This window comes from Denticeps clupeoides, chromosome 2 (assembly GCF_900700375.1).
Source record: "Denticeps clupeoides chromosome 2, fDenClu1.1, whole genome shotgun sequence".
NCBI lineage: Eukaryota > Metazoa > Chordata > Actinopteri > Clupeiformes > Denticipitidae > Denticeps > Denticeps clupeoides.
The window spans coordinates 22,340,823-22,396,496 of NC_041708.1; the positions used below are offsets into that span (position 1 = coordinate 22,340,823).

A 55,674-nucleotide genomic window follows, 5' to 3' on the forward strand; every position below is an offset into this window, starting at 1 on the left:
TCCTGACCATGCCGAGAGCGCTCTCAGAGCACCGTGACTGCCTCACATCTCTGTCTGAATGTGGCCGTGGTGGCGTGATGTAGCTCAGCATGGCCACCATTTTTACATTTATATTTACATTTACAGCATTTATCAGACGCCCTTGTCCAGAGCGACTTACAATCAGTAGTTACAGGGACAGTCCCCCTCTGGAGCAACTCAGGGTTAAGTGTCTTGCTCAGGGACACAATGGTAGTAAGTGGGATTTGAACCTGGGTCTTCTGGTTCATAGGCGAGTGTGTTAACCACTATGCTACCACCACATAATAGTATGGTGTTATGTACACAGTCACATAAAGGTCATAGGTGTTACTATTATTGAACTAATGGGAGAACGGTATATGTACCATATTTTTATTCGAGCTGTCAACCTTCACTAGTCTCAAGGCTGGAGTTGATTACAATTGTCAATGCACCGAGTATCAATTCATCACAATTGAAATCACAGTTTTTCTACAATCAAATTCTCAAATACATCAATGAGATGAAAGTTAAGGCTTTGTTCACATGGACGTCTCAACCAGGCGTTAAACAGTGACGAATGAACACCAGTGAAACACGGCTACAAAGCGCAGCAAAAACGGATGTCCGTGTGGACGAGGCCGAACTCCTACCCGGAGCGGCGCTGTACTCTGGTCAGGCAGTCACTACCTGCACTTCTCTGTAACCAGAATTGTTATACCGCAACGCCCTGCGATGCCCTGATTTTGAGAATGATTTCAACATCCCTAGTATACATACTTCTGGATTCATGTCATTGAATACTTGCCAGCAGTATTTCATTCAGGACCAGTTCCAGAGTGCAAACAGTAAGACACGCAACACAAACACTGGAAATACTGGAAATCAGTCAGTTGCCATGGCGATGCCTGGCAGCGTTGAACCCGGCACAGCGTATGTGCATCAAATAAGCACATTGTGAGCGTAAGCAGCCATGACATGACACCCGCGTGGTGTAAACAGCGCCGATTTTTTTCCCCACAACTTCCCATTCCAGAAGACAGCAGGCGAGGAAGAGGAATTTCATTCTGTGGGTGTCCGCTGAGCTTCAGCTCAGTGCGGCAGGAACGTTGCATCCGGCCACAAGGAGAAAAGTTTGCACCTCTTAAACAGTGCATGTGTCCTCAGGAAGCAGGACAATTCGAGCAGGACAATTCAACACACAGTGGAGCTCTTCACATGCAGCTGTCCCGTCCACACCCCAAAACCCGTGGCATGCAAAATGTCTCTTACTGGTGAATACTGGATTGAATGCAGGATTTACGTGGTAGTAGTGGGTAACCCACTCGCCTATGAACCAGAAGACCCGGGTTCGAATCCCACTTACTACCATTGTGTCCCTGAGCAAGACACTTAACCCTAAGTTGCTCCAGGGGGGGACTGTCCCAGTAACTACTGATTGTAAGTCGCTCTGGATAAGGGCATCTGATAAATGCTGTAAATGTAAATGCATTGTGTTCCTGTACATTCACAATAACAAACATTTCCCACAAGGGCACCTTGCTGTAATGCACATTTTGTTTCTAATAATTAGAATTTTTTTTTCTTTTATGGGTTTCTTTTATGGGTTTTTTATGTCCAGTCGCGCTGTATTAAACAACTGAAGCGCGCCACCTAAACCATCATCCTGGAAGTGCGTTTCACTGCAGCTTGTCCTGAAATGTACCTGACCAGGACGTTTATTATGGCATCCTTTTAAAAAACACATCATCATGAAAAATTTCGTATATCACACAGCCTCACACTAACTACACTTGCAGTGCAATGCATAATATGTGAAGTTATGGGCAGTGTACCTTTACAGAGAGATGCAGTGATGGAGACCCGGTCTGGTTGCCTGATAAAAGGGACCAGCAAGAACGTCCAGTGCATCAGGGACACAGTTGCAGCAAGAGGGCTGAAAACAGGCATGCTTCCACAGACCACAGGGGCATGTGCCTAAGCGTCACAACATCACAACACCATCACCCTTTTAACCATCACCCTTGGTGAGCAGTGGGCAGCCATGACAGGCGCCCGGGGAGCAGTGCGTGGGGACGGTGCTTTGCTCAGTGGCACCTTGGCGGTTCAAGATTCGAACTGGCAACCTTCTGATTATGGGGACACAATTAACCGCTAGGCCCCTCATGCACAGGGGACATCAGTGGACATCAGTGGACGTGACCACACCCACTTTCATTCCAACGTCCTGATGAACTTACGACCTGTAACCCTGATGTCAGCCGTGCAAAGTGAAGTTCTCCCCTGGCTGGACACACGTTAACAAATGAAATCATCACTGTTAAAGTGTCTGACAGATAATGATGGATGGAGGACCGGCGTCCGTACAGGACGGAACGAATCGCGCTTTCTCCGGAGATTTCGCTGTGCTTTTGTCCTGCTGAGCCGCATCGATTGTTTTTCTGCACATAGTAACTGCCCATCATACCAAAAGCCTTCATAAATCTTTTATCATCTTGTTTTTTAAAATTGTTGTTTCTCAGTATGTAGCTGTAGTCCTCCGTGGGGAATTCGGGTGTTTGCCGAAATATTGCCTCTCTGATGCTCTAACACCAGTCTGATATAAAAAACTAATGAAGGGGGTTTCGGAGTCTTATTTCACACTCGCTCCCTGGAGGAAAGACAGGCATTTTTTGTTTTTTTTCCCGGCTTGATCTCCGTCTTGCTGTGGTGTTTAAAGCGGGATTAAGGAGCAGCTACGGCTGTGCTGAGGCCAATGGGGACGAAAACAAAACCTCCCTGACCCGAGTACTACCGCTGCTTATATCAGGAGTCGACATCACATCCTGTGTCCTTTCCTTGACCTTGATATTATTGCTTTTGACCTTTATTGAACCAGGAATATATGAAGTAAAGGCAGGAGTAAAGGCAGGGTATGTGTCCTGCCCAAAGTGCGCACACGTCTTATTTAATTATTATTAAAAAAATTGTTATTTCTACATCGTATTTCATGCTGCAAAAGCTGTGACGGACACTTCCAGTGTTGGACAGAGAAACTGTAGATAAACTCACCAATGGCAGCAGAAAAGCCATAGCTGCAGTGATTTTTATAGGATGGTCTTCTGGCTGCTGTGTGTGGACCAGCGATGAACTCTCCCCCCCCCCCCCCCCCCCACACACACACACACACACACACACACACACACACACACACACACACACAGAAGTAGAGAACGTCCAGAGTGACTTTTGTGCCATCTGCAGACGTCAAAGTCTGGCGGTGAGGTGATAAATGCTCCTTCATCTACTGCTGGCTACAAGCATTCATCTGCAGAAGTATGTGTACAAACACACACACACAAACACACACACAGAGTGGGAAAATAACCTGGATGGATTTTGTGTTGGGTTGTAGAAGCTGATGCACACTCCTGTCCTCAGGTTTACGTTGTTGTGTATGTTGTGAAGTCACCCAGCTTTTTTTTAAGTACAGATAGCTTGAATAATGTACAATAATTATTATTTATTACAACTATCCCTAATCTGAGAAAATACATTTCCATTTACAAATCAGTTGTTGCTAAGCAACATCAGTCAGGTAAGTATAGCAGATGCCTGTCACTTTACATTATGAGCAATTAAAGGAGGTAATTAAGGGGAAGAGGTTTGGAAATGACTGAGCAACAATAATGTTTATATTCATTTCTGACAAGGCCATTTCACATTCTGATCAGCCTCAGAAAAAAAACGACTTCGAGTCGGGGCGGCTTGTTTATTCAGACTTCACACAGACTTACGTTTGCGCAGGAGTGCTGATCTGCAAAAGCCAGAGCGTCCCAAACAAAGAAAAAGCCCTGTCTCCGGAGGAAATGGCTTGTACTCAGATATGAGATAGCCCAGATTATAAATGAGGGCATAGGACAGAAGTGACAGCGGGAATTTAGAATAAAGCAACATTTCCTGTCTGGCCGGCGAGCGGCACTGCATTCTACTTTTTATTTAATTTTTTATTATTATTATTTCTATTATCGCCATTTCACTTTTAAGTTCTCTAGTGATCGCTGGGAATGGTCAGATTCGTGCGGTGACCCTTCAACTGTGAAAGTCGAAATAAACCCGAAAAGCCTGCCTTCTCATCTGAGACTAAACCCCTCTAAAAGGGAACGTATTATCATGATCGGCCTGTTCTAAGCTGTTCCACCACAAACGTGCGCTGAGGCATCAACAGCATGCATGTGCCCCCAAGCAGAAAGCTGTACAGAGGTACCCTGTAAACGCCCCGTTCACTTCTCAGGGCGCAGACATGGTTCATCCTCGCAGGGTCTTGTTCCGTGCACGCCGCTAGAACCTCCGTCCCAGAATTGTGGCTGGTGCTCATGATCTCGCTTACATTCATCCTGTGCCTTGGGCACGTTTAGGTTGTTTGGCTGCATATTCAGGGACCCGCTTGTGTGTTGTGCTGCTGTTTTGAGCTTTTTACCCGCTGCCAAGGCGCTGTGTCTGCAGTCAGTAGCTGGAAAACGTCCCATGATCCTCTCTGACTCACCGTTTCCCCGCACATGTCTGAAAAAGACTCCTTTCAAGCCCCCATAAAAAAAGCCCGGAAGGCCTGAAATTCTAGGCTGTTTTAAAACCAGGTAGAAATAATTTTTTTAAATGCCAAATTCATTGGCAATCTCTGGGTTTAATCCCAGGCCAATGAATGGCCGTCTTCATCTGTCTTTTTTAATAAGAACCCCTCGTGTTAAAATGGCAGGTTATTGTAATGTAAATTAAAAAAACACTATTTTTTTTTTTTGATCAACTATTATAACACAGGCCTTGGCAGTGGCCCCGGCAAACTCGTGTGGCTCCGGCCAGATCATTTTCTGCTCCCAACTCGGTCTGTGTAGTGTTGAGTTGTGTGACTGGTGTGACGCCCGGCTCATGACGATCTGCTCGGCGAAGAGCTCCGCCGTCTCTCGCGTAGCTGATAATTTGATCCTCCGCGGAGCGACTACGGCGCCACTGATTAATCTTTCCTAAAGACTCCCAGCCAAACAGGCGCATGCTTCGCTAGGCCATTAATCAATTAATTACAATCAGAGGATTCCTCGCTTGCTTTGTTTAATGGGTGCTCTGCTGAGGGCTGGGAAAACTTAGGGGAATCGCTTTGCATAATTAGCATAATCTGCATGGCGTATCAAAGCTGCGGCCCGCCATTCAGCACCGGGCCCTCGCCGCGTCGGCGTTCTGCCGAGGAGCCTCGTTGGCATGCGGATGCGCCACAGTCTGCTGTTCTGCGAGCGTCTCTTTTTCTGCGCCCTGATCACCGTTTCTATCATAACGCCATTAAATAAAAGATTGGGATCCCAGGCTCTGGCTGCCTGCGAACCATGAATTATTAAAACGTTGTGTAAAGGTTGTGTAAACTGCATGACAAATGCATTGTGCCGCTTGTGCCCTGGAAGAATAATTGCCGAACGTGTAAGTTCTGCCGCTGTAAAGCAACTCATTAGGAGTTGGCTGTGCGGTTAAGAGTGCTGGTCTTCAACCCTCCGCTTTCTGGCAGGGCCTGTAATGAACGCATGAAGGGCGCAGGGTCCGCGTGGAATTATGAACAGGACTCCACTGCCTGATGACAGCGAGAAATATTCTAATGAGTGCGAAGTAGGCTGCTTTCCACATGACATTTAGCTGAGAGCTTTACAGATGATTAAGTGCCTGCTTACAGGAATCGATTGGAAGTGCTGGGTAAACTGGGCAATTGCCCAAGGCTCCAGACCACCAGGGGGTGGTGTTCCCTAAAAATGTATGCATTCATATACGTGGAATATGCACATGATGTGATATTTTGTAATTGAAATGAGTAACTATAGTCAGAAAGAATGTGCCCAAATGGATACTAAAGCTCCCTGTTCTCTTTTATATGTTTGATGCAGGTTTATTATTGGGATTTAGTAGAGCATGATTAAATGATCAAATATAATGATGCAGTACTGTATTAATAAATTCCACTTGTTTTGTGTTAAATACAGTCAATTTGTGATAAATTGGCTTTAAATAAACTTGCAAAATCCTGGATTGTCTGCCTCCAGCTAAAGGCTGGATTTAAATTGATGACTTGATCCTTTGAATTCGTTAGTTTTGCATTTATTAAAACCCAAATACATCACATAAAGCATTTTTGCATTCTGAATGCACATTGAATGTAACCGAAGATAAGGAATATCGGGATCTTTCAGAACTGCAGCCACTGGAATCATTGTGCAATAGGCCGATTTCACATATCTGGGTTCCAGACAACACCGACCCGTGTTGAATTTCGGCCTGCTGTCGTCTCTGTTCTCCCATTCCACTTTTCTGTTTCATCCATCCATCTATCGTTTGAACACTTCCTTCTCTCAACATTTCTTAATTTGATTCGGTGCATTCACTTGCTACTCATTTGCAGTGTACCCCACTTCGCTGAACGAACCTACGCCCTCTAAAGACTGTGGAAAGGAACACTGCAAAAGGAATGAAAGGAGGAGGAAAATGGGATTTTAAATTAATTCATCTGCCAAAAAAGGCCCGAGTCACATCTTAAAAGTTCAAAGAGACATGCTACAGAAACTATCAATATGTAAATCGTGGTGAAACGGTCCGATAAAAGCTGAAGAGGACAGATGGACCTGTCTACTGCCTCTCCGTCGGTGTTCTAAGCCCCCGCGAGTGTCCAAACAACACCAACTACTTTATGAGGCTTTTCGACAAACTTCCGGGGCCCTCAAGTGGTTCTGAAGGTGCTCTGATATTAATTCGCTATAGACCGTGTTCCTCTGTGAGGAAGCGGCATCTCCGCGGCGCTGCCTGCATGTTAATACTTACAGACAACCCCCAACACCACGACGGTGTTCTGGAGCTCTAGACCTCTAAAGCTCCATGGGACACTTTAATTAAAATGTGAAGGTGTCCCACTTACACTTTATCAAGTGCCACCCACTTTATCACATCTCTAATCACATTTATCACATCCCACCCACTTCCTCCAATCAGGGTGCATAGACATACTAGCAAAGCACTGGCAAGAAAAATTCAAAGTGTCAAAATTAACACATTTGTCACTTAGATTCATTAAAAATATTAATCTCATTAAAATAAACAAACAGCATTAAACTACATTTTGTTAACTGTACAGGAAGCAAAATGTGTGATAAATGGATTTGATTGACAGCCATAATTGTTATCCACTACATCTCTACTTTAGAGGGCCAGATTTCACAAATTCTTTAAATAAATTTAGGGAACAACTCGTAAATTGTATTCTTTTGCATGCACTCCAAGGGTGTGGCTTCAAATCCAAGCCAGGATCCACGTTAACATGGTTGTCCTCAGGGTTCTCCGGTGCTCACAAGGTAGACTGGCGACACTATGTAGGATGGTGGCACCTTGGAGTGACACTGTGACATGGCGGTGACCCCACGGAGCAGGAGTTAATAATAAGGTGAAGTGAATGTGGTCTTGGTAGGCTTGGGAAGGATTCATCTGTGAGCTCTCCGCAGGGTGGCGGCTGCAGATGGTAAATCCTGTCTGGTGAAATGTCGCCGTGGGACTCAGATGCATCAGATGGCGCTGGTGAGGCTCCTCTTTGCACTTAAACACGTCCAATTCCAGCCCGCAGCGGCTGTCATCTCATTTATATTGGAACACGTGTAGCGCCGCTCCAGAATCAGAAATGGCAATCAGAGGATGAGTGACCCTGCAGAAAGAATAGCATTACAGGCGCCTGATCGATGCCTCGGGATGCTCGCGCAGCACAAAATTGCACTCTTTGATTCAGACCCCGTGTCGGACCAAACAAACCCCCCCATTTTATGCTCCGAAGCAAACCTCACAAGTGAAAAAATGCATTCGGCCCACTCTAATCCCAGCGCCTGGAACTGACACCTGATTGAACATTTCAAAGCTGAGCACGGATTTTAAGTGGCGCTATTGTAGAGTGCTAACGGCCTTCCTCTGTAACACTTAAAACCTTTTTTTTTTTTTATTATTAACCAACGGCAAACGTTAAGCAAAATACTACACATTGCCATTGCTTTTTTATGCACTGATGTAATGTACATGCATTCAGCAGGGTTCCATGCAGTGAATTATGGATCAACGATGCATTTGAAGGAGTTTCATTCTTATATTGGGATGCAAGCAGTCTTCATATTCATCCGCTGAACAAATTGGTCGCTGAATTAACCTGATCAGCACTTGGCCCCTTTTTTGAATGGACATACCCAAAATGAAACGGAATATCTCCACATAAGTTAAATTTTTTTTTATTCTAAATCATAACGCTCTAGAAATTAGTGTAGGAACCAGCACATAGGTCAACTGGGTGAGAGAAAATCAAGATGGAACACTGATTTAGTACTAAATCCCAATAATAAACCTGCATCAAACATGTTGCTATAAAAGAGAACAGGGAGCTTTAGTAAAGACATTTCCCACCTATCCATTTGGGCACGTTTTTTCTGACTATAGTTATTCATTTCAACTAATTACAAAATATCACATCATGTCAAAGTCAAAGTCAGTTTTATTGTCAATTCTGCCACATGTACAGGACATACAGAGAATTGAAATTGCGTTACTCTCAGACCCATGGTGCATACAAGTAACATTAAATACAAACAGTAACATTAAATAAAAATAGGCATAATATATAAAAACACAATATACAAATAAGGGCACATGGTGGAGAGTGCAAACCACGTAAACAGTGTGAACAATGTAGTGCAACAGAGCTTGTAAAGTGTAAAAAGTGTCAGAGCAGTCTTGAAACTGACTGAGTAGTGTGAGGTAGAAAAGTTTGTGGGTCAGAAGAGGGGAGTGGGGGCAGAGCCGGGAGAGAGTTAAGCTTCCTGACAGCCTGATGGGTGAAGCTGTCCATCAGTCTGCTGGTCCTGGCCTGGAGACTCCGCAGTCTCCTCCCTGATGGCAGCAGGCTGAAGAAGGTTTGCATTGGGTGGGTGGGATCGGCTGCTATGCAGAGGGCTTTTTTGGTGAGGCATGTGCTGTAGATGTCTTGGAGGGAGGGGAGAGGGACACCGATGATTCTGACTATGCGTTGGAGAGTTTTATGGCAGGACGCATTGCAGGCTCCAAACCACACAGTGATGCAGCTAGACAGGATGCTCTCGATGGTTCCTCGGTAGAATGTGTACATGATGGGGGTAGGTGCTCTTGTTCTTCTAAGTTTGCGGAGGAAGTAAAGACGCTGCTGTGCTTTCTTGGCCAGTGCAGTGGTGTTATTTGTCCAGGAGAGATCCTCAGTGATGTGCACACCCAGGAACTTGGTGCTGCTCACTCTCTCCACAGATGCACCGTTGATGGTCAGAGGAGCATGCTGAGTATTTCGTCTCCTGAAGTCAACAACAATCTCTTTCGTCTTCTCTACATTCAGAGAGAGATTGTTGTCTCCGCACCACGTGGCCAGGCGGCTCACCTCGCTTCTGTAGTTGGACTCATCCCTGTTATTAATGAGTCCCACCACAGTCGTGTCATCCGCAAACTTCATGAAGAGGTTGGTGCAGTGTGACGGAGTGCAGTCGTGGGTCAGCAAAGTGAAGAGAAGGGGGCTCAGCACACACCCCTGAGGAGCCCCCATGTTTAGAATGATGGTGCTGGATGTGTCACTGCCAACCCGTACTCCTGTGAGGAAGTCCAACAGCCAGTTACAGTGAGGTGTTGAGCCCCAGCTGGATCAGTTTTTGTGTGAGCTGTTGTGGGATTATAGTGTTAAATGCTGAACTGAAGTCTATGAACAGCATTCGGACATATGAGTCTTTTTTGTCCAGATGTGTGAGTGCTGAGTGGAGTGCAGTGGAGATGTGCATATTCCACGTATATTTATAATAAATATTTTATAAGAATGATTGATTATAAATGAGAAAAATAATAACAATAATACTAAAAGTAGTATGAAATTAAACTATTCCAGTAATTAATGAAGTATATCTACATTATTGTGTGTCATGCCATCATGCCACTTTCTGCAGTGTCCGGGTGTGCTTGACAGAGAGGTGGGGGAAGGAAATACATTGAGTAAAATGTATTAATTCAGTAGCAATTTCGATTTGGTTACTAGTTTGAAGTAAACAATACTGTATACTGTACTCAGGAATTCCACATAGAACAGAAAGACACATTTACTGGGTTTGTAAACTCGCTTTTTGCCACACGATCAAAGTTCAGCGATGTTCTGTCTTACTTACGTAATTCTGCACAACACGAGTGGGAATATCTCTCGATGGCATTCATCGATTTGAATGGTTCACGCCTCGTTTGAATTGGCTGGGCCTGTAAAATCGCATAACATCTGACCACAACGTGCGAAATGGCATATGTAGGTACATGAAGGCTTTCGCTCTTTTTGGGTGGCTCTTGGCGACTGGCAGGGGTCTGGTTTGTAGACTTTGTATCGGGCTGCTGGATCATTTTTTATTTAGTCACTGTCGGACAGTTCCTAAATTATAATGACCATATTGCTCAGGATGTGTTATTAAAAGTATATATACATCATTGAAATATCTTGTTTTTATGTTACCATTGACCTTGCAGCCGTGTGGCCCGAATTGCTTTAGATATATTTGCTCTATTCAATCATTGTATGACAGGAATAAGCAAATGAAGGCTGTTCTTCTTATCTGTGTTGCTTCTACACGTGACACACGTGCTTTGCGCTGCCCTTCCGCAGTAAACCTCTGCATTCGTCCGGCAGGCGACCTCCGCCCTGGCAGGCCTGTCAGGCTTCATGTGGAGGAAGGGGAACGCCGGGCCCTTTACGCTCGCATGGCTTCTCTATATTCATTACGACGGCGCTGCTAATTTTCTCTGATTGTTCAAATGCCTGCAGTTAATCTTTCTATTATTCCCCTCACTGGATGTTTGAACTGCAGTTATCAAAGAGCGCACCTCCACAATTCACACTCGGCCTCTAAATGACAATTAACCTTTTCACGATAACGTGTGCAAGCGACACGGCATTAGTCTGCTCGTCCAGGGCAGATGGACATCTGCTCCCACAACCTGCAAATGGCCACATAATGAATGAGGTTATGGTGTGTCCAAAATGCACCGACCAAACACGAGTACTATACATTTCCGATGAGGCGTCTGCCAGGCGTGATGCCCTCGTCCTGGAGCGGCCATTTAAAGCTGAGGTCTGCTGGCGCCACCTAGTGGCCGCGACCTGCATCCACGTAATATTTTCACTCATTTGTTAGGCCAATAAAGAGGTGAGCGTGAACAAAAGTAACAGCTATACATTAAAGGCGTTTGCAAACGTGTACCAAATGTAATCTGCACTAATAGGTGACAGAATTAATTTGCTTGAAAATAAAGGTATGGCCATATCTGAAGAAAAATAAAAAATGTCACGTTTCCGGAATGTTCACTAACAAGGCGTTTGTTTCTATCCGGGCATTATTTGTGAAACTCATTTTACCGGCTTTTAAACCGTTTTACATGCTCGTGTGTGATTTCTTTACAGGGTGATAATTAGTTAGTTCGCGACGTTAATTAGTTACACTTGGGTTCGTGTAAACGTCGCAACCACGAAGGTTTAAGGTCATTTCAGGTGGTGCCGCTTTTTAAAGCGTCCCCCCCGCACCTGCGTACTAAAAAGATCCGTTCCGCCTTGTGGATCCTGGGCAGTCCTTCGACGCTGCTGTACTTGAAGTCAGACTACTCCCCCCTCCCTCAGTCGACGACCGCTGTCATCCATGGCGGGCACGGCTCTACTGCGAGCCTTTAACCGGACCCTGGCACCGCTCGGTCGACCCGTCCGGTCCACGGGGCTACGCCGCTGCTCCAGTTCCCACGCAAGGACGCCTGCTGTAAGTGAGGAACCGTGACGTGGTCCCCAAAGCGCAAATATTCATCGGTATTGTGTTTAAAGCGCCTTATCTTGCGTATGTGTGCGAATTTATTGCCCCGTATATACAGCCCCTGTATGTGCTGTTGTGGCCGAAAGGTCCCATTTTGGAGAATTGTGCAATCTGCTCTTCATCCTGAGACGCCGAGCTGCTCAGAAATCCGCTTGGATATGTCCCTTCTAATTATTCCACTGCTGCTTTTGCCGGGTGGATTCCAATAGTCACCTAAAATATTTTACCAACTGATTCAAAGCAACTTTTTATGGCTTATTTTCACACCTTATTAACTTTTTGCAGTGTAAAATTTCCACAACATTTCTAGCATTTGGCAGACGCCGTTATCCAGAGAGACGTACACCAATGCTTTAAAATATCCCTCACTTACATATATAAAGAGAGTTTACGTAAGAACTTTTTTTTTTTTTTTTTTTAAGTCCAAATCTGATCTGAACAGGAATGTTTTTATGCTGCGGTGTTCTGTATGTGTCCTGTCCTGGTTTTGTTGGGGTGTTCGGGACGTGTGGGGAATCCGGGATCCCTGCCCGGAAGCTCCTTTGGCTCGGCCCCATGATTTCGAGTTGCCTCTGACTGTCGGGGTCACTGTCGGTTAGGAGGACAGCGCTGGCAGAGACCCTTATTTTTTATTTATTCCGACCAACAGGGATAAGATAGTGTTCCTCCCGGACCAGTGGTGGAATAGAAAACAGTCGAGACTAAAGAGCGATACGAATTCGAGTTGGTTGAGCATTAACAGCAAAGCAGTACGGACAGTACAGATCCACAGCTTGGGCAACCGGATAGTCATGGTGTTCCATAAAACCTGAGAGGGACACGTTTGTAAGGGAAATGAGACACGTTGTCCCATAACTGCATTTAATCATCTCAGAATGTGTGTGTGTTGTTAGTTTTTTTTTCTTCAGGTTCACCGAGGCGCAGTACTGTTTACTGTTCCCACCCTGACGTATGTGGGTTATCAAGTTTACCGCAGTGCGAGCATGGTCCACGCACTGGACAAAGGTAAAACGCGCTAAAATAGTCCCAATGAGGACCGGAGTGGAGTTTTGAGCATGAATGCATGAAGTGATCTGAGCCCCTGTGTTCTAGCGGAGGAGGTTCTAGAGCAGGCCGACTACCTGTACGGCAGCGGGGAGACGGAGAGGCTTTACCAGCTACTGCTGCAGCACAGAAACAGGTACGGTTTAACCTGGAGTGTAGGAATGGACAGAGCACTCTTACACAGGCAAATATATGCACTCAACGTCATATGTACGTGCAGGAATGTGTAAGGTCCACATAATGCATAAAATAATGCTCATGATAATATTCTGCTATACATTTTCATATTAGTAGTTAATTATTAGTAACGAGGTCAATTTCTCTGTCATGACCCTTTTTAGAGTAAACTGTTGGGGACGTGTGTGTCTGTGTGAAGTGTGCAGGGGGGTCACGGGCACATCGTTTTTTTTTTTTTTTTTTTTTTGTTTTTTTATGACTTTTTTTTCATATTGTTTACATCATGCAATTTGTGTAATGCCACTTTATATAAATAATCATATTTTTGTCCTCTCATAAATGTTTTTATTTCAAGATAGTTTGCGCATAAGACTCCTAAGGCTGTCCAATGATATCACAGCAGTATAACGCTGCTACTTTCAGAGTTTTGGTCGTTAAGTTAATTGTTTTTGGATTTATAGCTTTGAAATGATTGACAGTTTGTCTTCATTGGACATTTGACCGAAATTGACACTTTGGTTCTAACCACTCTGGGTCTGTGTGAATGCCGTAAATGTAAATGTAAATGTGTGTGCTTGAATGGTTGAGTTTGTTATTGCTGAGAGGAATTAAAAAGCCCCCATTCATTCTCCCCAATGTCGATCAAGTGTATCACCATGGCGACGGGTGCATCTCGTCTGGGAAGAGGTCTCCACATTCAGCTGCCCAAAAGTCCAGGACGCTCAGTAGAGCCCAAAATAATTAGCTCAGGGGCTACTGCCTTTCAGTCATTCACAAACACACACACATTCAATCTCTGTTTCTGCCAACTTCAGTGAAGACGCAGAGTTTCTCTGGAGGTTGGCACGAGCGTCACGGGACCTGGCACTCCTGGAGAACATCAGCGCCCAGCAGAAGAAGAGCCTGACCTACGAGGCGCTGGAGTTTGCGAAGCGGGCGCTGGAGAAGAACGAGGCCTGCTTCGCCGCCCACAAAGTATCACACAAGCTCACACACTGCTGACATGTGCTTCCATTATGTCTGATGATCAAAAACAATAAAACGTCCCTTAGAATAATTGAACACCAGGATCATGTACTTTGCTGGGGACTCCCAGAAATATGAAAAGGGTAAATTTGAACAAAAAAAAAAAAACTATATCCCATATTCATTAAACCTACAATGAAGTATTTTGTTTGTTATTGGTGATGGCTCATGAAAATGAGAAATTCGACATCTCTTAGCTAAAAATCCAGTGGTTTTGAGACTATTTTGGTGAGTGAGTGAATAATAAATCAAAGGTGGACAACACTAATGTATTTACTTAATAATCAATTAAAATGTCTTTTGTTTTTGTATGCTTTCTTTAAGTAGCTCTAATTTGATGATTATTTGTTGTCTGCTGCAGTGGTACGCCGTGTGTCTGAGCGATGTCGGGGAATACGAAGGAACCAAAGTGAAAATCGGGAATTCTTACATCATCAGGCAGCATCTGGAGGTAAGACCAGCCATTCCAGAGGCCACATAAGGTTCAAGAACCTGACGCTTGCTCTCTGTCACTCTCTCTCTCTGTCACCTTCAGAGGGCAGTTGAGCTCAACCCCAAAGATGCAACATCCATCCACATCCTGGGCTACTGGTGAGATCTCACACACATGTACAAACACGCAGCTCACATGGCCATTCTGTAAGGAACACTGTAATCAGGTACAGTATCTGATCACAATGTTCCTCACAGGACGTCCGTGTGAGGGCTGATAGCATTCAGGCGCCACGCTGCCACCGATGTGGCTAGGAAGAAAGTAAATAGATGATAATCAGATTCGCCCACCGATCTGACTAGATCTGAGAGGCATAGATTTTGCTGTCAACCAGCCCCAGAAGCAAATGAGCCAATCAGAAACAGAGGGCGGGCCTTTGGTCTTGGCCAAACAGATTGACACAGATCCAGCACTCGCTTCACGTCCAAATATGTTTTGTGTTTCCCATACTGGCAACGCAAACCGTAAGTCATGGACTGCACATTTATGAAGCCAGGGGAGGAAACAAAGTTGTCGATAAAGGCTGGCGTCAAAACCTCCGGCATCCAGGGGTGTGCTTCTGTGCACAAGGAGGCTGCTATATGAAACTAGCCGAAAAAAGGTTGTTGTATAATAAAAAGGTTGTCACGACACGAATTAGACCATTGTCAGCAGTCCAAGACACTAGTGTTGTTTTAGTCAACAAGGTTTATGACTAAAAAGCCTGCTAAAAAAATAAAGGGAACACAAAAATAAGACATCCTAGATATGAATGAATTAAAAATTCTTATTAAATACTTAATGTAGTTACATAGTTGAATGTGCTGACAACAAGATTTATTGATGAAAATCAAATTTATCAATGTTGAATCACAGTCTAACTTAAAGTGGAAAAACACACTACAGGCTGAGCCAACTTTGGTGTAATGTCCTTAAAACAAGTCAAAATGAGGCTCAGTAGTGTGTGTGGCCTCCACGTGCCTGTATGACCTCCCTGCAATGCTTGGCCATGCTCATGATGAGGTGGTGGATGGTCTCCTGAGAGATCTCCTCCCGGAGACTAAAGCAGACGTGATGTCCCAGATGTGCTCAGATTTATTCAGGTCTGGGGAACAAGCGGGCCAGTCCATAGCATCCATGCCTTCATCTTGCAGGAACTGCTGACACTCCGGCCACACAAGCTCAGTAGTTACAGGGATGGTCCCCCCTGGAGACACTCAGGGCTAAGTGTCTTGCTCAGGGACACAGTGGTAGTAAGTGGGATTTGAACCTGGGTCTTCTGGTTCATAGGCGAGTGTGTTACCCACTAGGCTACTACCACCATTTTGTGGTGGTTTCCTAATGTCTTGCATTAGGAGGAAGCAGGGCCAACTGCACCAGCATCTCACAAAGGGTCTGAAGATCTCATCTCAGTACCTAATGGCAGTCAGGCTACCCCCCACCATGCCGTTCCAATCCATTACTGTTGCAGGCAGCAGAACGTTCTCCACGGCATCTCTAGACTCTGTCATGTCTGTCACATGTGCACAGTGTGAACCTGCTTTCATCTGTCAAAAGCAAAGGGCGCCAGTGGCAAATTTGACAATCTTTGTGTTCTCTGTCAAACGGCAAACGTGCTGCATGCTGTAAACACAACCCCCACCTATGGACGTTGGGCTCTCATACCACCCTCATGGAGTCTGTTTCTAACTGAGCAGACACATGCACATTTGTGGCCTGCTGGAGGTTGTATTGCAGGGCTCTGGCAGTGCTCCTCCTGTTCCTCCTTGCACAAAGGCAGAGGTCCTTCTGCTGGGTTGTTGCCCTCCTACGGCCTCCTCCACGTCTCCTGATGCACTGGCCTGTCTCCTGGTAGCGACTCCATGCTCTGGACACTATGCTGACACACAGCAAACCTTTTTGCTTGCATTGATGTGCCATCTTGGATGAGCTGCACTACCTGAGCCACTTGTCTGGATTGTAGACTTCGTCTCATGCTACAACTAGATTGAAAGCAGCGGCAGCATTCAAAAGTGACTCAAACATCAGTCAGAAAGCATAGGAACAGAGAAGTGGTCTGTGGTCAGTTTAATTTCACAGACGTGTAATTGACAATCAGATTGACAAAGTTCTGTGGATGCAGAATGAAACATCTCTACATTTAAAGAAAGAAAGTCCAGTTGCCATGACTCAACTTTCAGACAAATTCACCTGGATGACTGAGACTCTTCACAGATATAACAAAATATGTCATATAAGATTGTTGAGGAAAAATGAGACCAAATGTGGTTTACAAAATAAAAACTATGATAAAATGTCTCTTTAGTATCATTCATTGACTCAACGATTTTTCCTTTCATTTAATTGCGTTATGCAGGATTTCTGTTTCCTGTATCTCCATTCCGGTCGCACAGATGACTTCTTCAATATGCGTTTGTGGCTTTAATTACATTTCATGTTTTAATTATGAAGAAAACATTGTTTTTGTCTGTACTAGGTACTTGTACTATATTGACTTGGTTAAATAAATTGCATTACTAAAACTAGACTAAAATACAATTTTCATTGACTAAAATAGTCATGATAATTCTGACTAGTCGACTAAAACTTGACTAGACTGAAATGAGTCTGGATGTGACTAAGACTAATAAAAACTTTGTGACACAAATACTGGACTAAAATTAAGGCAAAAACAACTACACAAGCAATGCAACACACCTCACAGCAGAGATTCCACCCTAAATGACCAATCACGTCCCCCTCAGTGACTCGCACACATCTGTCCTTCTTGAGGCAGCATGCCAGCTATCTTGCCACAATTTAAAAAAACATCTAAAGAAAAGTTTGTTTAGCTTCTTAAAGAATGTCGTGTTGTCACTTCTTATTGATGACACAGACAAAAGTATGAATCAAATTTAAACAAAAATTTTGTTTTGATTTTTACTATCAGCCCCAATTATACAGGTAGATCATGCTCATTATGGTAATGTAATGGTTCCTGGGTTCTGTTCCTTTCAGGTGTTTTGCATTCGCAGAGTTGCCGTGGTACCAGCACAAGGTCGCAGCCATGATCTTTGCCTCTCCGCCCACAGCCACCTACGAGGAGGTGAGTTCTGTAATGTTTAGGATTTATATCATCTGGACCCATAACTCAACCTTCATGACCAGGCTAATTGTTATTGCTGTAGATTAAACCAGGACCCTGTTCCACTTGGTGGGCAGATTCATAAAATCAACAACAAAAAACAACAAAATGGGTTAAAATATTTATCTGGAAGGAAACAGTAGATGATAAATCATTAAGAAAACCATCAACAAAACAATGAATCAGCTGTCAATCCAAAAGTCTCAAACATGGACATCAGCGGTACTCTGGTGAGCACATTTTGGGAAACCTTGTAATTGTAGTCAAAAGTACAAATACAACACACATTAAATATTTGGGGGGGGACATCTAGTTTTGTCTTTTTTTTTAATCTTATTAGAAAATTAAATGCTTTTTTACATTTGGCGATGAGTGGAGGTGATCTTTAAAATGAACTCCCATGATGCCTGAAGGCAGCTATGAATTGATTCATGATGAAATTTTCCTACTGGAGAAGAGTTTGAGACTCCAGCCAGCAGATGCTGCATGAATGCATATTTGATTGCAGTGGGACGTTCTTAAGACTGATGTTGAGCTCCTGGGGCAGGACTGGAGGCTGCTTTCCACTCATTTCAGGAAGAAATTTTAAAATGTGTGTAAATGTTTCTCCTCAGGCCCTGGCATTTTTCCTGCAGGCAGAGCATGGTAAGGTACACGCCCACAATTTAGTCCATGCTCTGTCCACTATTTGCTCCTCTCACCCCATCCTCATTCATTTTGAACACAGTGGACCCCAACTTCTACAGTAAGAACCTGCTGATGCTGGGGAAGACCTACCTGATGCTGAAGGATCATGGGAATGCAGCAACATGGCTCTGCAAAGCACGAGATTACCCCGCCCATAATGCAGAAGACAAACAAGTACAGTTCTGACTCATATTTTTCAAATAAGTTCTAAAATCTACCTGGTTGGACCTCGTTTTAATTCTCCTAAGTGCCAGGAGGTTCTTCTGGAAAAAGTGATTGTCACAGCGAAATGTGTCCTCTGCTTTTGACCATCCTTGGTGAGCAGTGGGCAGCCATGACAGGCGCCCAGGGAGCAGTGTGTGGGGACGGTGCTTTGCTCAGTGGCATCTCAGTAGTTTGGGATTCGAACCTGCAACCTTCTGATTACGGGGCCGCTTCCTTACCTTCTAGGCCACCACTGCCCCTATGATTATTTAACTAATAAATTGGCGCTAGTTCCCCTTATTTATCATTAATAAAACACACATGATGGTGTGTCTCCCACAGGTGCATGAGGAGGCGGTGGCTCTGCTGAAGAAACTCAAAGTATGATTGGAGGATCTCAGATGGATTCGTCTTTCTTCGACTGCTCCTGTCTGACTTGAACGCACAATTGACCAGGCAAAACTCAGATGGGCACCAAGAAGCACCGTTACCTTCACCCCCGGTGTGTGGGTTATATCATCTTTTTAACATTCATTTATATATCCATCATTCATTTTTAACGACTACTGATTGTTTTACAGCTCTTGTGCATTTACTTGTTATTTTAACATGAATAAAGTTGTAATTTAAGTATGTGAATTATAATAATGTTGTCCGGTTCCAGTTCCATATCACTGATGTGTCCTCTGCTTCCTTTTCTAATCCCAGAGGTGGGGAGGATGAACTAATAAAAATGTATATCAACATTTATTAAGCACCAGACCAAATGCGTTTAAATATAACTTTGCTTGATTATATTCTGTATTCATCAGCAAGGTACAGGGCTGTTTCTCACAAAGTGATCAGCACATCATCAGATTTTTGCAAATTTTTTTGCAAGATTTATCCAAATAGATAGATTTAATTCTTTGGAACTCACACCTATGGACAAGTCAGTGTGCAATCACCCTAGTGTAAATGCCTGTAGATCAGCAATTCTCACTCTTCCACTTTTGACTGTATGCGATGCTTCAAAATAAAAGTTCCAAATGGAAAGACAGAATGATTTGTGCACTACTCACAAAAAGTTAGGGGTATTTTGAGAGAATGTCATATACAGTTTCACTTCAGACATTTTTGGGATAGGGAGGCAATTGTATTGGGGTGATAGACACCCATGTAATGGTCTCATTGTGTACAGGTGTGCCTATGAGGGCCAATACCAAGAGACAACCTTTCTCAATATAGCATCAATTTCAACATTCTATGGGTATAAAAAGGTGGTATTGTCTGTAAGTCATTCCACTTTCAAACAGCCATGAACACACAACATCACTTAACAGATGAGCAGCATCACCTGGACATGGTGCTCCTTTGGGTTGGTGGCAGGCAGTCAGATGTTGCTTGTGAACTTGGTGTGTCTCAAACTGTCATCAGTAGACTTGCATCAAGACACAGAACTACTGGCAGAGTTCATGACAGACCCAGGAGCACCACAAGTGACAGTCCACAATGATGACCAGGACCTGCACTCAGATATTGTTATTCAACTGCCACACAGGTACAGGCCCATTTACAAGATGCAAGGGTTTCCAGACAAACCATTCACAACCGACTCCACCACTTTGGCTTGAATGCCAGACAGGTGACTCCACTGATACCAAGACACCGCCGTGAATGTTTGCAGTGATCATGTGACCTGGACAATGTGGCAGTGGTCTACCGTCCTGCTCACTGATGAGTGTCATGTCACCGTTGCTGAAGAAGGTGAGGTGAATGATACGCTGAGGTCAACATGGTCCCCAGGGTTTGCTTTGGTAGAGGAGGTGCAACAGTCTGGGCAGGAATCACCAGTCAGCGCAAAACAGATTTGGTTATTGTACATGACTCAGTCACTGCATGTTCTTACCTCAGAGACGTCATAGAACCCATCATCACCCCCCAATTCCACCAGCACACCCCCAACTTTGTTCATGGATGTGTCAATTACATGGGATTGTAGTACTGTGTTGTTGGCTGTTGATGTGTTTTGGTTTTACTGACTGGTGCTCATTAATTGTTCCGGGATTAATTGAACCCGAATAATTACTGGCTATGTTCCTACTAGGGACTGACTTTCAATTACTCTGATGGACTGATTGATGAAGACTGGGTACTGGTTGTGGGTAGGTCTGTAGCTCTTATAAATATGACCTTAAGTCATAGGGGTGTTCGAGGAGAGCGGTGACGAGGACCGGGACCCGGATCTTTTTCTTATTAAATAGGTATTTTTATATAGGTATGTGTTTATTGACTGTTCAGGATTGTTGTGTGTATGGGGGTTAAAATAACCAGCCTGGTTCATTTAATATACTGATCTTATTACCCACCCAACCAATAGAGTGAATTTGGGGGTGCTTTTACTTCCGGTTTGTAACGCGTGTTTGGTGTGATTTTCCTATTTTGACATGGGTTTGTACATGTGCTCTGAACTGTACATGTGCTTTGAACATGTGCTCACTATTCGCTGTGTGTGTATCAGGGAGGGTGGCTTCAAATCGGCAGTATTGGTGATGTGTAACAGCTCCGGGCAGTGTTTTATTCTGATACGCCCCCAACATGTTTTATCTGGTTGACCTAAATAACAAATAAAAGTGTTACTCTTTTAAATTGTACTTTGCGTGTTGCCTGTGTCTGAGGTGGACAAAGTTGGAGCATAAAGCAACCTCACGGTCACGACAGATGCTCCACCACATCGTGGCTGAATTGTCACAGCCATCAATGTCCCCTGACATGAACCCCATAGAGCACATAGGACCAGTTGAAGCAGAGACTGAATGATCGTACCCCACCCCCACGTGACCTGGCAGAACCGCGTGTAGCACTTGTGGAAGAGTGGAGCGCATTGCCTCAGAACATCAGGCTAGTGAGGAGCATGAGACATGCTGTCAAGCGGTCATTGCGGCAAAAGGTGGAAACACCCGCTACTGACATTGTCAATTTTTGTTATATGGGGATATCCCTGTTATTGTCAAATTTTGGGGTAATAAATATTAAACTAATGAAAATTGTTTTTTTGTTTTTTTCATACATTGTTAGTAATATGAAAGGAAATTCAGATCAAATAGGAAAAGCACTCATGTAAATAACAATATCCTTAACGTATTGGGAACAGTGTACATTAATATAGTGCCTTTCAGCTTGGGGTTCAACTACATGTGAAACTCCACCATGCACACACACTTTTCACACTTGTGAACGCTGCAGATAATAGGGTTACGGCTTTATTTTGAAACGTTGCACACCATCAAAAGCACAGTGAGTGGAAGAGCGGCTTTATTACTCTTTATTACTCTGCTTCAAACTCTGCCCCCACCACGTTCAAAGCAGGATTCCAACTCACCAACTTGGAGGTGTGAGGCAACGTCCCTAACCACCTATTGGATGACCTATTGACTCTAGGTCAAGGTCAAAAATAGTATAATAAAGCCAAAATCACCTCACTAAACTGAATCTGAGAAAAATTTCACACAATATTTAGCTTATTAATCTAAATGTATGACCAAATTGTTGTTTATGTTTAACACACATAAAAAGGAAAAAGGCCAGGCAGGGTGTAAAGGTGGTCAGATACATTTATTAAATACATTTCCTCCACAGGTGGAAACCCAGTAACAGTAAAATGGCCATCGGGGGTCCGGTGAGTCCTGAGCAGGGGGGCCGACTCACACCTCCGATCAGTCAGTCTATTAAAACAGGCAAAGCTGATTAAAAATGAGCATTTTACACTCCGCCAGTGCAGTCTGTACAGGGCCTATCTACAGCTGATATGTTATTTTCACGTAATCTCTGATATGGAAGCCCAAGTCGTCCGTCTGCTGTTATTTACAGATGATTCAGTCTCCGGTCGCCTCCCACAATGCACCAGGCCATGCACAGAAGGTGATGGGGTCTGGTGGGCGCCAGAGGTAGTGTGTGGTAGAAATTCACATTTCCGAAAGGAAACCAGGTTACAGAATCTAAAGGGGAAAAAAAACACAAGAAAAAAAAACAAAAAACAGGCGGAGCATCGCATCGCAGGCACAACACTGATTTAGAATAGTGTTATAGTGCCTCACTGAGGATGTAGCCTGAAGTCCCTCACCTTTTTGGCAAACCTTTTGCAGTCAGGGACCCCAAAGAAAAGTAGAAAAAGAAATTTCAGATGACCACCTTATGTTTAAATATGCATCTGGGGGTTCCTAAGAAGATGACATTCTTCAAGTCACGGCCCTTGATGTTCAAGCTCAGCCTCCCATTATCCATAATTCAGGTGTGAAGCCTCTGCGGCCAATCAGAATCAACGATGAATGAGTCACCTGGGAGGAAGGGGAGGGTCCAGAAGAACTGTGCTGCTGGGTGTGTTTCCACTCCAGTATAGACCACCAAGTCACCTGCACTACACACCTCTGTGCTGAGATGAGATGTTTGGTTGAGAATCACCCACACAACAAGTATTAATATCAAGCCCTGTAAGGCCACAGCTGAGCTACCCTGCTGCGCCAGTCCGTTCATCCTTCAGTCTCCATTCGGCCCCCTCTACCCACCATCTCTCTCCCAGCTGGTCACATCAGGACAGGTGACGCGTCCTGAGCCACGGGGGTCCTGCCCAAGTTGTGGGTTGGGGTCTGTTCGCATGGCAGAGTTCAAACTCCAAACGCACAAAAGCTCTATAAAACTAGAGCCAAGCGCTAGGCACACACACACATTCATTCCTTCATTCAGGCTTTTTTCTGAAGCGGCTCAGGAGGAAGAGTCTGCGGCGGGCCGGCGGGACCGCTGGCCGAGGCTGCGAGTTAAGATTTGGTTTTAAATGACAGAATAGCTTATGTACAGTCGGGGCGAGGGAGTCTGTGCATTGTTCCTTTGGGTTCGTTTGGCTGGGCGGCAGCGAGCAGGTGGGGTCACTCCTGGCCGAAGCCCTCAGTCTCCTCGATGGCGAACAGCAGCTTCTCCTTCAGCTGCTCGTAGCTCTTGTATGGTGGCAGGTCCAGCCGGTTGAAGCTGCATAAACACACAGACAAGCATGCTCATGCGACAGCTCTATGACAAGCAACAAAAGTAGGGTTGTCATGAAAAACGGAACACTGACCACGTGTGACTGCGGGGCAACCAGGTGTCCTTCCCCACCTTCTCAATACAGAACTTCTGTGGGCCGTTACTGCCTGCAGATAGACACTACTTTGTGTTATGGAACTCTTTTTCTCAACAAGGAAAGGTTTGAGAACCAATTGTGTAGACTTAACCCTCCTATTTCATCGTGCATTATTCTAATTATTATAATTACATTATTATTCAGAGGCTGATTTGTAAGTTGCTTAGCATTAATCTAACATTACTCTAATGAAAAAAAAAAAAAATTTAATATGATCATTAATTTACACAGAATGTGTTGCATTTCACAAGTTCATTGAGAAATGGTTGAAAAAAAGTATTGCTGATTTTCACTTGAAAAATATGGTTAGCCAAAAGAAATGTGTAGTTTCGTATCAGAATAACTGTACGGAATATTGATTCATTAAAAATTAGGCTTTTGCCAAACAGATGTCACAATATCTTACCCATGAGCTCAGAGAAGCCTCCTAGTGGCAACCTGCAGGTCCCAGTCACAAACTGCAGCAGTCGTAGCCTCACCTCATTATCCACTTCCCTCACAAACTGTCCAGACAGACAGACACACACACACACACACAAATACATTGCACACTCTTATACATTAATACATGACCACTAAATTCACATTGATCCACATCCTAATATTTCCCTATTTGGTATAATGAGGTATTGCTGAAGCTTTAGACGCATATAAATAAGCCACTGGATTTCTAATTTATACATACATCTGAAAGCATGCAATACTTTCCATGACCTCAAGATGGGGACATAAATGGTTGAAGAAAAAAATTCTATAATATTTGCACTTCTACTTATCTTAATATTTAATATCTGTCATTATGAATAAAAAAAATGATGGCTTTGCAGACATTTGAAACAGTTACCTCTCCCAAATTCTCACTAATTTCAATGAATTCAAAGCAATTTATTATCATAACCCAGACATTCAAAACTCAGCTTATATATGTTATAATCAGGCTCAATTAAAATTTTCATACAATGCAGCACAGTTTAACATTTAGTACTGGCTATCGTATGTTAAACTTAACAGCACTCGTGTAGCTTTTAGACGAGTGACGTTGTCCCGTGCATCTCACCCTCTTGGTAATTTTAGATGCATAGTTTAATATTGCATAGACATTATTTTATTGAATTGTGGCACAGTTTTGACACCCATTATACATTGAAATATTTGGTGTAATAGTTTTTATAGAGTCTTAACAGAAGTTTTAACAAGTGAGACTAGATTTCTGTGTCCTGTGCATCGCATGGCAAGTTTTCAAACTGTTTGTATGGCTTTTGTCGTCACTTTTGTCACCCTTGTTCATAGTTCTGACACTAGGTATGGGGATAAAGTAACTTTTCAAAATGTCCCGTGTATCACATAGAGAATCATCCAAATACACTTACCAGCACGAACTCACTAAGGCCTAGACCACATGAGTTTCTAAAAACGGAGCCACAGAGAGAGTCCCAAACACTGTTTTAACCCCTCTCCAAACATGTAGATGCTACAACTCTCTGCTCTAGTCCACTCTCCATGTCTAGTTCTCCTCTGTAGTGAGTAAAACATGTTGATTTTCCAGCCTTGTCTTTTCATTAGAAATGTGCACCATAGAGAGGATTTCTTGCAGCTGCTGCAGCACAATCAGGAACGTGTTATCTGACAGAGTTATAGGTCAGGCTGGAGGTTGGTTTATTGCATCAGCGCTTTCACAAAAAAATGCTGCTTCGCCGACCACACGGATACACTGAAAAGAGAAATTCTATCTAGAACCCGTTTTAGAAAATAAACGTTCTTGGTCGCTGTCTCCTTGTGGACGCAAGGCCAGATTGAATAAAAATGTGGACAGGGCCTTAGGCAAACAGCAAGGGCCACAGAAGACTCATACAGTCCAGACACACATACGTTAAAAAGAGACGTTTTTACCTGCCAGAACCACATTATCTGTTTGCTGTTCCGTGTGTAATGCCGATACACTGTGTTCCTCTGCCAGTCCTGTAGGTCCACCTCCTGCATTCCACACAGCATCACCTAGCATATAAACACATGCACAGATTTAAGTCACATCAACTCTACTCCAGCTTTCAGTCAGTATGTAGGTTTATAGAGCAAGAAGCCCAGTATCCATAACCAAAAATTATATTTTCAAAAGTGTGACATGAATTCTTATCTGAATCCCATATCTGAAACGTGTCTTTAGGAGGATTCAGTGGGATTGTGCATCTACCATGGAGTGGTAGTAGCCTAGTTCGTAACACACTCGCCTATGAACCAGAAGACCAAAGTCCCAGGTTCAAACCCAACTTGCTACTATAATGTCCCTGAGCATGACACACTCTGCCGTAAATGTAATGCAAATGTTAAAACCCTTCCATGTAAGAACTGTTTTTTTCTTTAAAAACATTAGGGGTCATAACATTGAACCCTGAGGTACCCCACTCTGGACACCAGTACTCTATATTAGGTTTTTAAACATATTGACAGATTTTTATTAATGATCAAACAGAAAAAAGGCACCTCAAGTTCCTTCTCATCGAAGTACTGCAGCCACTGTAAAGGGACCACCTCATTGAAGCCGTCCAGAAATGCTTTGGTTTGTCCCTCCACACCACGAGAGAACCGCCACTCCGCCATCAACCTGCAAAATGTACCCCTCATTTTATAGCATTTATATCAGCAACCACTAACAATAAGGCATACACCAGGCCAAAAGCCCATGTGTGTCCTGACCCGATGTACTCTTCCTTGTTCTCCTCAGTCACAAGGACATTCGTTCCATCAGGCTTCAGGTCATGTGATGTAATTTTCCCCAGGATTTCCATATCCACAGAGAAATACATCTCCAGGCCACATTCCTCTATATTATTATCCCTGAGAGAAAAAGGAGGACAAAAATGTTCTCATTTGAATAATCTTTCATTGACCAACCTTTTTTGCCACTGTTGTGCAGTGTCAGGTTTGTAATGCGTGTGTGTGTGTGTGTGTGTGTACCTGATCCAAATGAGCGAGTTATAAAACTCAGGGTCGATGGACTCCAGGTCTTTGAGAAGTAGCTTCTTGTTTAGCATGCGCTTATAGAAGGGCAACGAGAATCCTGTGTCAATGAACTTCCCATGGAACAATGCCTACAGAAAGAGTGTTGGGGGAGGGGAGAAATGTCTTCATATGACAACCTCTGAAAATAAATGAATTAGAAAGACCCTACACTAAAACTAGGACAGGCACTAAAGATTAAAGATACAGATCTGCAAATGGACAATGAGCTCATTGAACTAATTATGCTAGTAATCCATAATGGATGTTCTGAAAACACTCTCAAAATATCTTATAATAATAATATTTATAGGGGTTCGCTGCACCACTTAGCGATGGCATTTCGTGGGGAGTCATGCTGACTTGTGTTTGCCCATTAGGCTGCTTGACTGTAGCACTTTCCCATTTGAATCTGTTCATGTCTGTAAAAACCAGAGTATACTTGCATTCAGTCTGTCGTGGAGCTGGGCAATAGTGGCGATAATGAAAAAAATCATCACGATTTACTTTCTGATATCACTAAATTGTTTCTGATTGATTTTCTTCTGATATCGCCAGATTGAAGCCAAAGACACCAGGAATAATAAGCAGTTTATTAACATATAAAATCATTACTTTTGCAGGCCTCGTCAGCTCCGTTTTCAGGCATTTTTCTCTTTGCTAGCTTTACACCGTGAACCTCGTACTAAATGCGTTGCTTCTGTATTCCAGATATTTTACTCAACTTGTGAGCCTCATGAAATTGTTAACAAAATGCGGTGGAGTCCTGGAACTCCCGGCAGCCGCGTGTCAAATTTCTGCTATTTTTTACAATATTTACAATTCCGCTGCTCTTCCTGAAAATGAATTGCTGTCCGCACCCCTAATAAGAGTTTAGTAACTGTGTGTCAGTGTGTGTGATTCTGCACACTTGCCATCGCTATGAAGCGTCCAATGAAACAGAAATACGACAGGTGGTCAGGGTTGATTGTGGAGGCGGGGTTTATCTGAAGGCAGTAGTTACTTTTCCCAGCATACTCGAATAAGCAGTACATGGGGTTCAGCACCTCGTGGGACAGGAGAAAGAACCACTCCCTGCGCACAAAAGCAAATTCGAATAAGCACAATTCCAACCGCTGTCAAACTCTTGACCACACATACATACATAGACTAAAAAACACATGCAATATGCATATAGGATAGTTCTCTACATGATGCATGGGACATTTTGAAAACACAAGTTACTTTATCCCCATAAGTACTGTCATAACTATGAACGAGGTACTTGTCGTGCCTTACTACTGGGTACTTCAATATAAAATTCTGACAAAAGCCATACAAACAGTTTGAAAACTTGCCATGTGATGCACGGGACACAGAAAACTAGTCTCAATGGTTAAAATGAACTTCCACAATACAATTCTGTAAACTCTATAAACATTCAGACAAAATTATTACATCAAATATTTCAGTGTATAATGGGTGTCAAAACTGTGCAACACTTTAAGAAAATAATGTTTATGCAAAACCAACATAAGCAACTAAAATTACCAAGATGGTGTGATGCATGGGAAGTGATGCACGGCACAACAATGTCACTCGTCTAAAAGCTACAACCTGTGGTGCATTGTATGAATATTTAAATTATGCCTGATGTACTATTCTATATAATATTTATAAACTGAACTTTGAATGTCTGGGTTATGATTTGAATTTGCTTTGAATTTAATTGAAATTTGTGAAAATTTTGTGAGGTAAAAGTGTTTCAAATGTTTCAAAACCTTCAAGTTTTTAAATACATTAAAATGAAAGGATGTTATACATTATCTGAGTACCCCTCTTAAATATTAGGAAGGGTAAAAGTGCAAATATTACAGAATTTCTTTTATATATATATATACACACACACACACACACACCTATATATCTCCTCTCTACAAGTGTACACTTACATATATTCTATGTATACATACATATTTTAATACACTCATCCACAGTAATTTCCAGATTATTTATTTGTATAGTTTATACTCTCTGCATAGTCTTTATGGTATTTATTTTTTGTACTGTCAACTTTCTGCCATGACAATTTGACTTTCCCACTTGTGGGACTAATAAAGGATAATTTTATCTTATCTCTTAATCCTTCCCATTAAAATTCGAGGTACAGCAGCACTTCACACCAAATGTTTACAGCGTAAAACTCCCTATGACATTATTGCAAGGTTAGTGGGTAAGCATGCCTTTCTGAATGTGCTCACATGCACAAAACTAAAATAAAATGTGATGTACGACCTGGCTAGGCCACCGTAGTCCAGCCCCTCCTCCCCTCTGAAGATCACATATAGCCTCCGTCTCAAGTCGTACGGCTTCAAAGCCATGATCTGAAACACACAGACAAACAAAATGTAAACACAGAAAAATCGGTGCATTCATTGTGGATTGTGGATTCATTGTGAGTCAAGGTGGACGACGGCTGAGGTCTTCAGGGTCTCTGGAAGAACTGTTCCTTGTTTTTAGATTTTATATGAGCAGCAAATGTCCCCATAATAGCAAACGCACTCGAGTCGTGTGGGAAATAAATAAACATCCTTATTGCTCTTGCCTGTTGGAAGGAGTCTTCAAACAGCGTCTGTCTGGATACCGTGATCTTCACATGGCTGGGGAGCGCATTCGACTGCAGGGAGAACAGTGTGTGTGAGCACTTCAGCAGCAAGGAGTGTGAAAAGAAAGCCAGAATGTTTGAGAAAGAGATAAAGCCACTCACCTGGCACAGGTATCTGAAGTGTGCTAACTTCCATCTAAAACTCCTCTCATAGGCAATCTGAGGACCTTTAGTGCTGCAGAACACACAGGTTAGAACACACACACACACACACACACACACACACAAACAGAGACAAACTGTAACTCACACAGACGACTTTCCAGTGCGTGGGTCACTGAAGGTGGTGGTCCGGGTGTTGTGGTCTACAAAGTAGCGGACCCCCTCACGAGTGTACCGGATCTCCCAACCCTCAGGCAGGGGGTCTTCATTCTGCAGCCTGCGGGATTAGCAATCAGATTAATCAGTAATTAGTGACCATATAACTATTAAAAAAATCCACAGAATCTGTTGGGATGATACTGGAGTTTCCATGCAAGCAGACTCACCCTTGTGTGCGTGGGTCCTCCCACTGGGTGGTCTTAGTGTTGTGATTGACGAAGTACACACGATCGTTGGAGTCTACTCTCCGCTCTGCATCAACATAGAGAATTTATTCACAAATGCCATCTTTATGAAGACATGGACAGTCAAGCGTCTACTATCATTACCCCAGCCTGGAGGAAGTGGTCCAAGTGGGTCATTCTCCATCGACATCATGGAGGCCTGAAGAGTAAGTTTATATATGTGAATGAGTGTGTGTGTGTGTGTGTGTGTGTGTGTATATATATATATATATATATGAATGAGAGAGACAGTTTTATTTTTATGTGACTGGTGGTTACCGAATAGAGGTATCTCTGGTTGAACTGGTGCATAGCTCCCTGCAGCTGGCTGCGCTGAGACTGCCACTGCTCAAAGTTGCGTACAGACTCCATGGTGGGCCGCTGCCAGGTGGTGGTGCGCGTGTTGTGATCCACGTAGTAGATCCGGCCCCGGTCATCCACGCGCCTCTCCCAGCTAAAACACACAGAAATTACAAAAACTCAAATTAATCTAGTGTGAACTGCACCATGACCCAGGATTAACAAACTTTTATAAAACGATATAAATGCTGATGTGATGATAACTATAACAAAACATATCATAATGATATAACATATTGTTAATGAATAAAAAAAATGAGATGTGCTTTAAAAATGAAAAACTATTCTAAAATGTCTCTTAATTTTCGTTACGTGTTATTATGCAGTATTTTGGTTTCCAGCATCTCCCAATCGTTTACACAGGTGATGTCACAGCCTCATTATTCCGATTTCAGAATGCTTGTCATGGGTTTTTTGTTTAAGCGACCTTACTTCACAATGAAGTGGAAAAGAAAACCGAATGTGTTAAAAAATGCGGCCACTGGAATGGATGTAGAGTATTCTTGAGTCTAAATGGTAACAGTAATATAATATTAAGATAAAATTTAGTTTTTGTCTGTTTTACTAGGTACTTGTAATAAAAGTAAAATGCTCAACAGTTCAGTCGGCTGAAATACGACTAGGCTAAAATGAGTCTGGACGTGACTAAGACTAATAAAAACTAAAATGACAGTTTGACGAAAAAAATAAAAATAAGACAGGCTGCAAAAAACAACTATACCCAGGAGGCAGGGGCTGTGGTCTCTCCCACGTGGTAGTTCTGGTGTTGTGGTCGACGTAGTACGTTCTCCCATGCTGATCCTTCCGCTGCTCCCACCTGCACCAACGAACCGGCAGTCACTCAGGAGACACTTGACCATGAAGCATGCAGCTCCCAAACAACCAACTGATGCTGCTGTGTATATATCTGCCATTGTACCCTGGAGGCAGGGGGTCAGTCGTGCCCATGTTGGGTACTGCCTGTCTGGGTTTGGTTCCGTCTGAGGAAGCCCCTCCCCCCGCTGCAGTGGGCTGAGGAGCAGTGGTGGACGAGGAGGAGGAAAGGGCCGAATCAGGCTGCGATGCACATGCTCCCGCATGTTCTTCATCGCTTTGACCTGTAGGTGGCAGATGTTCCTCTGCAGAACACTCGGCAGAGGCGTCCTCTCCATTCACTGGAAAGGTGAGAGTCAGAGACAGAAATGTATTGATCAGATATTGATGGGGGAAAAAAAAAAAAAGTCAGAGTGCAAAACACCACTAAAAGAAAGCAAAGACAGTGTCTCTGCACCAGGAATCCCAGTTTAACTGTAGTCTAGAAGGGCCACTCTCACCAGTCCTACTGGCCGCATCGCTGTGTGTCAGCACTGTGTTGGGCGTGGCTTGGTGCGAGGGGGAGGAGTCTGTCTCTCCATTGACGTTTGGTGCAGAACTGGAGTCACTGCAGGCAAAGCTATCCATGCTGTTGGAGCCACATTCACTGGAAACAGACACAAGAAATCAAATATAAACCAAGCCCCACACTAATGAGCAATTAATGCAGAGCCACGCATGATTCAAGATTCTCTTTTTGGCCATTACAAATGAACAAATTAATAGATACTAAGGAATCTTCAGAATCACAACTTTTACACGCTGCATAAATGGCAGCAATAATAATGATAAGTAATCTTTTTGAAGGTGCCTTGTGCCTTACCATATTGTGATAAAGTTAATTATTTCCTGTAATGTACTGATAAACATTAGACTTTCATATGTTTCATTACACACAACTGAAGGTAGTTCAAGCCTTTTATAGTTTCAATATTGATGATTTTGCCATACTGCTCATGAAAACCCAACGTACCTATCTCAAAATATTAGCATATTTAATCAGACCAATAAAAAAAAAAAAGGGGGTTTTAATAAAAAAAAAAAGTCAACCTTCAAATAATCATGTTCAGTTATGCACTCAATACTTGGTCGGGAATCCTTTTGCAGAAATGACTACTTCAATGCGGCGTGGCATGGAGGCAATCAGCCTGTGGCACTGCTGAGGTGTTATGGAGTCCCAGGATGCTTCGATAGCGGCCTTAAGCTCATCCAGAGTGTTGGGTCTTGCGTCTCTCAACTTTCTCTTCACAATATCCCACAGATTCTCTATGGGGTTCAGGTCAGGAGAGTTGGCAGGCCAATTGAGCACAGTAATACCATGGTCAGTAAACCATTTACCAGTGGTTTTGGCACTGTGAGCAGGTGCCAGGTCGTGCTGAAAAATGAAATCTTCATCTCCATAAAGCTTTTCAGCAGATGGAAGCATGAAGTGCTCCAAAATCTCCTGATAGCTAGCTGCATTGACCCTGCCCTTGATAAAACACAGTGGACCATCACTAGCAGCTGACATGGCACCCCAGACCATCACTGGCTGTGGGTCCTTGACACTGGACTTCAGGCATTTTGGCATTTCCCTCTGCCCAGTCTTCCTCCAGACTCTGGCACCTTGATTTCCAAATGACATGCAAACTTTGCTTTCATCCGAAAAAAGTACTTTGGACCACTGAACAACAGTCCAGTGCTGCTTCTCTGTAGCCCAGGTAACGCGCTTCTGCCGCGGTTTCTGGTTCAAAAGTGGCTTGACCTGGGGAATGCGGCACCTGTAGCCCATTTCCTGCACACGCCTGTGCACGGTGGCTCTGGATGTTTCTACTCCAGACTCAGTCCACTGCTTCCGCAGGTCCCCCAAGGTCTGGAATCGGTCCTTCTCCACAATCTTCCTCAGGGTCCGGTCACCACTTCTCGTTGTGCATCGTTTTCTGCCACACTTTTTCCTTCCCACAGACTTCCCACTGAGGTGCCTTGATACAGCACTCTGGGAACAGCCTATTCGTTCAGAAATTCCTTTCTGTGTCTTACCCTCTTGCTTCAGGGTGTCAATGATGGCCTTCTGGACAGCAGTCAGGTCGGCAGTCTTACCCATGAATGTGGTTTTGAGTAATGAACCAGGCTGGGAGGAATCTTATGCAGGTGTTTAGAGTTAATTAGTTGATTCAGATGATTAGGTTAATAGCTCGTTTAGAGAACCTTTTCATGATATGCTAATTTTTTGAGATAGGAACTTTGGGTTTTCATGAGCTGTATGCCAAAATCACCAATATTAAAACAATAAGAGGCTTGAACTACCTTCAGTTGTGTGTAATGAATCTAAAATATATGAAAGTCTAATGTTTATCAGTACATTACAGGAAATAATGAACTTTATCACAATATGATAATTTAAGAAGGACCTGTATATGATCCTGAACTGAATCGAAAAGTTGAGAAGAGCAGGAATGTGGCGCGACGACTCACCTGCTCAGAGCCCTGGCGGAGCCGTCCCCGGGGTTGTCGTGAATAGTGTCCCCATTCTGCACTTCTGTGAGAGTGAGGAACAGTGAGGGGGCGTGTGAATCTGTGGCGGTGCAGGTAAAGTCTAAGGCGTGTAACGTGTGGCTCTGGGGACTCACTGGAAGGGTTTGTGTCATTGCGTAGTAACTCCTGATCCACTGTCAGCCCGTCCAGAATCACTGTCAGCTCTCCTGTGGTGACCAGACCGGCCTTCCCTTCTGCGGTCAACCGCAGGACCTCCCTGACATTCTCCACTGAAACACACGTAAACTGCAAGTTACTCAGGGAAATTGAATCAGACTGTCGCTACAAAAACTTGTGCTGTTTGGTACGTTTGCAGTGGTTCTGTTCCAGGATGCACTTCAGATCCAGACTCGCCCTCCCCAGCAGCACGTCCGCCTTCAGCGTGTGATGACTCCACACCTTGAACTCTAACAGTGCTTGTGGCGTTACATTCCTACAAACACACAAAAATGTGCATGCAAAAAAAACAAAAAAAAAAACAAAAACACTTTAATCCAAAAGTGTCAAAAGTACACACATTCTTCACTAAAGCACAAATACAGATACGTGTTTAAAAAAATCTTTAATAAAATTTGAAGTATTGACTAAACTTTTTTTTTTTTTTTTTTACTCAAGTAAAAAGTACAGGTTCTGAAACGTTATTAAAGGTCCCCTATTAAGAAAATGTCACTTTGTGAGATTGTACATTAATATGAGTTCCCATAGCCTGTCCTGCAGTGGCTAGAAATGGCGATAGGTATAAAGAGTGCTTTGGTCATTCTGCTTCACCGTTCAGAGAGCTCAGATGGTCGGGTCTGGAATTTGTTCCCTTATGATGTCATAAGGGGACATCATAAAAAAGCAGTTTCTCATGCTTTTTCCACCCAGAGAATTTCCCACCCTTCCCCTAAAACCTTCTCTCCACGACCATCATGGCTTCCAAACGTGCAAAGGTAATTGGATATAAAAATTTGCACTTTTTTTTTTTTTTATACTTCCTTTTTTCTCAGCCTAATCACATGAACACCATGGTTAATCACTACGGTAGTGCAGGAAAGCGTGAACTTTGAGTGCCACTCCCCCAGTTCTACAAACTCATTCAAGACGGTGAAAATAGGCCCCACCACACCGAGAGACTGAAATCACATGCAGGATGAGAGTTTCTTACAACATCAGCCGCTCATCCCACTTTGGGCTCTGGGAGCTGTGTGACTTGGTCGTCCGATGGGACTCCCCATCTCCCGTCAACTCCACATAGATGGCCGTCCCAAACCAGTTCTTCTTCCGCTTCAGTTTGGCACAGGAGACTGCAGGAGACATAGACACATGGCATCACATCCTCACCGAGTCATGAGTTGTAAGTCATGAGTCTGAATCGATGGTCTGATATTGCACATCTTTAGTCCTGGGGGTGTTTATCCCTGCATGGACCAAATCTCTGAATAATGGGTGTTTGTCCCAGATGAGTAATTATCTATGCAGGCCATCGTTAATAAAAAGCTGAAGATTTGTACCGATGGCATGCAGCTGGCACGCTCCGCGGTGGTTGTTGCTGCAGTCAGTGCCACCTGATGCAGTGGCCATGTCATACACCCGGGTTAAGCCTAAAAAACACACACACACACACTTTAAACATTCAGCAAAACAGGGAACTATGATTTCCATGATGCAGAAAACTGTGAGTGATTGTGTATAAAAACGCGTAATTGTGTATAATTCGCTGTCAGCGCCGAATCCAATATCCAAACTATTTTTTGAATTGGAAGAACAACTATTTTGTAATAACATATGTGACCACAACCAATAACTATAAATCAATTAAAAACAATAAATCTCAGAAACAGAATAAAGAAGCTAACTAGCACGAGCCAGTCATGCAACAAATCAGCTGATTCAAATTGTGGTTTTATTATCATGGTTCCAGTTCATTATGCAAGTGGGCACAACTTTTTTTTTTTGTATTCCAGGTCTCCCCAATGTTTATTTGATACGTTTTTTTATGTTGAGGTCAAATATGAAGCACTTTTATCTTATAAATGAAAGAATGTGTAGTATTGTAAAGCAATTCTTTGCATGAAATACACATACTATTTACATGTAATGCAAACAGTAAATGCCCAAGAACTTTGTTGTACAGTGATTAAACATGATTTGTCATATTGCAGGTTATTTTTTAATCACACACTCCATAATCACAGTTTTTGTAGGTGAATAAATCATGGAAAACATGGAAAAAAACAGCATTTAGAGAAAAATAAAACTGATTTCATGTGATACATTCGGCTCATTGCAAAAACTCCAGTTAAATTCGGCTCCACTGCTACATTTACTGGGGCTGCTACAATTCTAAAGATAATGTGTGTTACCATTTTGTGTATGTGTGTGTTTGAATAGATACTCACGTTGGTGTGTGTGAAGTCCAGGGACTCAGCCCACTGTCAGCCCATCTCCCATGGTTACTACTAAAACACACAGCAGGAAGTGGTATAATGTGTTATAATCACATATTTGGTTCCCTGTAAGAAGTCAGAAGCACAGAATGGGCCTCTGGTCCACAAACTCCAAATACAAGCCAAGCCCTCCATGGTCTCCTTGGATGGAAAATGGTAGAAGATCTCCAAAGACAAACCAAAGGGTGGGGGGGAAAGGGATGCAAGCCCTCAACTCACAATTCCATATGATTGGCAATATATTTAAATAGACAAATCTGAAGTTTTTCCATTTAGTCAAAATTACAATTTAAGATCACATTTTATAACAAACCCTCTTCAAGTAAATCCAGTAAGTGCTGCATGTGTATCTGGATGGACATTGGGCTTCAGCGAAAGAAGGCTTCAACCAGCCTGATACAACCCAGTAGTCCCAGCGTGATGTTGGGAACTATAAAGAAGACCTTCCTCTTTAGAGAATACTTAACCAACTTGTAACTTTCTTATAGTCTGACTTCTGTAAGAAAAACTACAACAGAGCGAATAAAATGATTTGTATTTATAGTTTGTAAAATATTGATACAGCAATATATAGTCATATTTTATATGGCGAACAATACAGGGACATGAAATATTGATATTTTTGTATACAAACTTTGTTATGTTGTTTTGGCTGAATTATTAAAATGTAATGTAAACCACAGATTGTACACAGCATCTTGTATGAGCTCTGTTTTAAATTTTTCCGTAAACTGTACAATATCACAAAATATCATGATATAATCATATTTTGATCCATGTATCATGATATTTATCATATTGTGAGATCCTTGCCAATATCACACCCCTAATAGTTGGGGTCCTAGTGAAGATTACTTCATTAATGGAACATTGTAAATCGCTCTGTAAATATTCACTGTGCAAGTACAACGCTTGACATGCAGCTAGTCCGGATTCCCTCACTGCATCATCCATTTTTCATGTATTGTACATTATGGCTGCAACGTAGGTACTGGATTTGCTTTACAAGGCCAGTTATTTTTCATCTCAAAAGGTTTTAATACTCACAAGTTTATAGTGATTTATTTAGTGCATTTTTACATCCTTAGTGAAACGCATTAACACACACAGAATTAAGCTCCATCAAATATAATCTAATAAGAAGCACCTGTGAAGGGCTTTGTGTGAGCTGATGAAATGTTATAGATCATATGCACTTTTAGTCTTTAAACTTCTGTAAAGTAATTGGACAGTGAACCGGTGATATTAGTTTTGCACAATTCATTAATTGGACACACACACTACATTATAAAACATTCATTATAGTCATTACATTGACTTAATATACATATCCCCTTTCTGGGACTTTTGGAGTAACAAGGCACATTATTTTATACACAATTGAAATCATTTGAGCACTTAAAAATACAACACATTAACTATTATGTACAATACATCTGTAAAGTATTAATAAAATTTGCCAAAACCTCAAGTAAATGTATTTCATGTTGTCATTACAATGAAGGGCATTTCCGAAGCTGAATTTCACAACTCTGCTCCGCAAGGCCAGCGTCAAGCACCACGGCGTTCTAGCAAAAGCACAGGACATTACAGAGAGCAATCAAGAACTTCTTTTAAAATGTCAACACTGATAGGCTGTAAATAATTAATATTACAATATGTATCTCACCTCACCTCCAGCCGCCTGGAACATCGTCCTTCTCTTTGATTAAACTAAGTAAGGGATTGTGTTCAGAGTTAATGAATGAGTGTGTGTGTGTTTATAATCAGAGGACACAGAGGAGAGCGACGGAAGGTGAAAGATAAAGCCTGATCTGCTATAAAAGGAGAGAGAGAGAGAGACTTCATTGTGAGTGTGCTGAGTCAGGGTGTGCATGTGTGTGTCTGTGAGGGAGATCAGCCGGCAGAGTAGATTTCTGCTTATACAGGCTAGTCAGGCTAGTATTTCAGCTTTTTAATGATTAATTGGCCTTTTTCAACACTTTTCAAATTATTGTCAGTAGCACAATGTAATCAAGCGATGGTGCTTTTTTTTCTTTTCTTTAAGAAACAGATTTCCTTTCAGCCCTTCTGAAACATTAAAAAACGCATTATAATGCAGCTCTGCCAAAGAGAAAAAGAGTGTGTGTGTCATACTAATGCACCTGCAATGCTTTCAGGAACAATGTCATATTAATATTAGGGTTGCAACTATCGAATATTTTTGGAATCGAGAATTGTCCATTTTTTTCATCGATTAATCGGATAAATCATACTTTTGCGTTTTTAAACAACTCCATCAATAGTGTGTTATGCAACATGAAAATCCCCTTAAAATGAGAAAGCAATTGGCAAATTATTCACAAAAAAAAAAAAAGTTTTTATTCAAACTGAACACTTTTATTAGATCAAAGCTTAAGACCTTTGGGTTACTGGCTCCAGAATTAAGCCCATTTAATCAATCTTTCTGTGAAACATTCCTGATGTACATGAAAAAAACTATGAAATTCACAAACATAGGTTAGACTATTTGTCCTTAGTTTCATTTTAATAAAGCCCATCTGCTATAGCCCATCTGAGAATAATGACAAAATTAAAAGTATAAAGGTACAAAATAGTAAAAAGAAAATATAAATAAACAATTCAAGTATAACTAATAATCCAACTGCAAAATAGAAATAGAGAGAGAGCGAGAGAGAGAATTTGTCTTAGTGCATGTGTGTGCAATGCATGTGCAAGCCTGCATATCATAAAAATACGATACCATGTAGAAGCTCCAAGCTGGCAAAGTACTTTTATGGTAAGCCAGGTCCATTTTACAGTGTATACACTGCACTACGTTGTCCATGCAGCGTAAAATGGTCTCACACTTTAGACATTTTATGCCTTTTACGCACACCGGTATCTTCTTTCTTCGCCATTGCCATAGAGCTCAAAATAAATCGCGCCTCCTTAAATCTTGCGCTTCCTTTCAAACAGTCCATGTAAAACAATGATTCCGGTGCTGCGCAGCTCCGCACTGCGTAGCTCTGCCGGAGCGATATGATAATAGATGGACTTTGTGACAAATTAAACGAAGCCTCGAGGCAAAGAATTTTCCTCAAACATTTTTTTGTAATCAAATCATTTGAGTTATTCGAATAATCGTTTCAGCCCTAATTAATATAATGCCAACTTCCCAGATCTGTGGGTAATACGTTTCTTCTGTAATATAGCAACAGATTGTCCTTGAAGCTGTCATATGCCGAATTATGGCGGCAAGACTGCTGGGTCACTGCCTCTGCAAAACTGAAGTGCCTGGTCAGAATGGTTTGAAGAACACTACCAGTTCTCCAGATCTGCCATCTGTAGGATGTTCTGGAAAAACAGGTCCGAACAACGAAGGCACCTTCTCACAACTTTTAAGGCATCTGTTAGTGACTGCTCAATACAAGATACCACAAGCAGATACCTTCAAACGCCTAGCGGAGTCCATTCTAGAGGTGTGAACCTTTATTATTTGATTTGATTATGGTTATCAATGCATCCTAGTCTGAACAGACACACTGCGTCAATCTAGATTGAATGCTGGAAAAAAAATGTGTGTGGATTTGTAAACTACTGGTAAGACAGTAATGTTGTGTTGTAGATTTCTGGACACTCAAAGACTGCTAAGATCTTTTCCTCCGTTCCCGCTTTGTGTGTGTGTGTGTGTGTTTGGAAGGGGCAGACTGAACACTCAGCCGCGTCAATTCTATTCGTCGCATGAAAATACCTCATGGCACACAGCGATCAGACTTTGACCAACATTTTCCAATGTTTTCTGTATCAGTGAATCATCTGCACAGGGTTTCTCGCAACGACATCCAGGGCCCGGCTTTTCCTGCCCCACCTGGCCAGGTGTGCGTCTGGTAGAAGTGACCCTTTCAGGTAGCAGATGCCTGAACTGCTTTAACTCTGTGGTAGAGAATAATAACCCCACGGCTTTATGGGCCACATAACTGACTGGATCTGTGGCGTGTTGAGACACACAGATGTTACACAAATTCAACGGATGTCTAGGGGCACAATTCACAGAACGTGTAAAGAAAGCTCATAGTCAAAAAGCAAATATTTTCAGAAAAAGAACAGATTCTACAGATTAATCTGTCAGATCGTGTGCTGTTGTGGTTGTCTTGTTTTGGTTTGTGTTTTTCTTTCTGACACGTGTCCAGATATTTCAGTAAAATTATCCACGCGCACACACACACACAGACACACACAGGGTGGACCTCAGCAACCATGGACCTGTAACACGAAACCCTGAGAAGAGGCCCAGCCCTCCACATGCCAGAAACCTGTACACACAAACAACCCAGTCTCACACACACTCACACACACACACCTGTCTCCCAGACACACATTCTCATCCACACCCAATACACACACAAGCCGCAGACAAAACAAAAACTAGCCTGCAGGTTTACGGTGGCTCCATCCATCATGTTGGAATTTGCCAGCATCACTGAGGCCTACAGGCTTTGGGAAGAGAAGACTGCAGGTCAAATAAAATTTAAATGTTAATTTTGTATTTTAAAACCTGGAAAATTCTCATTTCTAACTCCATGACTTTTCAGGTTTTTAATGGTAACCGAAGTAGAGATTTGTCACCAATAAACAAATACGTACACAGTGAGACAAAATATAATTCTACAGGATAACCAAAAAAAAAAAAAAAGAAAATTCAGGAACGCAACAATACAAAATGAAGTACATGCCATTTTGTGTGGAGGTAGGAAACCGGAGAACCGGAGGAAACCAACGCCATCTTCCTTATGTTGCCTCCCAGGAACAGGACCTCAAACTTCAAAATCCAGAACTTCTCCTTTTTCAACATTATTTCAACTGTGCACATGACCACTGAATCATTTAGTACTTCCCTGGATGAACAGTAGGTCCGTTCAAGTGGTGCCTTATTTTAATGTCAAACTGTGCCCTTCTTTCTTCTTCCATCGTGCATTTTACTATTTTGCTCATTTATAATCCTGAGGAAAAAATGGGAACATTTTCTAAACTATAAATTAAAGATCATATCGCACATTTATAATTATGACATGGATACAGTGGACTTATTTCTACATCAAACCAGTCATGACATTATGCATTAGGTTTTTCCAAAATTATTATGATTATTTTTACAGTTAAAAAAAAAACAAAAAAAAAAAACAGATGAAATGTACATGAATTGGAAGGTTGTACTATACTGTATGTGTACTGTACAGGGAACACATTCCATGTGTGTTTTTATTTATTTTAAAGTTGGAATCACCAGGAGGCAGAAACACACACACACACACACACACACACACACACACACACTCGCAGATGAGGATGGGTATGAGCTCTGAAACAAGGCACGCACAGAGCATCGGGTGCCATGTGGAGCTGCTACTGTCCAACTCTGACGTTGGAATTCTGACTCCAGAATGTCAGGCGGGACTCGCCAACCATTACCTCAAAAGTCAAGACAGGTCTATAGACTAACTTTTTGAAATGGTTGCACTGGTACACCAGCACAAAAGTTAGATGTACGATTTGGGGAAAAAGACATCTTGCAATTATTGAGATCAATATTGCGATATGATAAAGGACACCTGCATGTATATCAATGAAAAGTCGCATACAAATTACTAATAGTGAAATGTTTAATTTCAAAGTGAAACATACAAGCTACTTATAACAACTTGAAATGCCCAGTGCTTTCAAAATACAATATTCTACAAAATTAAATAATCACAAAAAACTCTTTACATTACTGTCGAACGACAAACCCTGGTAAGGCTAAACAACTGTTTTGATTATATTTGACCATTATAAAATCCCGTATTATAGTTTTTACGTTTAACCAAAACGTTGTTTGGAGGCTGACACAGGGATTCATAGCTTTGCTAGCTTAGCTAAGGTTAAGATTTGTAAACTGAGGTGAATTTCTTTAGGAAACCTTCAAAGTTTGAGAAAAGTTAACTAAACAGCTAAGAACAGTCTAAATAGTTAATGCCTATGTTTAGCCAAAACGTTGTTTGGAGGCTGACTTCATCACAGCAATGCATAACTTCGCTAGCTTAGCCTTGCTTAGCTAAGGTTAAGACTTATAAAAAGGGATTTTATAATGGACAAATATATTCAAAACAATGGTCCAGCCTTATCTATGAAATGTAATCCCCCGGGATCTGGTTTGGAGCGTACAGCGGTTTGTACAGCCCCAAGCAGCACAAGAGTGAGGCATTTTTATGCACTTCTCTCCATAGACATGTATATGCTTCACTCCACAGCAGCGCCTATCGCAATATGGCGGCGACGTTGAAGTACGTGTACCCATATGTCTATGCGAGTCACGAATCTGAGGTCTCCATTGAACCGAATCGAACGTCATGTGACCAATCAGGTAACATTCGACTGAAGCTCGCAAACTTAGAGAGAATGAGTGTTGCCGATTCAATCAATGTTCTAATAATTTTAATCGCAGCTTTTGCGTTCATGTTATCGCACAGACTGACATCGCGATTATGATTGCGATTAATCGTGCAGCACTAGTTAGATGCATAAAATTTTTGACTGCATCACATTTAACAACGCAGTTTTGATTAATGTGAAAACGGAAGCTGAGGCAGTGAAACAGGCTAGCTTCTGGCAACTATGAAAGTTTGGATATTGGCCAATCCTGAGTACTGATGATACTAGTATTTACTGAATAAACTCTCTTACTGAGGGATTAAAATAAAAAATGTTGTTTTCTTTGCATGTAGGACAATATATAACTATTATAACTATAAATCTATGTATACACTGTTTGTGTTTTGCTGAACTCCTCCTGTTCTTTAGTATGGTGTTTCTGAAAATATCGCAATTGGTCCCCTAATTATGTATCTGATGTCTCTCCGAAATTCAGCCTTGGTGCAGAATTACAGCCACTTTGATCCAGTGCCACAATGAGATTTCCCAAGACAAGCTGTTTCGGTGTCTGTAGCTTTAAATACTAATGAGGAGGAGAGGGGCACATTTTGCTCATTTTTATATCCGATCACAGAGCAACTGCAATGCTTTGCTTGTTTGGAAGCCATGATGGTCAGTGGAGTTCCTGTTTTAGGGGAGGGGCAAGAAATGTGAGGTAACCTTTCCCCTTATTACATCATATGGGGACAAATTCCAGATCAGACCGTCTGAGCTGCCGCTCTCTATACAGTGAAAAAGAATGGCCAAATGACCACACTTTACACCTATCGGCATTTCTAGCCACTGCAGGACCATAGACAGGCCAGGGGAACACGCATAGGGGACCTTTAACACCAACTCTCATCAACACGAGGAGGGACTTCCTGTCATTGTACTGAAGCCTGAAGGGAGACACATTGCAGTCTGACACTTTGAGCAAAACCGCACACACACGCACTATTCCCAACAGCTGTTTCTCAAGCAAGGAGGTCAAGCGAGGGACGGGGGTGGGGGGGAAGGACAGGAAAGCAAAAACAACGACCGCAGGCAGGACATGGTCCCCTCGCAGTCTGACAAGCAAAGCTGCCGGCTACTCTCCAGCTGCAAGCCCACGTTAACAGGTGCCTGGTGACCACCAGGAGGACCAACTTCACCAACTTCAGACCTGTGACTGTACATCTGTGTCGACGTCTGGTCGTAAACAGCTGGACGGGGACGTGAAGGGGGAGAGAAGCGAGGCCACAGTGGGTCGGAGCTGACTCGGACCGAGGCGAGCGGTAGCCGTCAGCACTGGCACTGCCAGCTGGGCGCTTCTCAGGTGGCGTGGCGTTCAAAGCCGCAGGAGGGGACGGGACGCGGCGAAAACACACAGACCGGGCCGAGAGCGGGTACCAGAGGCCGCCATTTTTACTTGAGTTGAGTTGAACTGCGCGGAGTGACAGAACCGCGAGAAAAGACCGAGCCGCGCTCGACCGCGACTCCGGGCCCAAACACGCCCGGGCGGAAACTCACCGCCACCGCCCGCCGCTCCTAGTCCGAGTTCCGGAGGCCCTCCCGCGGCTCGGCCTGCAGCTGGCGTCCCGACGCGGGCAGAGCTGCTGCGCACTCTGGCGGACCCGTCGCTCCGCAGCGCAGCGCAGACGCACCGTGCGTCTGACGTCACGGCCGTGGCATCATCACGCCAATTTAGGCCACGCCCGGCCGGAGAGCGTTGAAGGCAGCGTTGAAGGCCGCGTTGGAAGTGTTATCAGCGAGGTTGTCCTTGTGGTCTGTACTGCATTTGGTGTTATTTATTATATTTTATGCATAACATTTATACAGAAACAGACAGACCTGAAGTTTGACTGACTGGTTTAAAAAAATCTTGCAAGAAAACGTTAGAACTACTTGAAACATGTATGTACAGGAACTACCATCAGTGCGGGGAATTCTCTCCGAAATATAATGTTGCAAAATAAGATTTTAGAAAAGTTGTGCTTAGAATTTTTTTTACATCCATATCCCCAGCCCAGTTCTCACATTTAAATAATAAGTTATCGTTTTAGTTTTCTTTCGTTTCTTACATGATGTAACAAATACACCTGTCGCAATAGCCTTTACAATGGTGTGTAGCACTTCATATGTAAAGACCCAAAATAATCAAATTACCAAATATCCAAACCTCAGAGAGTATGATGTCATTTTTTCCAATAGTTCCAAGCACAGGTTAATGATAATTCATCTGAATACTAAAGTGCATTCTATACTCTATGCTTCGATAAGTTCATTATTCCAGCGTCATTACTGAGTGAAACTGTCTTTAATATCATTAAATCAAATATTATAATGACTACGGGGATTACAGGGTGGTAGTAGCCTAGTGGGTAACACACTCGCCTATGAACCAGAAGACCCGGGTTCGAATCCCACTTACTGCCATTGTGTCCCTGAGTAAGACACTTAACCTTAAGTTGCTCCAGGGAGACTGTCCCTGTAACTACTGATGGATAAGGGCGTCTGGTAAATGCTGTAAATGTAAATGTACTACGAGCCCTCTGTTTCTGTTTACAGCGACCTCTTGTGGTGGCATTCAGTGATTCTTGTTCCAAATGACGCACAAGTACATTAATTCAATTTTTGAAAGCAAATTTAGATGACTTTACATGAACTTTGTACATTTAAACTTTACAGATACATGTACAAGGTCCGGGCTAGCCCATATGGTCAAAATAATTATCATGTCATTCTTATTATCAGTAAAATGAAGGGATGATGTTTGAAACAAACTGAAATTAACAATAAAGTAAAATAGTTCACATGATTTTACACTCACTTTTTCTTATTTTCTGAAGAAATTACATTTTCAGTGATGTTGTTTTATTTACTTTACTATGAAAAATAATACTTACAAAAAGCAGAATCAAGCAGAAGACAATCACTTCACTTTAGAATTACACAAGAAAACAATAAAATTGAGCGTAGAACTGTGTTCTACTACTACTAGAAAAAATATTCTTTCTGACTTTGTCTGTTCTGGTACTTTATGCAGCTGTGAAACCTCTGTGCATGTGTATGTGGAATAAATTAGGGCACTCTTTGTTAAATACATTTTACAGTACAGTAGTCAGTGTCCTCTTTATTGGAAACCACCTCAGAGCCGGTAGCATCTGGATTGTTGGAATTCTTATTGAATAGGATCGTGGAGTACGCAGGCCAGTCAGAAGGGCTGCTGGGTAACTGAACTGTTGAGTACATGGGGTCATCACAGGGGTTGTCTCTGGCCTTGGCAGGCTCCGAGTAGCTGGCGTCTTTAACCTCCTCATACTCACAGTCTGGATGTGGGATCTGATTCCAACAGAAATATCATGTTTGGTTGACATGTTGCTTATTATCTTATGGGGTGAACAGACTAACCTCTTGGGTGCTGTCCATAGCTGTGTTGTTCCTGTCTGATGAGGTAGTTGGTCCTGTAGAACATCAGGACTTTACATTAGGCCAACAAGCACATTTTAAGTGAAAGGGATTATTAAGTGGTACACTGCATAAAATGAAATGTGTCCCTCACTGGGTACCTTGGTGGTTTTTGGATTTGAACCAGGGATCACCATTGCCCCGTGTTCATGTGTAGTGGCACCACAACTGTCCTAAACCGTCTAATATTCTAATATCTACTATCTAATATTCTTGTCTCCATCTGTACATTAACCATCTTTGTTTAAGGTGAGACTGATCCTGCACACTTATATCTGTTTATTTTTTATCCACTTTTTATCATCTGTGCATTGTCTATGCAATATTAAAATATATTGGCTAAAAGGCAAATGTTGTAGTGAAGAAAAGCAAAGCTACACATGGAAAGACTGAAATATTTAATTAGTTTTAGTAAAGTACCTTAAATTGGTGTTTTGCAAGATGCTAAGCTCTTTATTTCAACAAAAGTGACACTTTATTAGTGTCACCTCTTACAACCAACACCCATAAAACCAAGTGAAAGTGCTGCTGAGAACTGAGAAGTTCCTCTACTCCCATTTATAGATACCTGGCAAACAGACATAAAACAGTGCCAGTTGCAACGGCAACTCAAAATGTCATATTTCACCGGCTTACTGGAAACAGAAAATAAAAGTTTAGAACTCTTAGGTCCTAAACAGCCATCTAGTTAGTTCCAAAATAAAATATTGTAATGCAATGACGAGTCACAGTCAGGCAGTTGGTGAACTTTAATGTGATTGGTGTTGGCCACAGTCACGCCAGAACTCCACAGCATGCACACTGCCCCAAAACCCCGCCCCCCTCTTAACCCCGAAAAGGGCGTAACGTTTACGCTGCCCAGTAGGACCACACCCTCCTAAGATGAACACTCCATAAATACAAAAACGCTACAATATTCATTCGGAAACTTCCCAAAGACACCCACCTTGTGATCTGTGTCTCTTGAGTCTGTGGAGCACAAAGACTCCAAACAGAAACACGGCAACAGTGAGAGTTCCAGAAAGAATCACAGAGACACCTGGGAATACAAATACACCCAATGGAATGCAACATGTTCTATTTTAAAGAGATTCCGATCATTTTCCATTCATTTTCATTTAGATGAACCTGAAGAAGGAGCAAAGTCACAAAAATTCCCACGCTTCTGATACTTTTGGCTGAATACATGCATTTTAATACACATCACCCATTCTTTAAGTTGATTTTTTTGGTGCATATATTACTGTTGTAGAAGCAATGTCAAAGAAAAATGTATTTGTTTCAGAGATATAAAACCTCAAATTTTATTAGAGATAGAAAATCTAAAATTTTATTAGAGATATTAAATTTTACCTAATTGTTCTGACTGTGTTACAGTCACATGTTCCATAGTAGGGGTTGTTGTGGTTGATGATGATGGATTGGCTGAATTAAATATTTGTGTTGATGCTATAGTCACATTTTGGTCAAAATCTAAAGAATATAGAATCAGAATAATGGGTATGCAAATATTCCACACATTCTGTTCATTTAATAACTCAATTTTTTCAATTCTCACCTCTCTTTACATCCAGGTGAAGTTCCCCACACCACTCTACACACCAGTATATCCCAGTATCCTCTGCTCTGAGCTCCCCGATCCTCACGTTGAAGAATTTAGCTGCTGGGTCATCTTCTAAGGAGAACCTGCCACGTTCTTTCACAGATGTAGATGCTTTCGGACCTGTAGCTATGCAGCTGGAAGTCTTGTTTCCTCTGCAGAAGTATTTCTCATGCTGATCTCTGCAGCTCCTTTCATAATTACAAGTGATGGAGACAGAATGTCCCTCACATCCAGACACATTCACCACTGTCAACCACATAGAAACAAGATGATGGACGGACGGATGGATTTCAAATCACATTTACCATTTTGCGCTTACCTTTCTTCACTCTCAGTTGCAGCTCAGTATAGATGTCAGGACCACACCAGTACTTCCCAGAATCCTGTGCTGTCAGTCGTGTAATGGTCACAGTGAAACTTCCAGCAGTCGTGTTGTCATACAGAGAGAACCGTCCTTCAGCAGCTGAGGTCTGACCATGGCCAGTTTTAATGACAATATCTGGATTCAAATAATCACACTTCCCTCTGCAGAGATATTTTATGTATTTCTCATATGCATCTTCATACGGACATCTAATGTTCACTTCTCCTCCTTCGTACCCAATCACTGGAGTCACTTTTACACCAAAAATACAAATATGACAAATTAAATAAGAATGAGAACTTTTATTTAACTTTCATGTTTATGAAATACTTTTTTGCAACTCACCACCAACATGAACTGTACTGATGATTTTACAGATTGGTTCAGTTCCGCATTTGTAGATTCCAATATCAGATACTGTCGCCTTTTTAATTGTTAAAATGCTTTTCTTGTTGTCATCAGAAATGTTGAATGTGATTTTCTCTGTTGTCCAGCTACTGGAATCTGTGCTCCGACAATCCAATTTATCTCTGAATGTACAGAAACACTTGTTGCTGTGTCTGTAAATCTCTGGGTACTCACAGCGGATCTCCACCGATTCTCTGAGATGATACTCCACTGCAATCACCTCATCACAATAACCTGCAACGTTTTAGCACGAACAGCATGCAGCGAATTACATTTACGTTTGCGGCATTTATCAAATGCCCTTATCCTTACAATCAGTGGTGACAGGGACAGTCCCCCTGGAGACACTCAGTTTTTAGTTTTATAAAGTATTTGTAGGATGTGCTGGAAAACAAATCTGGTAAAATATGGTAACCCCTCAGTACCAAATGCACATTCAGCACACATTCAGAGGTTACGTGTCGTACTCAGGGACACAATGGTAGTAAGTGGGGTTTGAACCCTTGGTCTTCCCACTAGGCTACTATCACCATCACCTATGGCTACTATCACCTATCACTAAAATCTGTTATGTTCCAAAATAAAGGAATATATTTCTGAAATGGGGCAGTGGGGCATAATAATGGGGCATAATACAATTCCTTAAAAGGGCAGTGGTGGCCTAGTGGTTAAGGAAGCAACCCCGCAATGAGAAGGTTGACGGTTCGAATGCCGATCTGCTGAGGTGCCACTGAGCAAAGTTCAGTTGCAGCCAGATGCGCTTGTTTTACCTGAAGCACATTTCAAAGATGGCGGAAAATGAAGATACCGTTGTGTGTAAAAGGCAAAAAATGTCTAAAGTGTGGGACAATTTTACGCTGCGTAAGGTGGACAATGTAGTGCAGTGTATACACTGTAAAACTGACCTGTCCTACCATAAAAGTACGTTGTCAAAACTACAGCACCTTAACCGAAAACACAGCAGACTCGGAGCTTCTACAAGGTATTGTATTTTTATGATTGCTAACTGATATGAACATTAGCGCTTCTTAGAACGGACATTATTTGTAATTATTGTAATTATTGTAGCCTGTGTTATGGGTCGATAGTGACGAGGAATGATAAGTAGCAAGAGAGCAAATACAAAGTTATCATTCATGTAATTCTCCCACACGCCACACACACACATATACACACACACACACACACACACACACTGATAAGTTACATCTCAAAACACACCTTCCCTATACATAAGGTAGTAATAATTAATGCAACAGATGGACAAATCTAAATTCATTAGCATATAGATTTACCCAAGATGGCGCCAGTGAGGTAGACTGCCGTTGCAACTGCTCCGACCCTGTTTACTTTGTTATTGTTGTTTAAACAAAATGTTGTATGAGTTATCTGAATAATCGATTAATTGATGAATAAATCAACAGAATAATCAATTACAAAAATATTCGATAGTTACAGCCCTACAGCATTATTCTGCTGTTACGTTTATGTTCTGTTTGTCTCTCTCTCTCTCTCTCTTTCTGTCTCTCTCTCTCTGTAATGTTGCAGGGCCGCTCCTCATCAGCCCATGATTGGACTCCTCCCCTTCCTGTCATGATTGGTGGGCTGTAATAGGGAAGAGGACTCAAAATGTTGTCTGCTTTGAAGCAGCGAAGAGGGTGTTGGTGTAGTGGAGAGGTTGTTGGTGTGAAGCAAGAAGGAAGTGGTGTGAAGTGAAGGATTGTGACCAGGGGACAAGAATAACATAGACTGACCACACCTGTTTTGTGTGTGTTTTGTTGTTAATATGTCTTTGTTTGTAATAAACGGTTAGCTATAAGTGCTATCGCATCATTTTGGATTTTCTGCTCCTTTGTCCCATTTGCTATGTCCCTGACCCTAGACCAGGGACATAACATCTGCAGAAAGATGTCACTGCCATCAGGCAGATTCCAACAACCCAATACTTCTCAGCAGACAACTGACAAAACTAGCCTGCATCCCATAATGCATCCTGCTGCAGCATGGTTCCTGTTAGTCTTCGCCAGCACTGGAAAAGCAAATTTATGTCTTAAAGTGCCAGTCGCATGAGAAAATATTTGCATGCATGCAGCAGATCACCAAGCACCCTTCAGATGCTGATGGTTACGTTATTTTGGACTCAATCACAGTACGGCATCACACATCTAGTGATCAAGGTCGGGATATATTTTAATCTGTAGTTATTGTTCATTTCTAAGCTATGAGGAACTTTAGGAAACAAACAATTATAATGCTGAGATTAGAAGAGTTTTCATGGTCATCACCTTGAAGATCTAACAATTGTAAGTCTGTAATGTTTATCAACCCCAAAAGTTGATCTACAAGACATGTCTTGTTTAAATTTTTTATTTATGAGGCAACAGAAACACTGGCACAAACAGCCCATCTACAAATAAAACCCTGTCTTTTCATATGAAGCTCAGGTTCTACAGCAGAGATGTGAGATGAGGTCAGTTACCTGTAGTCAGGTATGGAACTACCAAGATGAGGATCTCCATGAAGACGTCCACTCACTTCCTTCTGCAGAGTGAATGTTTCAGCTCTTGTTCTCTGCTTCTCTCTCAGTTGTGGTTTTTATTACTTCCTCTGTGCAGTGCCAGAGATTCTCCTTCTTGCCAGTGACTTACAGCAAAAATAGAAACACTATGTATGTTAAAGCTGAAATAAATATTCTGACTGGACATCAATTTAGCTCTGGCATTAGCAGGGGGGAAATAACTGATGACCTGAGGCCCTGAAGGTCAAAATACAATTATATTTCACATATACACACAGTGGAAGTTAGAAAACCACCACCAAGAGTGAAGCAGAGAACAAGTCCGGAAGAGCTGAAAGAGCCGAAGAGCCCAGGTGCAGTAGCGTGTGCATCACATATTGGAATGAGAGAGAGAATGTGTGTATGTGTGGATCACAGCGTGTGTTGCCTGCTCATGTAACCTGTCCTAGACAGAGACTGTCCTGATTGGTTTACTCACCAAAAAAAAACCAGACAATCTCCCAGGGGTCTGTGGTCTATGATTTGGCTGCATAAAAAACTACAAATGCTCTTTAATGAATCTCCAAATTAAATTCATTTATAATTAAAAAACATGTGCATGAACAATCCAGTAATTTCTACACAGTTCTTTTCAGTGTAGAAATGCTGAATATGCCAGACCATTATATATTGCAGAAATCAGTTTATTAATCGGTAGGCCCACATCTGCCTGAGGGGAGGATGAGGTATGTTCACTCCAGTAGGGAGATCCAGAGGCTGCACATCACAAGAAACAGCCAACCAGACAGAGGCGGGACATACTGTGGACAAGGATTTATTCACAAACACAAATAAACCGGCTCGGTGGCCGAAAACAGTGCGTTGCAAGGTCAAGTTCACACAAGAGTTCACTAAAATGTTGCCGCTGCAGAGGGCCGGAGTCACCGGCTTTTTAAAAGTAGTCCAGGTTGGCAACCTCACCTGGAGCCAATCCTGACAGAGCCCCCCCTCCATTGGCTACGTCCTCGGAGCCTCAGAAGTACCATCAGTGGAGGCGGCGGACGGCAGCAAAAACAGGGCTCCTGCCCTGCTGTGTCCTCCCCTTGGAGGACCCGGACCCTCTGGCTCACGGCACCCCTGTCTGGTGCCTTCGGGGACCCTGACAGAGCGGCCCTCTTCTCTCCCTGCACCGCGCATGGAGGCGGTCCCAGGACTGTCAGGCGACCGTTCACGGCACTCCACGCTAATGCCTTCTGGGCACATGCAGCCCCTCTCACTGCACGTCCCTGGTGCCAATATGGGGGCTTTGCCAGACCATCCGGCTAGCCCCTTCTGCGACCGTTGGGACAAGCAGGCCCTCTCTCTCCAGGAAGTCCCGAAAACTCATTCTATTCGTCTCTCCCTGCTGCCATAGGGCTGCGCCCCAGCCCCATGCTGACCCAGTCAGACGGTGGTGGATGGTGGTGATCTTCTCCACGTCTGAATGGGAGGGAAGAGCAGCAAAGTAAACTCCACAGGATGTTATAAAGGACTGGCATGTACCTGCTGCTCCACTGAAGGGTCCTGGGACCAGAGGGATGTCCCACACGGGGCTGGGTGCGCGTGGCTTTAGATGGTGGTGGGTGTGTGGCGTGGAGGGTGGTGGATGTCCTCTACAGCAGGTGGGGGTATTAGAGTTATATGTCGTTCCAACACTTATAAACTAGAGAAGAATGACACGAAGCAGTTGAGTTCTTTTTACTTGCAAGGAGAGCAATCAGAGACGCGCATTACATCATCCCTCCAACAGCTCTGCAGTCTCAGTCACTTCCTCTCTTTTTATTTAGTACAGGGCGGTACATTTACCATAGGATCACACCATATAAGCTTATAATTATCTTTTGCACGTAGGCTTATTTCTTGGTAGCCGCTTCACAGTTGCTGAAGTCATGGTCGCTGGTTTCCTGCTTCTCAGCTTCTGCAAGCCTCCTCTTATCAGGTCGCGATCAGGTCGTGGTCACTCCAGGTCACGGTCACTCTGTCCTGCAAACTGTCCTGCAAAGCATTTTTTGGCCCACAGTTTCTCATCCAAGAGATTAATGATTAATATAGTTTGCGCATTCCAAAGATTAATACAGTTTAATACATGTTAGGTAAATATGTCACAAAGGTAATTTCATGATAACTTATATCCATTTAACAACAAGGGGCCCTGATGCTGCGCTGCTGTTTAGCTGGGGAACTAGCGACCGCTGACCTGAGCTGGAGAGGCGGATTCCCCGTGAAGCCGGTTCCCTGTGAAGTTGCTGGTTGGCGACCTCCTGTCGCCTTGTTCCAGCAGCTTACCCCCGCGTCGTCGTCTTCCTCCTCGCTGTCCCCCCACCTCTGGAAGTGAAGTGGGTCTCCACAGACCTCGTGACGAACCTGGACGGGCGCGATGGGCGGAGACATCCTGGCCCCGACCGCCCACCAATCCATGTCATCTTCACTTTCATCATCCATGGTCCTGAGGGTTGTCCACCCTGCTGACATCCCGGACCCAGGGCACGATCAGCTCCCACGGAGCTGATCGTATTATGACTGGGCTGAAGTCTCGCACTGGCAGAAAAGGAAAAAAATGATGGCTCGAATTTGAGATTTTAATTTTCAAAAGCTTTTAGAGCTCAAAAATATTTTTAAATATTTAAAAATACCCCGCTGCAATACAAATCCTGCCCAATAGATGGTAACAAAAACTGTATTAAGCCTGTGCTGATGTAAATCTGCATTATTTTGATACACAATCTACACCCCTTATTACCAAAGTGTCTGGGATGCAAACAAAAACAGAATGCAATTTGTAGATCTAATCAATCAATATTTTAGTCAGAATTGAGCATAGAAAAAACAGAAAGTGAAGTGACAGTCACTGTGATACACTGCAGCACAGCACACAGTGACACAACAAAATGTGTCCTCTCCTTTTAACCATCACCCTTATTGAGCAGTGGGCAGCCATGACAGGCACCCGGGGAGCAGTGTGTGGGGACGGTACTTTGCTCAGTGGCACCTTGGCAGCTCGGGATTCGGGGTCTGCTTCCTTTACCACAAGGCCAACCACTGCCTAGCAATGGAAAGTGATTTTACAATTCCATTAACAATTGTAGCTTTTAAATTTGATGGCTACATGTTAAAACAAATTCTTCTTCTTCTTGGGTTCAAGATGTACTTCTTGTGTGGGTTCTGAGTCACAAAACACATCACATTTGTCTTCTGACACTGGTCATTGTTACACGAGTTACACTGGTCAATGGCTATGCTGGTTACACTGGTCATTGTTACACTGGTTACATTGGTCATTGGCTATGCTAGTGACACTGGTCATTGTTACACTGGTTACATTGGTCATTGGCTATGCTAGTGACACTGGTCATTGTTACACTGGTTACATTGGTCATTGGCTATGCTAGTGACACTGGTCATTGTTACAATGGTTACATTGGTAATTGGCTATGCTGGTGACACTGGTCATCATAACACTGGTTACAACCTTGTGAAATGTTGTTCCTAAATTTGCAGAATGAGAAGAGCATGAGTCCAAAGACCAGTGCAGCCACAGTGACCGATATAGAGAAAGCTGACGAAATGTCATCAGGATGTCGTCAGGACGTTGCCAGGAGGAGTGTGTACTCCTACTGTAAGGTCAAATTTGTTGAAAGGTTAAATGTTAAAATAAAGGAGCCCAAGGCTCACAGGTCATCAGGCTGGTCAGCAATTCACATCTACTGATGTTGCCCTGACTCTGAAAGATCCAGCATTCCACCAATGACTGGTAGATGCACCTGCCCAAGATGCACCACAGACTTTTAAGAGCAAGCTACCAAAAAGGAGCTGAGTCTGATAAGTGGCATCAATAAAAAGTGGTAGTATGGATTGTGAGGGAAATGTGAAAGCAAAGTTAATGTGAAAGAAAAGTGTTCTCTTAAATGTTTCTCATCCAGAACCATGGAGAACAGATTCGTAAATGTTTGGGTCTGACAGTTTTATTTCTGGTGGAATGTGTGAGATTGTGTTCTGAGCTGGCACCAACAGGCACAAAGATAAACATCAGTGCTTCACTGACTATACAGGGTGGGCCATTTATATGGATACACCTTAATGAAATGGTTGGCGATATTAACGTCCTGTTTGTGGCACATTAGTATATGTGAGGGGGCCAACTTTTGAAGATGGGTGGTGACCATAGTGGCCATTTTGAAGTGGCCATCTTGGATTCAACTTTTGTTTTTTCAATAGGAAGAGGGTCATGTGACACATCAAATTTACAAATTTATTGGTAATTTCACAAGTAAAACAATGGTGTGCTTTATAACTTTATTCTTTCATGAGATATTTACATGTTTCTGACCACTTATAAAATGTATTCAATGTCACCAACCATTCCCATTTTATTAAGGTGTATACATATAAATGGCACACCCTGTATTCAGTGGAGGAAATAATTATTTGACCCCTCGCTGATTTTGTAAGTTTGTCCAATGACAAAGAAATGAAAAATATCAGAACAGTATCATTTTAATGGTAGGTTTATTTTAACAGTGACGGATAGCACATCAAAAGGAAAATAGAAAAATAACTTTAAATAAAAGATAGAGACTTATTTGCATTTCATTGAGTGAAATAAGTATTTGAACCCTCTAACAAAAAAAAGACTTAATACTTAGTGGCAAAACCTTAGAGGTCAAACATTTCTTGTACTTGATGACCAAGTTTGAACACATTTTAGGAGAAATTTTGGGCCACTCCTCTTTGCAGATCATCTCTAAATCACTAAAGTTTCGAGGCTGTCTCTGTGCAAC

The 55,674-nt window shown here is 42.6% G+C and overlaps 3 protein-coding genes across 4 annotated transcripts in view; 1 reads left to right on the forward strand and 2 right to left on the reverse strand.

Moving 5' to 3' along the window:
• LOC114769195 (zona pellucida sperm-binding protein 3-like) overlaps positions 1–100 on the reverse strand; it is a 14,198-nt gene extending 14,098 nt beyond the window's left edge. Inside the window, exon 1 of the mRNA XM_028962003.1 lies at positions 8–100. Within this exon, the coding sequence (XP_028817836.1) occupies positions 8–100 (93 nt within the window). The remainder of the gene's footprint in view (positions 1–7) is intronic.
• Positions 101–11,606: 11,506 nt separating this feature from the next.
• Positions 11,607–19,648, forward strand: rmdn1 (regulator of microtubule dynamics 1). The gene is made up of 10 exons (XM_028970494.1): positions 11,607–11,828; positions 12,773–12,884; positions 12,972–13,059; positions 13,916–14,075; positions 14,488–14,577; positions 14,662–14,717; positions 17,596–17,683; positions 18,337–18,367; positions 18,450–18,583; positions 18,956–19,648. The coding sequence occupies exons 1-10, from the start codon at positions 11,715–11,717 to the stop codon at positions 18,998–19,000; spliced, it is 918 nt and encodes a 305-aa protein (XP_028826327.1). The 5' UTR covers positions 11,607–11,714; the 3' UTR covers positions 19,001–19,648.
• Positions 19,649–22,188: 2,540 nt separating this feature from the next.
• On the reverse strand, positions 22,189–44,193 carry LOC114767410 (NEDD4-like E3 ubiquitin-protein ligase WWP1). 2 transcript variants are annotated; one of them, XR_003742934.1, is made up of 26 exons: positions 44,048–44,193; positions 36,059–36,118; positions 35,171–35,260; positions 34,825–34,963; positions 33,986–34,110; positions 33,773–33,907; positions 33,618–33,681; positions 31,625–31,770; positions 31,231–31,465; positions 31,033–31,128; positions 30,231–30,405; positions 30,057–30,111; positions 29,895–29,979; positions 29,657–29,785; positions 29,509–29,581; positions 29,347–29,418; positions 29,037–29,125; positions 27,677–27,836; positions 26,721–26,854; positions 26,460–26,600; positions 26,247–26,367; positions 25,656–25,760; positions 24,172–24,268; positions 23,703–23,775; positions 22,716–23,614; positions 22,189–22,590 (listed from the first exon to the last, which is right to left on the reverse strand). XR_003742934.1 is itself a non-coding variant. In XM_028959182.1 (25 exons), the coding sequence occupies exons 3-25, from the start codon at positions 35,238–35,240 to the stop codon at positions 23,515–23,517; spliced, it is 2,619 nt and encodes an 872-aa protein (XP_028815015.1). In that variant the 5' UTR covers positions 35,241–35,260; positions 36,059–36,118; positions 44,048–44,193; the 3' UTR covers positions 22,189–23,514. The 2 variants fall into 2 exon arrangements, 1 of the variants encoding a protein (XP_028815015.1); XM_028959182.1 differs by having other exon boundaries at positions 22,189–23,614.
• Between the last annotated feature and the right edge of the window lie 11,481 nt (positions 44,194–55,674).

Coding starts and splice junctions, on each gene's coding strand:
- rmdn1 (XM_028970494.1), top strand. CDS start 11,715: ATGGCGGGCACGGCTCTACTGCGAGCCTTTAACCGGACCCTGGCACCG. Junction 13,060..13,915: donor CTGCTGCAGCACAGAAACAG/GTACGGTTTAAC, acceptor TGCCAACTTCAG/TGAAGACGCAGAGTTTCTCT. Junction 18,584..18,955: donor ATAATGCAGAAGACAAACAA/GTACAGTTCTGA, acceptor TGTCTCCCACAG/GTGCATGAGGAGGCGGTGGC.
- LOC114767410 (XM_028959182.1), bottom strand. CDS start 35,240: ATGGCCACTGCATCAGGTGGCACTGACTGCAGCAACAACCACCGCGGA. Junction 34,111..34,824: donor TGGGATGAGCGGCTGATGTT/GTAAGAAACTCT, acceptor GTGTGTTTGTAG/GAATGTAACGCCACAAGCAC. Junction 29,419..29,508: donor ACTTCAGATACCTGTGCCAG/GTGAGTGGCTTT, acceptor TTCTCCCTGCAG/TCGAATGCGCTCCCCAGCCA.